This window comes from Aquarana catesbeiana, linkage group LG03 (assembly GCF_042186555.1).
Source record: "Aquarana catesbeiana isolate 2022-GZ linkage group LG03, ASM4218655v1, whole genome shotgun sequence".
NCBI lineage: Eukaryota > Metazoa > Chordata > Amphibia > Anura > Ranidae > Aquarana > Aquarana catesbeiana.
In genome coordinates this window covers 274,158,785-274,230,873 of record NC_133326.1, presented here as the reverse complement: position 1 = coordinate 274,230,873, position 72,089 = coordinate 274,158,785, and the positions used below count along the sequence as shown (strand labels likewise).

Here is a 72,089-nt window from a genome sequence, read left to right as displayed (position 1 = left end):
TTATAGAAGTCTGATTTTGGAAGGTCGCATGATCTTTAAAGTTCCGAGAATGGCATATTGTGGAAGAGTTCATTAGTAGGCTATTTGTGTATATGCCAGCAGATACCCATTTGGGTAAGGAAAGGTTGTGAATTAGAAGATCCAATGATGTTATCAGAACGGAATTCTGTTGAGTATGGTTTCCAATTAAAAATAGTTTTTAATCGGAGAAATAGTGCCCCTTGTTGGTATCAGTGGGAAGAAAAGTGCCCCATTGGTGCTGTCAGTGAGAGGAATGGTGTCCCATCATTGGTGTCAATTAGAGGAGTAGTGCCCCAAGGGCCGGATAGAGGCAAGCAAAGGGCCACATCCTGGCCCCTGGGCCGCAGTTTGGAGACAAATGCTTTAGATCACGAGGATGATGGAATCTTGTGCAGAGCAGGTACAACTCTATTTTGTCTCCAAGAGTCACATCTGTTAAGCAAGCCATACATTATATAATTATATCACAGGTGAAAGAAAGAAACTTGTTTGATTCCCCCATCAACACAGTCAATGTTGATGGGGGGAATCCCTCTCGCTGCGCTATTGTATTATGACAGGAGAAGGTTTACCAGCCATCAGAATACAATAATCACTGCTGTCAGCTATAGCTGTCAGCAGTGATCGCATGAAAAAAAATGACTGGCTGGTTGTACTGAAGTTGATCCATGTATTGACTTCAGTACAACCAGCCTGCCTAAAGACTTCATAGTTGTCATCAATTTATGTCTACTCACTTTTCAGTATAAGGCTATTAGGTTCATTAAAACCACCTACACAGTAATAGAACTGAACAACAAGATAACAGACCTGACAATCAAGGTTTAAAAGACATTGTGTAACAGTCAGAGTCTTTCAAAGAAAAATGGGGATATTATGACAGCACGGGCAATATATACACCCACATCATATGAATAGTTAATGTAAGCTAATGTGACAAATGCAGACACTCATTCTCTATCTCAGAGTACATTGCTGTTTTTCCATTAGAATCAGCAATTAGAAAAGATAGTTGTATCTTTAGTATAGGGATAAGTATATTGCTGTGATATTAGTGGTAATCTCACCTTGTACCCAAGCCAGTATTTTTAATTTATTAACCCTCATCAAAACACAACTATTACATCTAGGCATGTGACGCATACAAACATCAAAGACATAAAGCATAACATGTTTACATATAAAATAAAATGCTACTTCTATTATTAAAAAATATATACTTGGTTGGCTATTAATTTTACTTATCGTATGTCACATGTGCTCTCTAGTTTTTAAAACAAGTTGTAAAATAAACTTGGGAAATTTAAATTTGAGAAAGTGTATATAATTCCACTCAATTCTTGATTGACATGAGCCTGCTAAATCCCAAAGAGACCACTAATCCTCTTTACTTAAAAAGATAATAAAAGTTGTTCTAAATTTACCAATAGTGTCCCAATTTGCAAACAGAATGGGTGCATGAAATGACCACCACATCAATCACACAATGGAGTCTCCTGTATATGTCTTCAATTTTTAAGTAAAAAAACACGCTATGTTCGCAAGCAAACTTTAAAATTCGCACTCCGACTGGCACTGTGCAACAGCTCTCAGGTCTCAAAAGCATGTCTCCAATGTAAAGGGTCTCTTTGAATATATGACATCATTGTTTTACCACTTTTCCTGATTTGCTTGTTTAGCAATAGAAACCTAAACTGATGTGCAAAAAGATTAGTACACTAATGTGACCCCTACTGAATACCTAAAGGTACAGTATGTTCCCTGACAAGTATGTTTTGAGTGTTTCACATTCCCTTATGGCTTGTCCTCATACCATCCACATTCCTCACTGTCATATCCTTACCTACACATATTGCTTACCATCGTATTCTCCTGCACTGCTTGCGGTCAATACCCTCTGCATACCTCTACTACACATACTGCCCCATGTCATACTCTCAGCACTCTCCTCTTGCACATACTGCACACCATTATACCCTCCGCACTTCACTCCTGAACACACTGCAACATGCCTTATGTTCCGCACTTCTCTCTACCACATACAGCCCACTGTCATGCCCTTTGTGTTCCTGTCCTGCACAAACTTTGCAATGTCTTACCCCCTGCACTTTCTCCTTCACATACTGCACCATGTCATTCCCTCTGTGCTTCTCTCCTGCACATACTTTACCATGTCATACCTTCTGCACTCCTCTCCTGCACACACTGCCCAATGTCAAATCCTCTGCATGCATATTTCCTCATGTCATACCTTCTGCACATACTTCCTTGTGTCATACCTTCTGCACTCCTCTCCTGCACATAATGTCCAATGTCATATCCTCTGCACTCCTCTTCTGTGCATACTTACTCATGTCATACCTTCTGCATGCCTCTTTTGCACATACTGCCCTATGTCATATCATCTGCCTTTCTCTCCTGCACATACTGTCCCATGCCATACCCTCTGCACTCCTCTCCTGCACACACTGCCGCTTGCCATACCCTCTGCACTCCTCTCCTGCACATACTGCCCCATGCCATACCCTTTGCACTTCTTTCCTGCACATACTGCCCCTTGTCATACCCTCTGGGCTCCTCTGCTGCACATACTGCCCCATGTCTTACCCCCTGCACTCCTCTCCTGCACATACTGCCCCATGGCATGCCCTCTGCGATCTTCTCCTGCACATACTGCCCCATTTCATACCCTCTGTGCTCCTCTGCTGCACATACTGCTCTATGTCATATCCTCTGCACTTCTCTCCTGCACATGCTGCCCTATGTCATACCCTCTGCACTTTTCTCCTTCACATACTGCACCATGTTATATTCTCTGCACACCTCTTCTGCACATACTGCCCCATGTCATATACGCTGCATTTCTCTCCTGCACATACTGTCCCATGCCATACCCTCTGCACTCCTCTCCTGCACATATTGTCCCATGTTATACCTTCTGCACTCCTTTCCTGCACATACTGCCCCATGTCATACCTTCTGCACTCCTTTCTTGCACATATTGCCCCTTGTCATACACTCTGTGCTCCCCTGCAGCACATACTGCCCCATGTCTTACCCCCTGCATTCCTCTTCTGCACATACTGCCCCATGGCATGTCCTCTGCGATCTCCTCCTACACATACTGCCCCATTTCATACCCGTTGCACACCTCTCCTGCACATACTCCCCCATGTCATACCCTCTGCGCCCTCACCTGCACACACTGTCCCATGTTATACTCTCTGCACCCTCACCTGCACATACTGTGTTCTGACTCAACTACAAAGCCATAAACTTTTTCTCCAGCTTCATATAGGGCTTACATGACCTGGTGTTCTATCTATCCCTTGCATCAATTCAGACAGTTTAACTCAATGAATAACTCACTGTTAGAGAGACAGACGATGAACCCTTTCAAATGTTCTGTTTAATGATGTATATTCATGGGTAGAAAAACGTTGGTGTTGTAAGCCACATGGAAAGATGTTACAGCAATGATGATATACTGAGCAATGAACCAGAGAGAGGAAGGGGAGGGAATATACAGAGCTATGGTGGGAGAGAGAGTTCAGCTAGACAGAAGGGAACAGAGCTTAAAGACACAGAACAATAATAAATCACACAGTGTAACACAACACTCCTCATCTGAAATCTTTAGATTTCATAACCATAAACTAATATATATATTCAATGAGTCCAATACTGATAAATGTCCTGGAACCTTTAATGAAAAGCATGCAACAAGCAAGCATAAACATAAGTCCAACAGGCCTGAAGAACATGTAGTCCGACGTATGACGTCTTCAAAGAATTCCAAAGTTCTGAGTAGAACAAGAAGATAGCAGCAATGTACTCCCCGCCGTGCCAACAGCATGGCTAGTCCTTGCATAAGTCACTCACCTGGCAAAAGGAGTACTAAGTCTGTAATTGGTTGAGTAAAGGTTCGTGTCGATCCTCCCTTGGTTAACTTGACTTCTACCTTCCAGACCTTGTTACCGTCACTAGGCATAACTTTAGTAATAAGACCCATAGGCCACTCATTCCAACAAACTTCCTTGTCTTTTAGAAGGATGAGATCTCCAACCTTAAGATTAGGCTTAGATGTTTTCCATTTGTTACGGCCTTGAAGGTGATGAAGATACTCCTTCCTCCAGCGTTGCCAAAACACATTGGCTAGATGCTGTACCTGCTTCCATTGACGCCTGTAGATATCCTTGGGTTCGATCTCACTTGAAGATATTACAGCAGTCCCAATCCTTTGAGTAAAAAGCGAAGCTGGAGTAAGGATCACTGGAGTATCAGGATCTGAGGATACCGGCACTAAAGGTCTTGCGTTCACTATGGCAGACACTTCAGCAAGAAAGGTAGACAAAGTATCATGGGTGAGTGGTAAAGGCTTGTGAGTCTGCAACATGGAGTCAAGAATTCTTCGTGCTACTCCAATCATTCGTTCCCAAGATCCTCCCATGTGTGAAGAATGTGGAGGATTAAACAACCAAGTACATACATTGTTGGCCAGGAAATTGTCCAATTGTAACTCTTTACATGCTCCAACAAAGTTGGTACCACAGTCAGATCTCAGCTGCTTATCTGGTCCTCTGACAGAAAAGAATCTTCTTAGGGCACAGATGAAGGAAGAAGAATCCATAGACTCGATCACTTCAATGTGTATTGCTTGGATGCTAAGACGGGTAAACAATACAGCCCACTTTTTACTATTGGCAGCTCCACCACGAGTTCTCTGAGTGATGACGGACCATGGGCCGAAAAACATCTACTCCAACATAGGTGAAGGGTGGATCTGTACTTAAGCGATCAGCTGGAAGACTTCCCATTTGTTGCTGTTGATGTTTTCCTCTTAACTTGTGGCACTTGACGCACCTGAAGAGCAAGGAGGAGACACACCTTTTCATACCAATGATCCACAAGCCAGCTGACCTGATGACACCTTCTGTAAACTGATGTCCTTGATGATATACCAGTTCATGGTGATGACGAACCAGAAGAGTAGTAACATGATGTTGACCTGGTATGATTATAGGATTCTGTTATTTGCTGCATAAGTTAGATTTCGTTATAAGGCCACCAACTCTCAGCAGCTAATTGGTGTCAACTACAGGGTTTAGATTGAAGAGAGAACTGTTCGGTTCCATTTCTAATTTTCCCGAATTCCTGCTGATACACCTTTTGTTGCACACAATGGATAATTACCTCTTCTGCGTGTGAAATATCTGCTGCTGTAAAGTGTCCAAAACAGTTGTGCCAACCATGACACTCTGCCGCAGAGTTCTTCCCAAAGCAGCGAGCAATATTAATTAGGCAGGCAATAGCTCTTACAGCAGATGACCAGGTGGAAAAACGCTCAAAACGGTGTGACCGCAGCTTCTGTTTTGTATTTACAGAAGTGTGGAGTGAGATGTTCACAGTTCTTATTTCCTTATCATCTTCAGGACTTATTATCCCATCGGTGGTGTCAATAGGGGGTGAAGGGGTGAGGAGTCCTCACACAAAAACATTGGAGGTGACAGCCATAAGCTGTCCTGAAAAACAGCAGATTACACGGCTCTGGTCCCACAGCCAGCTGGGTTAAGTTCAGTGGGAACATGATGCCATTGACTTGGTAGAGAGAATCTCTTAATATGTTCAATCCTGTTGCTGACGTACACATAAAACTGTTTTGTTTGGTTGTATATGTAACCAAGTACTACCTTACTGTCCGTATAGAAGGTGAAAGAATTAATTCTAGTGTCCATTTCACTTCGTATGACTTTGGCAATTTCTAATGCTTGCACAGCTGAACAAAGTTCAAGTCTTGGTATGGTATTGCCTAGGACAAAACTACAGTGTGATTCTCCATTCATTTCAGAGGTCTTCAAATAGGCTACTGTAGCCATAGCCTCAACTGATGCATTGGAGAAAATATGAATTTCTCTCTGGTTAACAGTTGAAATGGAACCTGGAATATAGCAACGGGAGATCTGAAGTTTTTCTAGTAACTTCAAAGAATATCTCCACCTTTCCCACTTGTGTGGATTCTCACTAGGCAAAGGAGAATCCCAGTCTATGTTCTCAGTAGATAACTGTCTTAGCAGAGTCCTCGAATGGTAACTGGAGCAAGGAAACCCAGTGGGTGATAGATGCTATTCACCACCGACAGGACTCCTCTCTTAGCGAAGGGTTTGTCACAAGTTGACACTTGAAAGGTGAATGTGTCTTGTTTGATGTTCCACAACAAACCCAGACTCTGCTGTACAGGAGGCACATCTGTACCTGAATCAAGTTTTTTTAGACTAGTGGCATAGTCCTCAGAGTGAAAGGCATTCATAAGTTCCTGGCTGTTGGATATAATCTTGTGCAGTCTAATGTTTGCTATAGACAGCATCTCCTTTGTTCTGGTGAGGAGATCAATCGCTTCTTTAGCAGTTGGAAAAGACTTGAGTGCATCATCAACGTAGAAGTTTCTTTCAACAAATTGACGAGCATCAGATCCATATTCTTCTCCAGTCTGAGCTGTTCTCTTTAGCCCATAAGTTGCCACTGCAGGGGAAGGACTGTTACCGAAGACATGTACCTTCATTCGATAGTCTATAACTTCCTTGTTGATGTCATTGTCTTTGTGCCATAGAAACCTGAGGTAGTTTCTGTTGTCTTCTCAGACAATGAAGCAGTGAAACATCTGTTGAATGTCTGCCATTACTGCTACAGGCTTTTGTTTAAAGTGAATCAAGACTCCTATTAGACTGTTGTTCAAGTTGGGCCACGTAAGGAGCATGTTGTTAAGTGAAACACCTTCGTGCTGAGCACTGCAATCAAAGACAACTCTGATTTGGTCTGGTTTGCGTGGGTGATACACACCAAAGGATGGAAGGTACCAGCATTCTTCTCCCTCCTTTAGTGGGGGTGTGGGCTCTGCATGATCTCTGTCAAATATATTTTGCATAAAGTCCACAAAGTGCCTTTGCATCCCTGTTTTCTTGCTTAAGTTTCGCATTAAGGAGGAGAATCTACTGATGGCCTGCTGTAAGTTGTTGGGCAATCTCTCTCTTGGGAGACGAAAAGGTAGGGATGCTACCCAGTTATTGGAGTCATCTTGAAAGAACTCATTGTCCATTACCTTGATGAATTCTTTGTCTTCCATTGAAGGAGCCAGTATGTCATCTTCACTGGTTGCATTAAACACTGTAGAGTCGTCATCGTGGCAGAAGAAAGGGCTTGTGTTACCTGAGATAACATGTTGCCATCCATGGCTGGCTATCTTCTCTTTCACGCAGTAGTGATGTGGGCATGGCTCAAAGTAAGTGTTTCGGCCATTTGGCAGAACATTTGTCTTGAATGATGAAATGGTGGTAGGTCTCTTCATTTTGCCTATACAGACATTGCCTATGATGACCCAACCTGGGTCCGTGCGCTGGGCAAATGGGGTATCTGGGGGTCCACTGACTTGTCTGTTTACCTTGTGAACTCTAATGCCCTGTACACACGGTCGGACTTTGTTCGGACATTCCGACAACAAAATCATAGGATTTTTTCCAACGGATGTTGGCTCAAACTTGTCTTGCATACACACAGTCACACAAAGTTGTCGGAAAATCCGAACGTTTTAAATGCGGTGACGTAAAAAAACACGTACGTCGGGACTATAAACGGGGCAGTAGCCAATAGCTTTCATCTCTTTATTTATTCTGAGCATGCATGGCACTTTGTCCTTCGGATTTGTGTACACACGATCGGAATTTCCGACAACGGATTTTGTTGTCGGAAAATTTTATATCCTGCTCTCAAACTTTGTGTGTCGGAAAATCCAATGGAAAATGTGTGATGGAGCCTACACACGGTTGGAATTTCCGACAACAAGGTCCTATCACACATTTTCCGTCGACCGTGTGTACGGGGCATTAGAATGTCTCTTCCTAACAGAAGAAGGATCTGAGCGTCTTTGTCAAGTGGGGGTATCTCATTTGCTATTACCTTCAGGGGGTGGGTGGTGGAAAGCAGCAGCTGGAGTAGGGATTTCCTCCCTGTTAGCAGGTATCTGATTGCACTCAACAAGTGTAGGTAGGGGTAATTGCAAGTTACCTTTGAGAGAAGATACCATGAGTCCATGAGCCCTTCTTCCAGAAACCTCTGTAGTTCCACTACAGGTACCCAAGGTGCAAGGATGAGCCTTGCCTTTTATTTCAAATAGATTAAACAGTGCATTGCTCTGATCGTCTAAGATAGCATTCGCCTTTAGAGTCTTTTCTGGTTGGTCCTTGTGGTATATGTTCACCAAGCATATTTTAGCACAGGACTTATAACAGCGGTCTTCTCCACAAACTTCAGTGCAGGATGAAGAAATTATGGTAGAATCAGGCACTTGGTCTGTATTCTCCCCGCCATGCGTTAACCTGGGAGGAGAGTTAGCAGGTTGTGCAGAGCTGGGCTCAAGCGGATGGAGGGCTTGCACATGCTCTTCAAAGCCACACTCTATGCACTTGATGGACACATTACAGTCCCTTGCAAAATGTTCTGTAGAAGCACAGCACCTGAAACATACCCTAAATGTCTTTAAAAGCTCCTTATGCTCTTCAAGTGGCTTTTTCCTAAAGCTGATACATTTTTTGAGGGTGTGTGGCTTCTTGTGAATGGGACACTCTCTGTTAGGGTTTTCAATCTTCCTACTCTGTCTGTCCGTGGCCACAACTGTGGTAGAAGTGGGAAGGATATCAGTCTTTTTCACAGATACTGGGCCTCTATGGCTTCTATAGTTGCCCTGAAGACTGGTACTCTTAGGAAGGGGTGGGATGAGACTGTACTCACCATAGGAAAAACTTGGATCATTCTTGGTCTCTGCAATTTTCCTGATGAATTTGCAGAAGAAAGAGAATGGAGGGAAGGAAACCTTGTTCTCTTTTTTGTATGATGATCCTAATGCAGACCATTTCTTTTGTAAACCATACGGGAGCTTGGAGACGATTGGGTTTACCCCTCTTGCAGTGTCAAGGTAACTGAGTCCAGGTAATTTTGGGTCAGCCTTGGCTAGCTGAAGCTCAAAGAGAAGGTCACTCAGTCTCTGGAACTCCTTGTTGTCCTTACCAGATATTCTTGGGAAAGTTTCCAGACGTATGAACAAAGCATTTTCTATAGCTTCTGGACTGCCATAACTTTGCTCTAGTCGATCCCATGCAGCTGTGAGGCCTGCTGTAGGATTGTCCATGAAAACTGATCTTAATGGCTTAACACGTGCAGCAGATAGAGGACCAAGCCATCTGATCAGCAGATCCAACTCTTCAGCAGCTGTAATGCCAAGATCACTGATTGCAGTAATGAAAGCACATTTCCAACTTCTGTAGTTCTCAGGTTGGTCATCAAAACTTGTAAGACCAGTCTTTGTGAGCTCTCTGCGAAGTATGTAACTCACAAACTCTGCTGTCTCGGTTGTCTCTGCCTTTTTGCGAGATGTTGTTGGCTGAATGGTGCTGATTGCTCTATATTTGGCATTGTTGTTAAAGGACACAGGGAAATATGGTGCAGCAGATGCGTTCAGGTGAATTGCTTGCTTGAAGTCAGTTGTTTCTATGGTACATTGATTCAAGGCTGTACCGATGACGGGAAAATGATGACTTGCTTGCACCTTTAATTTTGTTTGCTGGATAAAACTGTCTCTTTCTAGATTAAGAGCCTTGAAATTCTTTAATTCCTGCAGTGAACCTTCTGTGTTCATATTTTGTAAGACATTAATGAACTTGCCACTGTTAAGCTGATAGAGCTCATATGAGGCAGAAAGTTGTTTAATGGCACCTGCTAGTGTCGGTAGTTCACGTTCAACAGACACTGTATTTGTTTCAGAAACAATCTTCTCCCAAATTAGTTTCAAGCTATTATACAATTCAGTTTAGTTCTTAAAGCTTCCTAATTCTCCATCACTTTCCAAGTTGGTTTGACTGAGCGTTTGAGTAACTCGATTGGCTCAGGATCTTGTGCTGGGGTTGCTGTGTGTTCACATTTAGAGTTGTGGTAACTCATGGCAGATAATAGGTGAGTGATAAGCAGGCAGGATCTGTGTACTGTAATATGACACCAAGCATCCTGGACTCAGGTTATCAGGCTTCCACATGCTGCTCACTTATTGTTTCTTGCAATGAGGGCAGTAAATCTTGTCTGTATCAGTACTATCATGCAGAAATCTTGTAATTAGGCTGTGGAACTCTGTTTTTCTACTGTTCTGACTCAACTACAAAGCCATAAACTTTATCTCCAGCTGCATATAGGGCTTACGTGACCTGGTGTTCTATTTATCCCTTGCATCAATTCAGACAGCTTAACTCAATGAATAACTCACTGTATGGAGAGACAGACGATGAATCGAATGTTCCGTTTAATGATGGTTATTCATATGTAGAAAAACATTGGTGTTGTAAACCACATGGAAAGATGTTACAGCAATGATGATATACTGAGCAATGAACCAGAGAGAGGAAGGGGAGGGGAATATACAGAACTACGGTGGGAGAGAGAGTTCAGCTAGACAGAAGGGAACAGAGCTTAAAGACACAGAACAATAATAAATCACATAGTGTAACACAACATACTGTCCTATGTTATGCCCTCCGCATTTTTCTCCTGCACATATTGCCCCATTTCATACCCTCCGTGCTCCTCTCCTGCACATACTGTCCATTGTTATGCCCTCTGCATTTTTCTCCTGCACATACTGTCCCATTTCATACTATCTGCATGCCTCACCTGCACATACTGCCCCATGTCATACCCTATGTGCTCCTCTCGTGCACATACTGCCCCATGTCATACCCTCTGCACTTCTCTCCTGTACATACTGTCCCATTTCACACTCTCTGCACTTTTCTCCTTCACAAACTGCACCATTATATACCCTCTGTACTCCTTTCCTGCACATATTGCCCTATGTGAAACCTTCTGCCTGTATCTCCCATGGTCAGTATAAGAACACCCCCCCCCCCCCCCAAATCCTTCCTGCCTTGGCAGCTTCCCTATCCAGCCTCTCCTTTCCCTTCCTGTATGTGAAGAGGCTGGTAATAAGGTGGAAGTAACATAATGCCGCCGGCCGGTATCATTGCCTTGGAAACGTGGATGCCCAATGGCAAATGTCATCTCCTCCAAAGATGTATGCCATATTGTGACACACCCACCAACAGTTCTATAAATTCATTATGAACATACAGTGTTCCAAAAGGCACGATACCTGCCTTTTGGAAAACAGAAAACGCCTTAGAGGCAAGTTAAAAAAAAAAAAAAAAAAAAAGAAATGTGGATTTATGATGATGTTTGATTTAGCGACTTTAAAATGTTTTTAACCTGCTTGAGTTTACAACCAGTTTAACCACTTCAGCCCCGGAAGGATTTCCCACTTCCTGTGCTGTACCCAAACAAAATTGATATTCTTTTTTTCCCCACAAATAGAGCTTTCTTTTGGTGGTATTTGATCACCTCTGCGGTTTAAATTTTTTGTGCCATAAACAAAAAAAGACCGACAATTTTGAAAAAGAAAAACAATATTTTTTACTTTTTGCTATAATAAATATCCCCCCAAAAAATAAAAAAATTAAAATGTTTTCATCAGTTTAGGCCAATATGTATTCTTCTACATATTTTTGATTAAAAAAAAATCGCAATAATTGATAATTGATTGGTTTGCGCAAAAGTTATAGCGCCTACAAAATGGGGGATATATTTATGGCATTTTTATTATTAATTTTTTTTTTTTTACTAGTAATGGCGGTGATCAGCGATTTTTAGCGGGACTGCAAAATTGCGGCCGACAGACCGGACACTTTTGACACTTTTTTGGGACCATTGACATACAGAGCTAAAAATAGCCACTGATTACAGTATCAATGTCACTGTCAGGGAAGGGGTTAACACTAGGGGGCAATCAAGGGGTTAAGTGTTCCCTGGGGGGGTGTTTCTAACTGTGGGGGGAGTGTACTGACAGGGAATAGAGAGAGATCGCTGTTCCTGATCACTAGGAACAGCAGATCTCTCTCTACTTTCCTGACAGAACGGGAATCTGTCTGTTTACATTGACAGATCCACGTTCTGGCTCTGTGAGGAGCGATCGCGGGTCGCCGGCGGACATCGAGGCCGCTGGCCACGCACCACCTATAGCTCTTACAGCGGCCGACATACACCTACGGCGGTTGGCCATGCTGTGCCAACCTGCCGCTGTATAATGACGGCGGCTGGTCGGCACATGGTTAATTACATATGAAGTGAAAACAATGAACATTCCTTATTATTCTTTTAGTTTTTCTGAGAAATAAAAGGAAATGGCATAGTGCATCTAGGCCCAGACACAAATTGTGATATGTTTGTTATAGAGAGTAAATGTTGGCTATGCATGATACTTGATTCCTGCCTGTGCTGAGAAGTATGGCAAAAATACACCATTCAACATAATGATGGACTCCCACTCCTTCTGTTCTCTCATCTCATCTTGGGAGACAGCTAGCGTGACATCTTCTGTCCTCTATTGAACACTCCATCTGCTCCCTCCTGCAGTAAATGTACAGGTACAAATAGTAATCTGCTCCCCTGCAGAAGCTACAGGAAACAGACTATTTGTTCCTTGTTTATTTCTCTTCTGCTAAACTTGTCATCGAGCAGCAGTGTTCCTGTTAATGATAATACAGAAACAGGAGAGCAGGAACAAGGCTTTAAATAGAACCATCAAGTCTCTGCTATGCCTTCAGTCCTCATAGACTGTAGCAGTTCATTTCCAGCAAGCATGAAATAGACATCCTTAATTATGGGTAAGTGCAACTTTCAAATCAATTCATATACAAGAAGAAATACTAACAAATCCTATTTACTGGGAATAGTTGAAATGACCCTGACATTTCAATATTTTTTTGTTAGAATTATTATTTATTATACTTGTATTTGATAAAACCCTGAGTATGTTCTAGCTAGCTGCCTTTTATTTTGTGTTGAAAAGATGTGAAAAACTCTTTGTTACCAAGGTTAGGATTAAAATGTGTATTTACAATCTTATTTAATGTGTATTTAAATTTTAATTAAGTTGCTTTATGAATGCAAAGATACTATGTGTTTTGGATGTTGTATACATGTAATATGCAGTGCTGCCCATGAGCAAAAATTGAATGTACTTACCTTTCCTTAGATGTGGTGGCTGAATTTGTTTTCTTTTTACACACTTTTGACTTCTTAAAGTGGTTGTAAAGTCTCTAGGTTTTTTTACTGTCAATCGCAGCCAGCGAGCCAATAAGGAGAGAGCGGGAACACACAGAGCAGCGGCTTGAGAGTGAGCCTGCTCGGGTGCCCCCATAGCAAGATGCTTGCTACAGGGGCACTCGGGAGGAGGGAGGGGCTGGGAAGGCTCTAGGTTTTTTACTTTTATGCATTCTATGCATGAAGGTTAAAAAAAAAACCTTTTATGTGCATCTCCCCCCTTCATAGTTAACTGAACCCCATCTTGATCCAGCGATGTGCACGAGAGCAGCGGCTTTCCTGGGTTTCTTCCTCTTGGCCATTGGCTCCCGCTACTGTCAATCGCAGCCAGCGAGCCAATGAGGAGAGAGCGAAAAACGCACAGAGCAGCAGCTTGAGAGTGAGCCTGCTCGGGTGCCCCCATAACAAGCTGCTTGCTACAGGGGCACTCGGCAGCAGAGAGGGGCCAGGAACGCCAGTGGGGGGACCCGAGAAGAGGAGGATCCGGACTGCTTTGTGAAAAACTGTTGCACAGAGCAGGTAAGACATGTTTGTTATTTTAAAAACAATTGCCTTTAATATCACTTTCATTTCATTTCATCTTGTGATCCTGCCAGGCATACACTTCCTATTCTAGGGTGACAATACAACCTTACTGTATCTAAGAGGGTCAATGTTGTCACCATAGGAAAGAAGATTGTTAGGACTATGTAACACCCCCCCCCCCCCCCTCGCCCTCCATAAGGTAGGGTGATTTGTTTAGTAAGGAATAGAGAAAGCCGGGAACAATGCTAACTGGTAGCTGTCCTTGGAGGAAGACAGCACAGGAAGTTATCATCTTTCAGGACTTTTGGCTGGATGAAAAATTCTATTCTTTTGCACTTTTTGAACAGATATGACAAAATGCTTTCAATAGTATATTTACCAGAACATAAAGAAGCTAATAAGGGAACTTTATTGTTAGAGTTTACACAAACTTTAAGGTCACATTCACACTAGCCTTATCTGGGAACTCCCATGTATGATTTTTACCTATAGGTAAGCCTATAATAAAAGGCTTACATATAGGTACAGTAAATATCTCCTAAACATGCACCATTTAGAAGATATTTACTTTAGATGCAGCCGCTGACATCACCGGCGTATGCACTCTCAAGGAACAGCATACCCGTGCCGTACCTTCAGTGCTGTGCCATAAACAGTGACTCCCGCGCGCATGCCATTCATATTGTCAAAGCCCACAAACCCAGAACAAAGACTGGGTGAAGATGGAAGCACCTTCAGCGGTGACAGCACGCCGCTTGAGGGCTTCGTTTTCGGGTAAGTGCATCATAATGTGCTAGTATGTGATGCATACTGGCACATTATGGGGCCTAATTTCTTTTTTTCTTGATGCGGTTTACTACCGATTTAAGCAAGCATTTTGACATGTTCAGAGCTCATTGGCTGAGACAGCAGCATGGCGCTATTGGTCCATCCAGCTTGGACCAATGTAATTGTGCATTGCTCATACCTGACCAATGCTCCTGGAAGCTGGAAATGACTGTAGCACGCACTGCTACCCTAGTGATTTCCACTAATATTGGTCCATGCTGAACCAATGTAACTATGTAAAAAAAAATCCATACTTTGAATTCTTCTTAGTAGTTCTAATGTCAAAACCTTTTTTTTTTTTTATTTTTTTTTTTACCTTAATTCCCTGCATTAAGGTAAATAATGGCCCACTACCTGTTCTCCCCATCCCCATCCCTAAACCTAAACACCTACCTGGTTCCTCTCACTGCTCCAGTAACTTTAAGGTCTCACAAGAGACACTGAGGGCAGTGGGAGCCATAGACTCTTGCTGCTGTCAGTCAAACTCATGTGAGGAAAAAGGGCGGGGCGTGGCTTACTAGCGCTGTGTCTATGGATGCATACAGCCCAGCTCAGCAGGGTGCCTTCATAGTTCCATGTTTTCTAAGGAGGCACCCGGAGGATGGACAGCCAACAACAGATGCCCTATAGTAGACCTATGGGTGACGTTGCCTCCCAGGCTCTGAAGCAGTTGTTGGTGATCTCTGCTCTTCACTGAAGCTGGCCACTGGAGAGGTCATATGACTGGACCAGAGCACCCTCAGAATAGGCAAGTATAAACATAATTCCTTTACAGGGTAATTAGAATAGGCTTGGAATCAAGGTGGGAGCGAGTTTATGTATAGTTAGGATTTGACTAGAATTCTTCTAACTTAATAAAGACAACAGGGACATGATGTACCCATCATGTCCCTATTGCTTTTTTTAAGCTGATTATGTGTGTATTTTAGGCTTCTCCTTAACCGCTTCAGTCCCGGAAGATTTTACCCCCTTCCTGACCAGAGCACTTTTTGCAATTCGGCACTGCGTCGCTTTAATTGACAATTGCGCGGTCATGCGACGTTGCACCCAAACAAAATTGATGTCCCTTTTTTCCCACAAATAGAGCTTTCTTTTGGTGGTATTTGATCACCTCTGCGGTTTTTCTTTTTTGCGCTATAAACAAAAAAAAGCGACAATTTTGAAAAATTTTTTTTACTTTTTGCTATAATAAATATCCCCCAAAAATATATAAAAAACTATTTTTTGCCTCAGTTTAGGCCGAAATGTATTCTTCTACATACTTTTGGTAAAAAAAAAATCGCAATAAGCATATATTGATTGGTTTGCACAAAAGTTATAGCCTCTACAAAATAGGGCATAGTTTTATGGCATTTTAATTAATGATTTTTTTTTTTTTATTAGTAATGGCGGCGATCTTCAATATTTATCGGGACTGCGACATTATGGCGGACACATTTTTGGGACCATTGGCATTTTTACAGCAATCAGCGCTATAAAAATGCATTGATTACTGTAAAAATGTCACTGGCAGTGAAGGGGTTAACCACTGGGGGGCAATCAAGGGGTTAATGTGTTCCCTAGTGTGTATTCTAACTGAAGGGGGGAGGGGACTGTGTAGGGAAAAAGATAGATTGCTGTTCATACTCTGTATGAACAGATGATCTGTCACTTCTCCCCTCAGAAAACCGGAAACTGTGTGTTTACACACACAGATCCTGGTTCTCAGTGTGCCCCGAGCGATCACAGGAGCCCGGCGGTAATTGCGACTGCTGGGCACTTGCATCGGCTCTGTGGGCGAGCAGGGGGTTCCAGCAGCGCGGACACGCCCCCTAGTGGCCACAGGGCGAAGAAAAGTTGCATAACGTTTCGCCCAGCCATGCCATTCTGCCGCAGTAGAACTGCGGCGGATGGTCAGCAAGTGGTTAAAGTGGAACTTTATTAGTCAGAAAATTAAGTCCTGCTAGATCACTTCAGGCTGGTATAGCTACGTAAAACGTTTAAAATAAGTGCCTATACTGTTTAAAATCCAGTAATACACTGTCTCACCCTGCTCTGCACATGCTCAGTTGTTTTCTAATTTTAGGCACTGTGCCGAATTTGTAGAGGCCGATCTGCTGGCAACCAATCTTCTGTTCAGGGGCTCTGGGATTCAGCAAAATGGCAGCTTCCAGCAAGAAAGAACAAGAGCACTGCTAGAGGCAATTTACAGCACACAATAATTTTGGTAGCATAATTATTAATGCGGAATGTATGTTCCTTGCTAAAGAACATTATTTTGTTAAGTTGTAAACATATGTACATCTACTAAGGGGTTTTTGCAGAGTATGAAATAGAATCGAGACTTACAGGAGAGACCTAATTACCATATGGCTCTTGTAAACCATAGTCTATGCCAGAGGAACTGCATTAGAATATAAAAAGTTCACTTGATTTTTACCTTTTCCTTACTGTATATGTTGTGGTATTCATGAGGATTCACTCATGTGTAGTGCTTTCCAGTGAGTTCAGTCCAGCTAGAAAATACAATTTTTAGGGCTTGTTGACCCCCCAAAAAAAGTAAAAGTTCCAACAAATCGGTTACCCTCACAGAGGTTTCCACCATCATTTCAAACAGAAAGAAAAATAACATCAAGCCTCCTGGCTTACTCTCGCAGTGCAGCTGCTCAGGCCTCAAAGCTAGGCCTTTGATCTGGTCCCTCAGGCCATCTACTCTGCTCATGTGTAACCTTTCACCTCTCTCTCAGCTCTCTCACTTGTAGATCCCTTCTGCTCTTGCCTCTGGACCTCCTGTCTCCTGGGTGGAGCCCTAAACTGAAGACAGGCCCTTGATTATAAAGGCTCTGCATACCTGCGACCCGGACCCAGGGGGTTTGAGGGTTCATCCCTCCAAAGACTCTTTGAAGTCTCCAAACTCCAGAACCCATTCTGGGAATTATCAATCCTGGAGAGAACTGAAAAATCACTTTTCTCAGTTCATAATAGATATTCTGGAGCCTCTCAATCCTTGAGAACCCTGTGTGCCATTTACATCTTTTTACATTGGTAAAATGTAAAATAAATAACAGGACCCAGAAAGGAGCTTTTTTTTTTGTTAAAAAATCTGCTATCCCCTCCTCTCCAAACTTCTGTATGATAGACTTCGTAGAGTTCACTTGGAACTTCATACATGAAAGTCAAATTTCTGTGTTCTAAAAAATGTGCGGCCTTATGGCTGCTGGAACTGTGCAGCCGTAACATATGTACAAGAATGCAAGCAAATAAACACAATGTTTTTGCATTGAAATACTGAAACCACCTCATATTTTGCTCTCCATACAAATCTCAATAATAATAATAATTTAGAGCTAAGCACTAAAGCATGCCAGTTTGTGTGTCCGGTCATGTCCTAAGGGACTTGGCTTTATGTACATAGTTAAACTCTGCAGTGTGTCACCTTGTGCAAGGATGGTCAGCATTTGAACATTGACCAGAATGGTGAATGAAGTCTGCTCTGCTAACAGCCAGTGTCGACGGGATTTAGGCTGCAAATGTGGCATGCTTCTGACATCAGTTTGATCTTCTAAATTCATATATGATTCAATGTAGGTGCATTTGATCTGCTGACTCCTAAACTGCTTCAAGCTAATTTTTTGCATTCCCATAGACTTGCATGGGGAGAGAAGCAGTTGTGACGTGAAGCAATAGTTCTTGACACAGGCCAAAATACAGCACGTTAGTGCTGCATGGTACTTTAAAAGACAAAAATGCATAGACGTGCATCTTTGTATGAGTAGAAGTTTAAGACTGTACTGACCTGTGCAAGGATTTTTATCTACTTAGGCGAAGGTGCATCCCCCCCCCTACTGCTGCGAACTGTTCCCACTTCTAAAAAAAGTCTGTGGTTGGGGTAACATGTCACTGTTGCAGCAGCCCTGCACCCCCTTGATCCTCCATTGTGACAGCAGGCCAGGGATTCTCTCCCCGCACCCGCTGTCTTTTGATTTAAGAAGATTTGTGAATGGGAGAACTACAGGTACCAACGGCCTTCGCAGATGTTGGCTTGTAGTTCCACTGTACACCCACCCCTGCACATATGTTCCTCATTATAGATCCACCCTGCATATCTGCTAGACACTGCACCCCCCCCAACATCTGTTCCCCACTGTACATCCCCCTGCACATATGTTCCCTACTGTACACCCCCCTGCACATATGTTCCCCACTGTACACCCCCCCTGCACATAGGTTCCCCACTGTACACTCCCCTGTATATATGGTCCCCTACTGTACACCCCCTGCACATATGCATACCTCCCAACTGTCCCTGATTTCGAGGGACTGTCCCTGATTTGCAGCAATGTCCCTCTGTCCCGCATTCCGCCTCATTTGTCCCTCTTTTTGGTCTGATCTATATAGTTATATATAAAATTATCTTTCAAAAAGTGTTCTCAGTGCTAAACCTTTCATCCAATTTCTAAATCGCTGCATTTGTACATTTTAAAAGCCAATATAAAGGAATAGTAGTGGTAAAAAAAAGCACTTGTGGATTTAATTAGCTTTTTTTTGGGTTAATTCTCCATTGAGGGGGTGTGGCAGGGGGCATGTCCTATGCCTACATACATTTGCTAGTAGGTGTCCCTCATTCCCATCTCAAAATGTTGGGAGGTATGCATATGGTCCCCCACTGTACATACCCCTGCACATATGTTCCTCACTGTACACCCCACCTGCACATATGTTTCCCACTGTACACCCCCCTGCACATATGTTCCCCACTGTACACCCCCCCTGCACATATGTTCCCCACTATAGATCCACCCTGCATATCTGCTAGACACTGCACCCCCCCCCCAACATCTGTTCCCCACTGTACATCCCCCTGCACATATGTTCCCCGCTGTACACACCCTGCACATATGTTCCCCACTGTACACTTCCCTGCCTATCTGCTCCCCACTGTACACCCCCCCACACATATGTTCCCCACTGTACACCCCCCCACACATATGTTCCCCACTGTACACCCCCCTGCCTATCTGCTCCCCACTGTACACCCCCCCGCACATATGTTCCCCACTGTATACCCCCCGCACATATGTTCCCCACTGTACACCCCCCTGCCTATCTGCTCCCCACTGCACATATGTTCCCCACTGTACACCCCCCGCACATATGTTCCCCACTGCACACCCCCCCTGCACATATGTTGCCCACTGTACACCCCCCTGCACATATGTTCCCCACTGTACACCCCCCCTGCACATATGTTCCCCACTGCACATATGTTCCCCACTGCACACCCCCCCTGCCTATCTGCTCCCTACTGCACAACCTTCCACACATATGTTACCTACTGTACACACCCCACCACACATATGTTCCTTGCTGTATAAACGTGACAATGGTGGTGGCCTCACCTGCAGGAGAGCAGCGCTGCATAACAGATCCCTGACAGTCGGAGAAGAGGAGGGAGGGGAAATAGTGGCAAGCCAGGACATGCAGGGCTTCCATCACACCCGACCTGCCCCAGCTCCTGTATCGTGCCATACTTCCAGCACTTCCAGCCGGCTGTTTTTTGCACTGGCTCTCTCCCCTCTGCTAGGGCTGTAATGCAGGCAGTGGATGGAGCAGAGTCCCAGCAGGGGAGCGTGCTTACCCTGCAGGAAGCCCTCGCTAAGTTGGCACTGGCAAAACAGGCTGAAAGCCAGCGCTGGAAAAAAGGAGCCAGAGATGTGGGGGAGGAGAGAGGGCAAGACACCGGGAATGTGTGAGATGGGGGGGGCAAATTGTGCGCAGAATCCGGTACATGCAGCGGGGTCTGTCTTCGCAGGTGAATTTTACCACCCCCCCCCCCAGCCTGGTGCCCTAGGGCGGTTGCCTATGCTGCCTTATGGTGGCGCCGGCCCTGATTGCAGTAAATGACTGATGCACACCAGAGAATAACGGTATACAGGTTGAGAAGCTGCATCTCTCACAAGATACTCAGACACCTATGTGCATGAATCCAACATCTGTAACAAAAAGTAAAAAAATAAAATAACAAATCAGCACAAGGGACTTTACTTACCTTCAGTGAAATGTGTCCCGTTTGCTGCTGTGTCCATTTCACAAAAATCTTCCTTCTCCGATGCCCCACCCCACCCCTGCCACTATAATCTTCCAGTGCAGTGGGGGTCCATAGAACTAAGGGTCTGTGAAAGGCACTTATCAAGAGTACCCAACTATGCCCGCCCTTTCTGCCCAGCTGCTCCATTCATAGAAGCCATTAAAAGAAGAACTATGGCCAAAGCTCTACTTCTTTTGTGGATCACAGGAGTGTACTTAGTTCTGCATTCCTGTTACCTGCTAAAGCCCGCTGTCGGCTGATGTCACTCAGCCAATCCAGACTATGGAGGGATCACGAATTTACCGCTTGCCGACCAGCTGCCACAGTTGTACTGCGGCAACATGGCTCGGCTGCACGAATCGCCGTTATGTTATGTCGCTCCCTCTGGTGGCCACTAGGGGCGCACATGCGCCCGCAGCTCGCCTCCGGAGCTGATGCGAGTGCCCGGCAGTCTTGATGTCCCGCGATCGTAACACTGCAAGATCCCGGTTCTCTGAGGGGAGAAGTGACAGATCGTCTGTTTATACAAATTATGAACAGCGCTCTGTCATCTCCCCTAGTCAGTCCCCTCCCCTCCTTCAGTTGGAACACATATTAGGGAACACAATTAACCCCTTGATCGCCCCCTAGTGTTAACCCCTACACTGCCAGTGACATTTTTACAGTAATCAATGCATTTTTATAGCATTGATCATATTAATGCCAATGGTCCCAAAAATGTGTCAAAGTTGTCCGATGTGTCTGCCATAATGTTGCAGTCATGATAAAAATCGCGAAAAAAATATTTTGTAGACGCTATAACTTTTGCACAAACCAATCAATGTACGCTTATTGCGATTTTTTTACCAAAAATATGTAGAAGAATACATATTAGCCTAAACTGAGGAAAAAAATAGTTTTTTTATATATTTTTGGGGGATATTTATTATAGTAAAAAATAATGCGTTTTTTTTCAAAATTGACGCTTTTTTTGTTTATAGCGCAAAAAATAAAAACCGCAGAGGTGATCAAATATCACCAAAAGAAAGCTCTATTTGTGGGAAATAAAAGACATAAATTTTGTTTGGGTGCAACATCACACGACCGTGCAATTGTCAGTTAAAGCGAAGCAGTGCCAAATCGCAAAAAGTGCTCTGGTCAGGAAGGGGGTAAAATCTTCTGGGGCTGAAACGGTTAATGTCAGGATCCACCCAGATGCCTGAACACCAGCTGGCTCATCCTATCAGCACGCCGCTGCCACCTCCACAGCCCAGGGCTGGAGGGGCAGAGCAGGGAGCTAGTGACAGTCACCGGCTCTCTGCTCACTGAAGACCAAGAGCCATAAGCTGTCTTTTTATTTGCTCAGTTCTCAATCTTAAAGGCAGCAAGAGACAGATGCATTGGACCGATGCTGCATCCACCTAGGTGAGTATGTATGTTTTTTTTTTTTTTAACTTCTCTTTTAATACAGATTCTATGAATGAAACAGGATCTATGAATGGAAGGGAAGGGCCTATCATCTGCCCATTCTCCATTCATAGATCATGCTTCATTTATCGGAGGAGCATGATTTCAATGAAAGTTGAACACAGAAGCACAATGGACACATCTCATCGAAGGTCAATGTTAATGTCAATTAGTTAAATATAGAATGGTCAAAAGAAAATTTAGCAGAAAAATGATTAGGTACTTCAAAAGATATTATAAAAAGGGTTTAATAAAAAACTGAAGTTTTTCAAAAATGACCATGGAACAGTAAAAAAAACATATACATTTATTCAGTAATAATAAACTACGATACACTTATTAAATTCTAGGGGCCACCTTTCAGTTCAATGTGGATCAACAGAATTTATGAACAGAAGAAAGTCCCAAGAATATGGAAATGGACAGAAGTTATTCATTTTTAACAGCATGTTATTTTAACAGCAGTCATAAAGTTTATTACATATTCAAAAAGCTTCCTGCATAAAACAAACCACTCAAGCATACCATCATATTTCCTTCATTTAAAGTATGCTGTTGAATAACTGTATCATCAGACAGGTGCAATGAGGAACTGCACGGAAAGTAATAGCAGCAGGAAAAGTGGGAACCTAATCTCAGCGTAATACATGTGTCAGAGGTATTCTGACTCCGAGGCTGAGGTCACACTCACGCTTTTTGCACCATGACTGACAGAAGAATAAAACTGGCTTCATAGACCTGTCGCATGGAAATGTCAGAGCACATAACACTTGGAAAACTCAGTTCATTAAAATATAATGCATGTAATATGTCACATAACAATTTTTATTTTCAGCAAAGTGACTATTATTTTAAGCTTATTGCTATAAATAAAGAACATTATGGCAAATTGTGATTGCTATAGCTTAGTAAATTGCAATGTTTCTATCAAATAGTGGTCATACTGAAGATGACCACAAGCAGTATGATTTACCACAAGGTTTAATAAAAAATAAATAATTAAAGTGTATGTTAGCCTAAATATTTTTTTTCTATGTGTGTGTGTTCACATATGCGTATTTTATAAATCCCAGTCTCTATCATTTTCATGTACTTATTCCATTTGAAGTACCGGGTTGATCCTGCCAGTCACCTTTCTTCCCTGTTCTAAACTGACCACACTGAGAACAGAAGCTGATCTGTGTTAGCATGATCAGTTTGCATCATTTGGCTGGCCATCCGGATGTACAGGACACTATGCAGACACATGCCATGCCCAGTGGCGGAGCTACCAGGGTCGCAGCAGTCGCACTTGCGATTGGGCCCTGGAGTCCTGCTTGGCCGTTCTCCACTGTCAGGGGGGCCCGCTCGTTCTCCGCCGTTCTGGCTGCGCTTAGCTACTGTTGTCCACCCCATGCCGCGGGGAGGTGGGGAGTGTTCGCCCGCTGGCCACTGAGGAAAATCTGCTATCTCTGGAGAGGAAAGCCATGTAGGGAGGCAGAGGCGGACGCTGGAAGAGAAAGTTGGCTGACCAGCTGACACCAATGGAGTGAAGGGGGAGGAGCTCTCCCCTCTGCAGTAGACCCCATGACACAGGAGCATCCCTGGAGGCACGGCAATAATGAAGGGGAAGGAATCGACTGACTAACTGACAAAGTAAGTGACAAATTGTCAGTGCAACTGATCCCAACCTCTGCCTCTTACTGACCCCCCCACCACAGATCTCATCCTTATCCCCCCATCATGGGAGGGATAAGGATGAGATCTGTGGTGGTGTTGGGGATCAGTAAGAGGCAGAGGTGGTGGTGGGGGAGGATGGCACCACCACTTCCACTGGTCCCACCCCCCTCACCACCACCGCCGCCGCCACTGATCCCACCCCCCTCACCACCACCGCCACTGATGCCACCCTCCCCACCACCACCACTGCCACTGATCCCACCCCCCTCACCACCATCACCGCTGTCACCACTGATCCCACCCCCCCACCACCACCACTGCCGTCGCCACTGATCCCACCCCCCCACCACCACTGATCCCACCCCCCACCACCACCACTGATACCACCCCCTTCACCACCACTGCCGCTGCCACTGATCCCACCACCACCACTACCACTGATCCCACCCCCTCACCACTACCACCGTGCCGCCACTGAACTCACCCCCCCACCACCAATCCCACCTCCCCCTCACCACCACTGCCAGCACCACTGATCCCACCCCCCTCACCAACACCGCCACTACCACTGATCCTACCCCCCCACCACCTCCACTGCCATTGATCCCACCCTTCTTATCACCACCGCCACCACTGATCCCATCCCCCACCACTGATTCCACCCCCCCTCACCACCACCACTGATCCCACCCCCCTCACTGCCACCACTGATCCCATCCCCCACTACTGCTGCCACTCATCCCATCCCATCCCCCCACCACCACCGCTGCCACTTATTCAATCCACCCCACCACCGCTGCCACTCATCCCATCCCATTCCCCCATCACTACCACCACCGCCCGTTGCAGCACCATGCTCCAGGGAGCCAATGCCTCACTCCTGTACACCTGGATAGGAGGGGCGGCGGGGCGGCATATAGAGGAACCAATACTCTCCATGTTCCTCCTGTCACTGAAAGCCTACTTCTACTCTCCCTCCCTTTGGCATTCGGCGGCTGCAGGAAAAAAATGGAGGAGATCGGTTCCTCCATATGCTTCTCCTATCTAGGTGTACAGGGGTGACACATGTGCCCCCTGAAGCATGCATGTGCATGCAGCACAGAAGGTTTTTCACCTTAAAGAGGAGTTCCCATTTAAAAAAAAAAATTAAAAGTCAGCAGCTACAAATACTGCAGCTGCTGACTTTTAATTGGACACTTACCTGTCCCAGGATCCAGCGATGCGGGGGATCAAAGCCCCGCTCGTCTCCCCCTACGCCGTGATTGGCCGCTCAGTCATCTGGGACCTGTAATGGGTCCCAGATAACTGACAAGAGGGAGAGAGCAGAGCTGAGCCCTTCCTGTGCCAAGGGGAAGTGATGTCACCAGCCCAGGCACTGAAAGAGGTAGACTACGAGGGACCCCCTAGCAACAGGCATTTGATGAGGTGAGTAAAAAAAAAAAAATTTCCAAATTTTTTTTAAATTTTTTTTTAGGCACATTCATGTATTTTTTCTTTTTTTTTGGGTGGAAAAATTGTACTCTGCCTTCGCTTTGGTCAACATCACAGAGACTCCTGCGTTCCTGTTTAAAGACTTGCTTTGCTGACATCCCTTCTGGCTCCAGATCCTGCTTGCTGTTCCACTACATTGATCCTTGACTTCTGGCTTGGCTGAATATCCGTTCTGGTTCCTGAACTTTGGCTATGTTTTGACTACGTTTGTTCTTTTTACTTTTATTATTGAACAAGTGTGATTTAACTGTACTTCTGTCTCGGTCTGATTTCATGGTTTCTGACAATAAAGTAATTTGCTGGTTTGCAGAATGAGCCAAAGAGTAGCATATAAATGCAGTCAGTTCACTTTACTTTACTTTGAAGGGCTTCAGAGGAGGTGAACTTTATCACATAATCCAATTCATGCTTCTTGTAGCATTCATGAGGATTCAAACTTGTACCTAAAAGTTACCGTAAAATAACGAAAGCTGGAATGTAACTATGAGACAGTGGGGTTCTGTTATTAAAGGAATAGAGCTTGATCAGGTTTAAAGTCAGCACATCTTTACCTCACTGGCTAAGCTAAGGTGAAAACCTATACTCCTTGAGCAAATCAATACCCCCTTCCTATAAGTTCTACTTTACATCAGTATAGTACTTAACCTGTTAGCAGCTTAAGGCTCTCTCTGGCCTGGTTCCAGCTAACCATAGGTATGTGATGAACCATTTTCCAGCCACCACCTCATGGCATCATCTGACAGTCCTGGACAATCTTTCTCAAATGGGGAGATCTTGAAAGGACATGTTTGAAAAATGTGTTCCATCACCATTCCACAGAGAAGAGCAAATTCCAGATCTGTCTGCTCACAACTCTTGTCTACTTTATAGACATTGTGACAGGGCTGTATCATTTTGATGGTGACCAACACTTGCTTATGGTAAAGGGAACTAAGTAGAGTTCTGGGCTCCACCTTACCATTACACATAGCAGGTAAGTGTAACATGCATTTTTTTTTTAATAAAATCTAAACCTTTATTATCACTTTAACTTAAAAAAGCACATTTTTTGTTCCAAGTTCTTTAACCTCATGAAAGGTTAAGTCTGCTTGTGATTGCTATCATTATAATTCTACCGCAGTGGGAGAGGTGCTGAATGTAAGACATGCATCCTAAAATCTGTGTTGAAGTTTATTTTAGGACATACAGTTGTGCTCATAAGTTTACATACCCTAGCAGAATTTATGATTTCTTGGACATTTTTCAGAGAATATGAATGATAACACAAACATTTTTCTTTCACTCATGGTTAGTGTTTGGCTGAAGACATTTATTATCAATCAACTGTTTACTCTTTTTAAATCATAATGGCATCAGAAACTACCCAAATGACCCTGATCAAAAGTTTACATACCCTGGTGATATTAGCCTGATAACAAGCACACAAGTTGACACAAAGGGGTTTGAATGGCTATTAAAGGTAACCATCCTCACCTATGATCTGTTTGTTTGTAATTAGTGTGTGTGTATAAAAGGTCAATGAGTCTCTGGACTCCTGACAGACCCTTGCACAATTGTATCTTTTACATTGCAAATCCTCAAGTGGTTAAAGTGGGATTCTGACCAGCTAAAAGAAAATTTTAAAGTCAGCAGCTACAAACACTGAAGCTGCTGACTTTAAATAAGTAGACTTACCTGTCCTGGATGCCTGCGATGTCGGTCGCCTGAGGCCGACCCGTCCCTCGGCACCGCCATCCTAGGTAAGGGAAACAGGCAGTGGAGCCTTGCGGCTTCACTGCCAGTTTCCTACTGCGCACGCGCGAGCGGCGTGGCGATCTGTGAATGGCCCCGTAGTTTTCTGGGAAAACATACAGTTCCCAGAAGGCAACGGGGCCGCTCAGCTAGGAGAAGAACACACCGCGGAATAGGAACAGGCAGGTTAGGAAGACTGCCTAGCAACAAGGGTTTAGGTAAGTTTAAAAATTTTTTTTTTTTCAAATGTTTTTTTTTTTTATTTTTTTTAGGATTTTTGGTGAATTTTTTTTTCAGGGTGGCCCTCCACTTTAAGCACCATGTAGTTTTTGAAATTATTTGTGAGCTACAGTTAAATTTTTGCAATTTTTTTCCACCATATGCGTGATATTTACATTTACTATCCACACACTTAATATAGTTTTGATTTGTCATTTTAATAAAATGTGTCAACAGCTGTGTAGTGTACAGTATTTACAGTACTGCAAATCCAATTAGGCGGAACCTTACAGCAAACATTAATGTAGCTATAGACATACAATGTTATAAACAATTTCTAATACAGATATAACTATGCAGGTACCATAATTGCTTTTGCTTAGTTCCAAAATGATTTACAAAGTTAAAACATTCTGTTGTGCGACCATGCATCTCTTCTTTCTGATAGTGGGACTACGGGACACTCTGCAAACACACAGGGAGACATTTACTAAAACTGGTGCACTCAGAATCTAGTGCAACTGTGCATGGTAGCCAATCAGCTTCTAACTTCAACTTGTTCAATTAAAGAAGTTGTAAAGTCTCAGGGTTTTTCACCTTAATGAATTTCCAGAAAAACAGAGACATATACTGCTCTTATTAACGCTGTAGAAACCAGGCCGTAGCAGGAACTGACACTGGAATATGTCAAAGGCAAGTTAATCGATAAATATGACAGAAGGAAAGAAAATATGCACCATGATGTCAAAGCTCTTAAGATGTACAAAAGCACAAAGCACAACAAAGAAAGCAGAGCCTGGTTTTGCTGTAAAAGGACCGGTCACTTAAAAAAAGGACTGTTCTATCTGGAAAGTCGAGCAGCGAAAATAAAAGTACGCCATTCAAAATGTGGCATGGATCAAGGCCTAGCACAGGGCACATCAGAGTGTTTGGATGTAAAGCATATGCCTATATTCCAAGTGAAAAGTGATCAAGCTGGAGAACAGAACCATAGAGGCTACAGTGAGCAAACTAAGGGTTACAGAATCCCACACCCAAAGACTGACAAAGTGACAATAAGCTGTAGTGTTTATTTTGATGAGAGCCCATCACCAGAAACACTGATCACTGAAAGCTGTGAAGTGAATATGCCAAGCAAACCAGAAAAAAGGTTGACCAAAGCGAACCTGTGCAGGAGACAAAACAAGAGGTGGAACTCACAATGCCTAAATCAAGTTCCCCACCAGATACTGCTGAACTGCTTGAAGTCAAAACATCCACTCGGACTAAAAAGGGGATACCACCCCGCAAGCTGTCATACACTTGCAAAACACACAGCATACTTGAACCAACATCCTGGGAGGACATAGAAAAACTGCCAAAACTTGAAGCCAATAAATAGAGAAGGGCAGCAGAAGAAGAATTAAAGTCACTTCAAGAAAATAAAACCTGGACACTCACAGAGCTCCCTTCTAACTGCAAAACTATAGAAAGTAAGTGGACTTTCAAATTAAAGTCAGACGCAGAAGGGAATATCCACAAATACAAAGCCAGACTAGTTGCTAAGGGTTACTCCCAGAAATCTGGTGAAGATTGCGCTGAAACATTCGCTCCTAGGGTTGCTACTTTTTCGTCAAGCCAAACTCGAACACTTCAGCAGCTCACGCCAATTTTTTTTTTTTGTAGTACATTAAATGTATTACCTCTGTACAAAGCAATGCACAGCAATTTTGAGATTAAATAACATATCTCTAATCATATGGAGTTAATTACAGGAGTTCCCCTTTACATCAGAGTCAACATAGTTCCCCTTCTACATCTGAATGCACAGGGTTGGTTCCCCTTTACATCTGATTCTGCGGTTTTCCCGTACATCTGAATCCACAGAGTTTCTCTTTATATCTGAATCTACAGGAGAGGAGTGCGGAGGGTATGATGGGGGGCAGTATGTACAGGAGAGGAGTGCGGAGGGTATGATGGGGCAGTATGTACAGAAGAGGAGTGTGGTGGGTATGATGGGGGCAGTATTTATAGGAGAGGACTGTGCTGGGTATGATGGGGGCAGTATGTATAGGAGAGGAGTGTGGTGGTTATGATGGGGGCAGTATGTACAGGAGAGGACGGTGGTGGGTATGATGGGGGCAGTATGTACAGGAGAGGAGTGTAGTGGGTATGATGGGGCAGTACTTACAGGAGAGGAGTACAGAGGGGATGATGGGGGCAGTATGTACAGGAGAGGACTGTGGTGGGTATGATGGGGGAAGTACGTACAGGAGAGGACTGTGGTGGGTATGATGGGGGCAGTACGTACAGGAGAGGAGTGTGGTGGGTATGATGGGGGCAGTACGTACAGGAGAGGACTATGGTGGGTATGATGCAGTACATACAGGAGAGGAGTGTGGTGGGTATGATGTGGGTGGTATGTACAGGAGAGGAGTGTGGAGGGTATGATGGGGGCAGTATGGGGAAGGATTTCTTGCAGTGTCTGTGGGGTGACCAGGGAGTGATGTTGGGAAGAGAAGGGAAGATAAGTGACCAGGGAATAATATGCCTCAGCTGGGGGGTAGGAAGCAGCTCTGAGTGGTGTCTGTATGAAGTGGTCTGGGGGTGATATAAGCTGGGGGGAGTGGGGGGTTTAGAAGTGGTCAGATAGCGATGTCTATAATAAAAAAAAAAATCGCATCCATTACTATATGCAACAATACTGCTCAATAAAAACAATCTGGTATAAGAAGTACATATCTATATACTGTAAGGAAGATGTGAAGGTAATTGATGACCATTCATGTAACCCTGTGTTATCCAGGCTCTGAGTCTGTACAATCAGAAGTTACACTGAAACCACATACACACAGCACACAGGGTTACATGAATGGTCATAAATGACTTCAAATATCTGGACTGAGGATTTGGGGATGTTTGTACAGACAGACAAGTGTTCAGCCTTATAAATTATCTGTCAACTGTGATTGGACTGCAGACTCCCCACCCCCACACACAGTATCTCTTCCAATTCTCCTGTCAATTTAATCCTTCACTGCATCAGCAAAACAAAAGCTCCTGAAAGTTTACAGCTTTCCACCCCAGGAGACTTTTGTCAAAAAAAAACTCAGCTCACCTCTCCCTGCATGTAGTGTGAACAGCCATCCCGACAGTAGTTACAGTGAGCTCCGCCTCCCGATTCTCTCCCGCACCGCACTAGTGATTGGGGGGGGGGGGTTGAGTCAGAGAGACCCTGCAAGAGACTGGAGGGGGGAGGGGAGAGAGAGAGACAGAAAGGAGCTTCGGATCCTCAACACACACCACAGGCACAGTGTATTTAGAAGAAATGCCTCTTTTGCTGTCTCCACAGTGGCAGGTGTATTAATGTTACCCCCTGCCCGAATGGTTTGTCCCTGGTCTGCGCTGAGTAATGTGCCCGGGTGTCAAGCAGTACAAAACCCTGGCAAATGATTCAAGACCCGGACTGTCCGGGTGAATCCCGGACAGGTGGCAACCCTATTCGCTCCCGTCATAAAACACTCCACCATCAGAGCACGTCTTAGCGATGCAGCCGGGAAATGCATGCAAGTGAAACACCTAGATGTTAAAACTGTTTTCCTATATGGAGACATTAAGGAAGATCGCTACATGGAGCAACCACAAGGATTTGAGCAAGGAGACAACTTTGTATGTAAACTTTAAAAGAGCATCTACTGTCTTAAACAATCTTCAAGCACGTGGAATGAGAAAGTGAAAGAAGTGCTTATGAGAGAGGGAATCTCCAGAAGTAAAGCAGACCCCTGTCTCTACTCCAAGAATCAAGAAGACAGATGGATAAACAACCTTATCTATGTTGATGACATTAAAACCTGTTTTGAGCAAGAAGGGGATTACAATCAGATCACAAGCTGAAAGAGAATTTTGAAATCAAAGAGCTAGGGAACATTAGCTACTATCTGGGAATCTAAATAAAGAGAGAAGAAGATTGAAGTTATCTCAGAAAATCTCTGAAATCTTGGAACAATTTCATATGCAAGATGCAAAGGAAGTGAAAACTCCTATGGAACCAGGAATCAAAAGAGCAATGAAGCAGAAAATTTGCTACCCAACAATGACATGTATAGCAGAGCAATCGGTAAGCTGCTATATGTTGCCACTGTGACAAGACCAGACATAGCTGCAGCAGAGGGCATACTATGCAGGAAAGTTTCAGCTCCCTGCTAGCATGACTGGAACGCAGTAAAAAGAGTGATGCAATACCTCAAAGGAACAATTCAGATGAAGTTACGACTACCAGCAACATTGAATCCAAAACTGGTTGGATATGTGGATGCTGATTGGGCCGAAGACTGCACAGACCACAAATCCACAAGTGGATTCATCTTCCAGTATGGGGAAGGAATCATAAGTTGGTCTAGTCGAAAGCAAGCAACTGTTGCTCTATGTTCAACTGAAGCAGAGTACAGTGCAGCAGCACACGCATGTCAAGAAGCAATATGGATTTGTCAACTTTTTGTGGACATTGGGATAGACATGTCGAAATCAATTCCCGTTTTTGAAGACAACCACGGTTGTATAAAGCTTACGCAATCAGAAAGGGCCAATCCTAGGACCAAACACATCGACGTCAAGTATCACCTATTGAGGGACAATCAGGAGCAAGGTATTATTGACATTCAATACTGCCCGTCAGAGAAGATGACTGCTAATGCACTCACCAAGCCTTTATTGAAAGAATGTCATAGTTATTTCCAGAAGAAGCTGAATATAATTTGATAAAGCTCATGCTGTTGAGAAGGGGGGTTGGAAAAGAACAACAGCATGCAATGTAAAGTTGTTAATAAACTGACAATACTGTATGCATTATACCTATCTATGCAGGAGGTGGCGCTGTAGTATTATAGTGTAAAGTTCATGTTTTCTATGATAGAACAGGATGTATGGTCTATCTCAGTGTACTTGTATATTCCTTGTTACCGTTCTCTTTCTGTTCATGTTTCTCCATACTCTGTGCAGCTCTCCATGAAAGTAAAGCAGTATTACTGCATCCAAGAAGCTTCCAGCACTTATTGCAATACTCTGCACAATAAAATGAACATTTTTAGTTCTGTCAGTGCTGATTGGTGCTCCACCCCAGGCTGAAGCCCAATTTTTGGGCATTACTATGGGGTAGGTACAGCCAGCACTGAAGCTAACCCACTCATTTAATGCTGCAGCTCCGCCATAGTGTAGTAGCTGATGTCTGTGGTTGTGAGATTTTGTTAATGACAGTGTTGCTCTCCAGCTTGGTCATTCACAATACGAGCCGATAGTTACAACTGTATTCTCTCCTCAGGTCTGAAATAGCAGTCTGTACTCAGTAGCTTTCTTTTTTGCAACAAATTAAGATTGCAGAGAAAGCACAGGGCTTCACAATTTGACAGTACAGCAGTGGATGTTCCAACTGGCAACTTTCAGAGGAGGAGGGTCCAAGGGCTACCTGAGCTCTGTGTGCATTGTGTGTTCCTCCCCTCTCCTCTATGTGCTGTCTATGAGAGCTAATTAAGTATTCATCTCCTTTTGCCAGTGTGGGTGGATAGCGGTGAGGGTGTGAGCTGTCCGAGCATGCTGCAATGCAAACACACTACATATTTAAATGAGACTAAGTACTATGTGCAATGGGTCCCCTGGGGGATTTAACTAGGGTTTTTATAATTCTGCCGATACTTCCTATTGAAGCAGGTGGCTTGAAATGGGTTCGTTAGCAGAAGTAGTTAGTAAAGACGGTAACTGTGAAATCTACCTGCTCTTTAAACAGTCCTTAAGGGTCAGTTTTTGCTGCATTAAAGTGCATCTATTTCATATCGAAACATATATCCATGTAAAAGGAAATATGTCACACAAGTAGCATAGAGGTATATTCCTTTTGAAAATGCTAGCTAACTACCTATCCTGCTGACCTTCTTGATTCAATAGTAAGAAACACAGATCTTGAACAAGTATGCAGACAAGGACTTGTGACTTTTCTTTAACCACTTCAATACAGGGCATTTATACACCCTTCCCGCCCAGACCAATTTTTAGCTTTCAGCGCTCTCACACTTTGAATGCCAATTACTCAGTCATGCAACACTGTACCCGAACAAAATTTTTATCATTTTTTTTCATACAAATAGAGCTTTCTTTTGGTGGTATTAAATGACCACTGGGTTTTTTATTTTTTGCGACATAAGTGAAAAAAAGCGAACATTTTGAAAAAAAAAACACTTTTTTTAGTTTCTATGATAAAATTTTGCAAATAAGTCATTTTTGTTCATAAATTTGGGCCAAAATTTATACTGCTACATCTCTTTGGTAAAAATAACCCAAATTAGTGGTTATTATTTAGTCTCTTTGAAAGTTTACAAGCTATGGTGTAAATCATTGAAAATTGATCACACCTGATCACACCTGATGCACTGACGGCCTATCTCATTTCTTGAGGCTCTGAAATGTCAGGAGAGTACAAATACCCCCCAAATGACCCCTTTTCGAAATGTAGACAGTCAAAGGTATCTAGTAAGAGGCATGGTGAGTTTTTTAAAGTTGTAATTTTTCCCACATTTCTTGGGAAAATTAAGAATTTTTTTTTCCACAAAATTGTCATAATAACAAGTTATTTCTCACACACAGCATATGCATACTTCCAATTACACCCCAAAATACATTCTGCTACTCCTCCCGAGTATGGCGATCCCACATGTGTGTGACTTTTACATAGTCTGGCCACACAAAGAGGTCCAACATGCAGGGAGCACCATCAGGGGCATAAATTACACCTCTAATTTCCTAAGGACCTATTACATTTATGAAGGCCCTGGAGCACCAGGACAGTGGAATTACCCACAAAATGATCCCCATTTTGGAAAGCAAACACACCAACGTCTATTCTATGAGGCATAATGAGTCTTTTGAACAGTTCATTTTTTTTCACAAGTCTTCAGAACACGTGGAAAGAAAATTAAAACTTTTCTTTTTTTTACACAAAGTGGTCAGTTTATAAGATATTTCTAACTCAAAGCATGTATATAGCAAAAATGACACACCAAAACACATTCTGCTACTCCTCGTGAGTATGGCGACACCACATGTGTGTGACTTTTACACAGCCTGGCCACATACAGAGGCCCAAAATGCAGGGAGCACCATCAGGCGTTCTAGGAGCATAAATTACACCTTTAATTTCCTAACAACCTATTACACTTTTGAAGGCTCTGGAGCAACAGGACAATGGAATTACCCACAAAATGACCCCATTTTGGAAAACAAACAGCCCAACATATATTCTGTTAAGCATTATGAGTCTTTTGAATGGTTAATTTTTTTACATAAGTCTTCAGAAAACGTGGAAAGAAAATGAAAATCTTTTTTTTTATTTTTTTATTTTTTTTACACAAAGTTGTCAATTTATAAGATATTTCTAATACATAGCATGTATATAGCAAAAATTATACCCCAAAACACATTCTGCTACTCCTCCTGAGATACCACATGTGTGAGACTTTTACACAGCCTGGCCACATACAGGGGCCCAACATTGAAGTAGTACCTAGAGGCGTTCTAGGAGCATAAATTACACATCTCATTTCATTCCTATCACACTTTTGAAGATCTTTGAGCACCAGGACAGTGGAATTACCCACAAAATGACCCCGTTTTGGAAAGCAAACACCCCATGGGCTGCAGATAGGTACTCGGGTACTCTGATGGGCTGGAGACAGGTACTTGGTTACTCTGATGAGCTGGTGACAGGTACTCTGATGGCCTGGTGACAGAGACTCAGCTACTCTGATGGGCTACAGATAGGTACTCGGGTACTCTGATGGGCTGGTGACTGGTACTCGGGTACTCTGATGGGCGATGACAGATACTCCAATGGGCTGTGACAGGTACTCAGATGGGCTGTGACAGATACTCAGATGGACTGTGACAGGTAGTGAGGTACTCAGATGAACTGTGACAGATACTGAGATGGGCTGTGACAGGTGCTCAGGTACTCGTGTACTTAGATAAACTGTGACAGGTACTCGGGTACTCAGATGGACTGTGACAGGTACTTGGGTACTCAGATGGACTGTGACAGGTACTTGGGTACTCAGGTGGGCTGTAACAGGTACTCAGGTTCTCGGGTACCCAGATGGGCTGTGACAGGTACTCAGGTACTTGGGTACTCAGATGGACTGTGACAGGTACTCGGGTACTCAGATGAACTGTAACAGGTACGTAGGTACTCGGGTACTCAGATGGACTGTGACAGGTACTCAGGTACTCAGATGGGCTGTGACAGGTACTCAGGTACTTAGATGGGCTGTGACAGGTACTCAGATGGGCTGTGACAGGTACTCAGGTACTCGGGTACTCAGATGGGCTGTGACAGGTACTTTGATGGGTGGTGACTGGTACTTTGATGGCTGGTGACAGGTCCTCTTTATGGGGGGGGGATCAGTGTGGTTGGTGTACACTATAAGCGGTAACGAGATGTTACCGCAATCTCCTTCTCACACAGGATCGGTGTGTGAGGAGGAGAAGCCGGTAACATCTCGTTACCGCGGTTTGTTGGCATTCTGTGACCGTCTGTGATTGGACACAGCCGGTCACGTAGTAAAGAGCCAATTTCATTGGCTCTTTACATCGATTGGGGTTGGGCTGTGTCCAGGCATGTACTGGCCATCGGGACTACTGGGAGATTCCCTGTGGGCTGATGGCTCAGTGGGCCAGTCAGGTGCGGTCCTGGAGCCGCTCCTCTCTGACAGTGAGTGATCGCAATTTCACTCCTGTCAGGAGGAGCAGCTTCCGTCATATGCTGGAGAGAGCATTAGGCTTTCTGCTCCCTCCAGCCTGCAGGGGGAGATAGACCAACGGCAGACTTTCCTTCCTCTCTCCCCTATCACTTGTTATCACATGACTGGAGAGAGGAATGAGAAGCTACCTTCAAAACTGTGAGTACATGTGGGAGGGGAGAGGAGAGGGAGGACACACTGATGTGAAGGGGGCTGCTGATGGGGGCTCTCTGATGTAAGGGGGATTCTGTTGGGGACACTCTGATGTAAGGGGGACGCTGTTGGGGACACTCTGATTAAAGGAGGGCGCTGTTAGGGACACTCTGATGTAAGGGGGGCGCTGTTGGGGACACTCTGATGTAAGGGGGATGCTGTTGGGGACACTCTGATGTAAGGGGGATGCTGTTGGGGACACGCTGATGTAAGGGGGGTGCTGTTGGGGACACTCTGATGTAAGGGGGACGCTGTTGGGCACACTCTGATGTAAGGGGGGCGCTGTTGGGGACACTCTGATGTAAGGGGGACGCTGTTGGGGACCCTATGATGTAAGGGGGGCGCTGTTGGGGACACTCTGATGTAAGGGGGGCGCCATTGGGGACACTCTGATGTAAGGGGGATGCTGTTGGGCACACGCTGATGTAAGGGGGACGCTGTTGGGGACACTCTGATGTAAGGGGGCGCTGTTGGGGACACTCTGTTGTAAGGGGGGTGCTGTTGGGGACACTCTGATGTAAGGAGGGGCGCTGTTGGGGACACTCTGATGTAAGGGGGCACTGTTGGGGACACTCTGATGTAAGGGGGATTCTGTTGGGGACACTCTGATGTAAGGGGGACGCTGTTGGGGACACTCTGATGTAAGGGGAACGCTGTTGGGGACAATCAAAATTAAAGTGGGCCGGTCATGAGGAAGTCCAGGGCCAAATTTTTGTCCCAGTCCAGCCCTGGCTGTGTCAGGGTGACAAGCCTTGTCTCCGATCGCCGCTCTGCGCCCGCCCTAGGGGCATGCACGAGCGCCGTTCACGCGGACAGTACATGTGACCGGCTGTTATTGGACACAGCTGGTCACATGGTAAAGAGACATTTTTTATTGGCTCTTTACACGGATCTGGAATGGGGTGTGTCCAAGGGACACACCTCATCCCCGATCGCTGCGCTGCTGGCCCCCGGGGGCCTGCAGGAGCTGCGAGAAACCAAGGACATCACATGACGCCCGCTCAGGATAGGAGATCCCATCTGCGGACATCATATGACTATGGCCCGGTATTGAAGTGGTTAACTTTCTTGACCTGCATACTAAGTTAGAGTCTCAAAATGTACTAAAACAGTGATGGCTAACCTTGGCACCCCAGATGTTTTGGAACCATTTCCCATGCTGCTCATGCACTCTGCAGTGTAGTTGAGCTTAATGGGAAATGTAGTTCCAAAACATCTGGGGTGCCAAGGTTCGCCATCACTGTACTAAAATATTGATGCTAATGGGTGTGCATAACAGCCAGGAAACAAATGTTTTAAAAAAGGGGGACAGCAATTGCAGCCTACATATTTCCTCTTCACAACAGGGTAACTTTAAAAGTCTTGCTAAGATGGATAAAGAGTAATAGAACGTCTTAAATGCTAACATTTCTAAAAGCGTTTGCCGATGCAAACTTTCTTCAGTGTTGGCTTCATGTCTGAACTGCTAAGATGGATAAAGAGTAATAGAACGTCTTAAATGCTAACATTTCTAAAAGCGTTTGCCGATGCAAACTTTCTTCAGTGTTGGCTTCATGTCTGAACTTTGGTCTTCCCCTTCAGAGACCCATGACCAAGTCTCCAGACCTTTAGACATGTGGACAGCACTGAAGGAAACTTGCAGCAGAATTTTCTCCAGGGACGGTAAATATATTTAAATGTTTCTACTAACTCGTATATATAAATTTCATCAAGACTATAAACAATACATTTTTATTATATATCACTTTAAAGTGATTGCACATTTAGAAAAAAATAACAGACACTCTGTGCAATGGTTTTTCACAGAGTGGACCCGAACTTCCACTTCACAAGTGCCCCGCTGATGCTCCTGGCTCCTTCTCTTCTTGGTGGTACTCCATAGGAAGTGGCTTCCCATGGGGTATCACCTACAGGCGCTCTTCCAAGCCGCACTGCCTGCATCCAGAGATTACAAACCTGCAATAAAAATATTGTAAATACGTTTCGGAAATGTTTCAAAATTTTTTTTTATCTCTATACTTGTTCAAGGTCAGAGACAAGATTTAAACCAGAGCATCAGTATGAGAGCCAGGGAGCTAACATTCTCAAAGATAAGGTCACCAGTGGCAGACTCCATCATCTTCTCATGACAGAGTCACTCTAAAGGAATTTTAAAATTACATTAATTATATTAGGTATGGAGAAAAAGCATTATAATTGCTGACATAGAAAACCGTATTAGTATTGTTTGAAAACATTTTTCTTACTTTTATCTTCAGTCTATCACTGTAGCTACAGCAGGTGTTTTTCCAGCTCTTCAAAACAGCCAGCAGGAAAGATCTTACATGGTTCCTTTTAGAGCTCCAAGTCACTGTCTGTCTCAGCCAGAGTGTAGGGACAAATCCCTGGACACCCTTTAAATTTGCATGTTCCAGGGAGAGAGCTGGCCACTGGATGGTGTAGACCAGAGTTCCCCAAACATCATTTTTAAATTAATGAATCAAAGTTAAATGAATGAATATGTTTTACTTGAGTTTAATCTGCATGATCTGATTTAGAACAACAGCAAAAAAAAAAAAAAACATTCAAAGCAAAGAAATTGCAAATAAATTTGAGCCCATCAGAGTTCCCTCTTATATGAAAGTCCCCATCTGAATCCCTTACATCATAGTCTACACTGGAGTCTCTTTTATATAAAAGTCCCCTTTACATCAGAGTCTCTCCTTACATGAGGGTCCACATCAGTGTCCCCTCCATACATCGAGGTGCCAAATAAAATCTTGCAGAGGGATGGATTTGGCCCACAGTCCGTAGTTTGGAGATTACTGGTGTAGACTTTAGCTATGCATTCTGTCAAACGGTTGCTTGATTACATTCTATCAGACGTGCTTCTAAGAACAGTAATCAAATAACAGATCAACACATCAACAGCACAGCTAAAGTCTGCACCATCCAGTGGTTAGTAGAGGGGGGGGATATGCTGGTCAAAAGTAATACCAGAAATGTGTTATTTCACTTAGTCTCATCACTCATTATCACTTAGGCCCCCAGTTCACACCTGAGTGTAGCAGAAGCAAGTGTTTCTGCCTGCGTTTCTGCAAACATGCTAAAACGTGTGACTCGCTTGTTGTGCCATAAAAATTCTATAAAACACACAAAAAAAGCAGTGAAATGCAGTACGGTATTGTCACTCAAGTGTGGACAGGGCCTTACACTTGTAGTCTCGCTGTCAGTGCATCAAAATAAGCACAAAGGGAAAAATTGAGAAAGTCATTTTGCGTCATTTAAAAGGTTGTCCCCACAAAAAAAAAATATTGCCACTATTATGACTTTTTAGTAGGTACATTGGTAACCTTGGTCCCAATTTCACAGGACAGGGCAGTAAAGTACCAGCCTAGTGGCAGCCTTTATTATGCAAAAAGCTAGCAGGATGATTCCCTCAGCAGCATCCACCCACAACTGGAATTTCAATCAACTGGATTGACTGACCCTTTAATCTAATGGCTGATCCCTTTGTTAGCTTAGTTTTCCATTTTCAAATCAGTTAAACATGCATGTTTGCTCCAAAAGTGTTCAATGCTTGTTCTAAATTGTTCTTGGCTGGACATTATGACCAGAGTTTGTATACTGAATTTTTTCATGAGGCACAGTATCAACTCATGACCACTAGCCAGTGAATGAATTCTTTTAGTTAATCGATTTCACACAATAGTAATGACTGCCAGCAACTTCTACAATCCAGAGTCTGATGGGGATGAGTGAAACAAACTCCAAAAACACTTTACTAATGCGATCCCACAGGTCACAGTACTGCCGTGTAAACAAACTGTGCAACCCTAACAACGTGTTATTATCAGAAGATCTCCGATGAACAGTCACTCTACCCATTCTAACTTGGTTCTGGGCTATTGTCCCGAACAAGATGCTCTGTTCTTTTATATTACAGTATGTTTATACAGGGCTGCATAACTATGGTGTTGTACCCATAGTAATATACTCCCCAGGAGCTTTGAAAATATTGACAATATTTTACCCTTCTAGATTGTAAGCTCTAACGAGCAGGGCCCTCTGATCCCTCCTGTATTGATTTGTATGGTAAGTGTACTGTCTGCCCTCATGTTGTAAAGCGCTGCGTAAACTGTTGGTGCTATATAAATCCTGTATAATAATAATAATACAGCCTTAAAAATCTATGTCTGCTGTATTTCTGGAGTTGCCTATCTCTGATCTGGTAAAGAGCGTTCATCAATAGACTAATCTCTCCTCCCCAATTTCGACAGCTTGATATGACAACTAAGCCTGGATTGGGCTGTTTAAGGTCATTTATTTTTCCAACTTGTTCAGGTATACTGCTTTAGACCTATGGACTCCCAAAGTAGGACCATCTAGCAGCAGGCAGCTTCTCAAGTATACTCAATGGCACTACCCGCCAAGGGCACCATGGAGAGCCTTCTGTGGGAGAGGATGAGGGAGGGGAATCCCATACTCCAGCCTATCTCAAACCTTTTAATATGGAGGAACCATTAAAATACCAGATCTCAAGGAGCTTTTGTTGATAGTTATTATATCCACAGCTCATGGTACATTAGTGTGATAGTCATTGTGAAAAGTGTTCCTTACACTTGTGGTCATTGGGAAGACCCCCCACCCACGCCTACAGATAGCTAGAAAAATCATTTTGACAGCAGTTAGTTCCTTATCTGAGAAGCAGAAGCTGCTCATTGCTCAAGGAACCCCTTGCAAGCTCTTCAGGAACCCTTGTTGAGAAAGGCTGCCATACTAGAACCTCGCCCCTATAGCAGCCACATAAGGCTCAGTTAACTAAAATGGATCTGCTATTTTATCTCAATTACTTATTTTATCTCATATTAATTTTTACTTATTCAATTCCAAAATACAATTGCATAGGTGTAGAATTGCTACTGTTATGAAATAAGCAGTTAGGTGTCGGAAGTCTTCATATTCATTTATTGCATCTCATAAGGGTCCACGTTTACCCTCCTTGCAATTATTGCTAGTCTGGCGCTAAAGGTATTTTAAAGTGTTTTTTACCCCAGCATTTCATATTCAGGATATGTGCCTGCTGTACCATGTACGAAAAAATATCCTGTTCTCTTTGTATTGCGTGAAATCCCTATTGATTCTGCCAATCCTTCTGCTTTCCTATTAAAAACTGACCACACAAAGCAGGAGAACACAACATGGTCAGTTCTCTAGTTATGCTGGAAATTCAGCCTGCTCTCATCTAATGATCAGACTTGTCCTGACACCCCCCCCCCCCACACACACACACACACACACACACACACACACACACACACACACACACACACACAAACACACACAGCCACTCACTGGCAAGCTCAGCATTCTTCCTCCCCCAGCTCTTATGCAGCTGAGAACAAAGGGAATGTGATCATTTTTTTTTTAAAAAAGGGAAAAAAGGTATTTACATTTTTTTTATATCTATACACAAATGTTTTACCTTGCATGTTAATTTTAAACTAAATGGGTTGTTTTACATTGTGATTGTTTACAATCACTTTAAAGAGTGATAACCTGTACAATAATTCTAATGAATAGACAAATATGCAAAAGTCCACATACATTCAAAAATCAATAAAATAACATGCAGTAAATATTGGGGTTGATTTACAAGAAGCAAATAAGTTGTTCATTTTGCACGGGAAGGTTTCCTTAGCTTAGTGAATGAGGTGAAACTCTGCTGGCTTCCATTATCCATAAATTCACTTGATTGTGGAATTCACGCTTATGTTTTGAGACACAGACATTGTCCTTTCAAATCAATAAAAGACACGAAAACGGGTGTGGACACATGTTGCAAAGCACATTGTATTGCACTTTGGCATGCATATAAACAGGTGTTAATTATTCGAATTAACATACATTTTGATGCAGAAACACAGGGCTAAATCCTGCATGCAAATAATGTATGGTAAGAAAACTTTTCATATGCGCTATTCTTTTGCATATCGAGCTTTGATTGTCTTTGTACATGCTACAATAAAGCAAAACTGTACCCTAAGTAATGTCTTAGCATTTGTGGTAATGTGAATCTCACATCTAGCATATCGAACCTTTCATAGAAAAAAATGGTGCATTGTCCAGCATATGTTTATTTATTACAGGTACTTATATAGCGCTTTCAATTACGCTGCGCTTTACACATACACAGGTGCATCTCAAAAAAATTAGAATATCATCAAAAAGTTCATTTATTTCAGTAACTCAATTCAAAGAGTGAAACTCATATATTTTATATAGATGTGTTACACACAGAGTGATGTATTTCAAACATTTCTTTCTTATAATTGTGATGATTATGGCTTACAGCCAGTGAAAACTCAAAATTAGGTATCTCAGAAAATTAGAATATTACATAAGACCAATAAAAAAAAGGGTTTTAAATACAAAAAATGTTGGCTTACTGAAAAGTATGTCCATGTGCAGTATAGTGTGCACTCAATACTTGGTCTGGGCTCCTTTTGGATGAATTACTGCATCAATGTGGCGTGGTATGGAGGCGATCAGCCTGTGACACTGCTGAGGTGTCATGGAAGCCCAGGTTGCTTTGATTGCGACCTTCAGCGCGTCTGCTTTGTTGGGTCTGATGTCTCTCATCTTCCTCTTGACAATACCCCACAGATTCTCTATGGGGTTTAGATCAGGCAAGTTTCCTGGCCAGTCAAGCACAGTGATACCATGATCATTAAACCAGGTATTGGTACTTTTGGCAGTGTGGGCAGGTGCCAAGTCCTGCTGGAAAATGAAATCAGCATCTCCATAAAGCTATTCAGCAGAGGGAAGCATGAAGTGCTCTAGAATTTCCTGGTAGAGGGCCGCGCTGAATTTGGACTTGATAAAACACAGTGGACCAACACCAGCAGATGGAATGGCTCCCCAAATCATCTGACTGTGGAAAATTTAGCATTTCATTTGGATATCAAGGTCCCAGAGTCTGGAGGAAGAATGGAGAGGCACAGAATCATATATATACACACTAGGGCCAAGTTGCGCATGAGCCAATTATCCTTTCAGCATGTCTTTGCAGTGGGGGAGGAAATCCAGGCAGGTAGTGCAGTGGTTGGGATCCAAAACAAAGACCTTAGAGCTGCTATGCAGAAGTGCTAACCACTTAGCCACATTGTGCTGCCTATATGTTCTTTTTAGTATCCTTCTGTACATGCTGCTTGCTGGAATACTCCTCAGCATCTCTCAGATGACAGGTTTAGATATGATTAATGGGGTGAAATACCATGAGAAGTCAGGTTGAATACACACAAGCTTGGGTGTCCACTGTTTGGAACGCAAAGTGTCGGATTATTCTTTGCACATAATTACTTTGTATTGAATGGGAAAAGGAAGTCTACTCAAGTAACATGTTGCAGACTTCAGAACTGAGGATGGTCATTTGGGAGAGTTATCTGTGGGGGAAGACAGGTTCTCACTACTATGTGACTAATATGTTCATCTTCCCTGAGCTCCCCCACAACATGACAGATTCTCTTTAAACTACTACTCTTAATCACTAGCATGAAAGCCTCACATTGCAAGAACAAAAGCAAAAAAATTATGGAATTTATTTACCCCCATGAAACACTACTCTACAGGCATGTACTGGCCATCGGGACTACCGGGAGTTTCCCGGTGGGCCGATGGCTCAGTGGGCCTGTTTCAGTGACAGCCTGTCAAAATAATGGATGCGCGGCCTGTGCAGCCATTATTTTGAGCACTGCTGTACTGCCGTCCCTACCATGGGACCAAGGCGGCAATTTAGGGGTGGACTTTGCCGGGATGGTGGGAACTGGCTCGGTGCTTTAGTGTTTCACTGCCGGCTCGCCCACCACCTGTAGCACAGAGCACTTCCTTTGCCGCTGCGATAGGTTACTGTAAGGTCACGCTGGTGGGCGAGGAAGTCCTCCGACGGCCGCTGCCGATCCATCCTCTGGATGATCCCTGATGTCAGCGTGTGGGCAGTGGGTGACAGCCGGCTCGGTGCAGCTGCCCTAGAGGAGAGGATTCGCACACTGCTCCTCAGCCAGCTTGTGACAAACACTGCTTCTCCCGCCCCTCTCTCCCTGCCCATGCGTTGCATCTATGAAGAGCAAGAGGGAGCAGGAAGATTAAACAAGCAGCCGACAGCCACACTAAAGCCCCCCCCCCACCATTCAAGTGAGTTAGCTGAGCACTGACCAGACCCCTCTCTCCCTCCTCTCTCTCTGCCCCTCTCTGCCCCCTTCTCTCTCTCTCTCTATCTGCCCCCTTCTCTCTGCCTCCCTTTCTCTCTCTGCCCCCTTCTCTCTCTGCCTCCCTCTCTCTCTCTGCCCCCTCTCTGCCCCTCTCTTTCTCTGTCCCTCTCTGCCCCCTCTCTCTCTGCCCCCTCTCTGCCCCTCTCTCTCTCTGCCTCCCTCTCTCTCTCTGCCCCTCTCTCTCTCTGCCCCCTCTCTGCCCCTCTCTCTCTCCTCTCCCTTCTCCCCTCCTCTCTTTCTCCCTTCCACTCTCTCCCCCCTCTCTATCTCTCTCTCACCTCCCTCAACCCTGAGACTACATCTCCCCTGGTCCTTGGCAAAATTGTCCCTGAATGGCAGTCTGAAAATGTGGTCACCCTACCAGGGGGCAAGTTGGCAATTTCCCCCCCAGACGCTCTGATGCCCCATACAAAGGCCGCACCGCTTCCCTCAGATCCATCCCAAACTCAATAAGTATCCATATTGCGCATTTGCGTATAGTTTTATATACTGTTTTGGTGCATGTTTGCAAAAATAAAGTGGGCTGGTCTGGGTGAAGTCCGGGGCCAAATTTTTGTCCCAGTCCAGCCCTGCTACTCTATCAAAGGCCCCATGCACACGGGGCATATGATTTTACCAGAGATCCTATTGGCAGCAAGATTCCCCTAATGTCTTATCCAGACACTGTACACAAGTAACATTTGTGACAACATTTACATGCAAACAACGTATAGTGCAAATGTACCCTATTGGTTGCTAGGATGCAGGCGACTCTTGCTGCTTAGTATCCAGCATTGCTAGGATGCAGTGGGCTTCTGCCACCTACCATCCTTCATTGCTAGGATGCAGATGGCTCAAATGGAGTACATTTGAGTTCTACACATGTTAACACTAGCCCACATTTTACATGCATATAGTGTAGAATACACTCCTTATGCCCATCCTCCCATTGGCTGCCAGGTGGCTCCTGCTGCCTAGTGTCCTGTGTGCTAGATTGCAGGCAGCTCCTGACACCTACCAGCCTTTGTTGTAAGGATGCAGATGGCTCAAATAAAGTACATTTGTGTTGTAAACATGTAAACATTAGCATAAATGTTAACATGCTTACAGCTTAAAGAATGCTCCATATGCCTATCAATTGCTAGGACACAGGTGGCTGCTGCTGCTTAGTGTCCAGCGCTGCTAGGATGCAGGTGGCTACTGCCACCTACCATGCTTCATTGCTAGGCTGCAAGCAGCTCAGAGTACATTTGCTTTCCCCGCATGTAAACATTGGCATAAATATTTATGTGTTTACAGTGTAAAATATGCTGTATATCCTCGTCCTCCTATTGGTTGCTAGGACACAGGCGGGCCCTGCCAGCTACCATTATTCATTACTAGGATGCAGGAGGCTTAAATAGAGAATGTTTGTGTTCCATGCATGTGAACATTAGCACAAATGTTTATGTGCTTACAGTGTAGAATATGCTCTATATTCGCATCCTCCTATTGGTTGCCAGGACACAGGCGGCTCCTGCCAGCTACCATTATTCATTACTAGGATGCAGGCAGCTTAAATAGAGTACATTTGTGTTCCATGCATGTAAATATTAGCACAAATGATGTGCTTACAGTGTAGAATATGCTCTATATTCTTGTCCTCCTATTGGTTGCCAGGACACAGGCGGCTCCTGCCAGCTACCACTATTCATTACTAGGATGCAGGCGGCATAAATAGAGTACATTTGTGTTCCACACGTGTAAATGTTAGCACAAATGTTTATGTGCTTACAGTGTAGAATATGCTCTATATTCTCGTCCTCCTATTGGTTGCCAGGACACAGGTGGCTCCTGCTGCCTACTGTCCAGCATTGCTAGAATGCAGATCGCTCTTGCCACCTACCATCCTTCATTGCAAAGATGCAGGTAACTCAGATAGAGTACGTTTGCACTCTGCATATTAAACATTAGCACAAACATTTACATGCATATAGCGTAAGGTACAGTCCTTGAACACAGATTGTTCCATTTTAGTTTTGCACTGCAGACCAGTAAGGACTAGTGTGCTTGGGGCCATGGAATACTATACCGTTGCAATCAGATATGTATAAATTATGGATTTGAACGCAGAGTACTGTATGCCTGTGTGCATGAACCCTTACTCATGGCATGAAATATAGGTCCTATATTAGCTTGAGGGAAAGGAGTATACTGTATGGGTCCAAAAAATCTGCATGATGCAAAAGTATGTATGCTATAAACAGAAAAGAATCCATGTTGCACTACTGGAAGAGTTCCAGATTTACCAGGGACATTATTTTGTAGTGAGGACTGCCTGAGCACATGCACATTCTAGTGAAGGGTGTGCCAGTTCCTGTGTTGTCCCCCTGACATGATCACAGTCCTGCCTGACAGTAAGAAGACCAGAGGGGGAGGGGCTCCAGGAGGGGGGGGGGGCAGCTGCTCCTCCTCCCCAGGGAAGCCCTTCTCTTCCACGCTTCATGCACCGTGCCATACAAAAGAACAGCCTGAGCTCACAAGCAACCACACAAACACAGCTCTGTCACCAAGCTGGCCGCAGCAGGACAGCAGCATGCTAATTTGTGTTTCTGGTTGCTGCCCTAGTCATTAATCCAAACCTGTACACTGGCCCCGCTCCTTCATGTGGCTGTACTCATCTGGAATCATTGCTCTGATGTCTGAAGGATCTCTAAATTAAAAACAGCATGGAGATGAGCATCAAAGCCACACACAGCTACATTTTTTAATTTTTTTTGGGTAGCACCAGGAAGAGTTCTAACCTATTACTGTGATGTCATTGGGGTAATTCCTTCTCACTTCCTGTGTCATCACTTCCCTCGCCCCTAGAGTTAACGAGCATGTAACCTTTGCACTGCAGGAGGGCCTCATTCAAGGGTAGTTTTTCTTTTCATTTCAGTAATTTAAGTATATAAAAGTATATGTATAAAGTATATGAAAGTGTGTGTACTGTATATAAAGAAAACATTATTTTTCATTTCATTTTAAATAGAAGTATGGGGTGGATTAAAACCATACCTCCCAACATTTTGAGATGGGAATGAGGGACACCTACCAGCAAACGTATGTAGACATGGGACACGCCCCCTGCCACACCCCCTTAAAGGAGAATTAACCCAAGAAAAAGGTTAATTAAATCCACAAGTGCTTTTTTACCATTAGTATTCCTTTATATTGGCTTTTAAAATGTACAAATGCAGCAATTTAGAAATTGGATGAAAGGTTTAGAACTGGGAAACACTTTTTGAAAGATAAAAAGTGCATTTTATATACAACTATATGGATCAGACAAAAATGAGGATCAGACAAAAATGGCTGGTTCCTGCTGAACCAGCCAAGATTCAAACCTTTGTATGGCCTGCCTTAGGCAGTTGTCATGGGAACAAGTGTCCTTATTGGGAGATTTACCCTCTATTGCTGGTCCAGCAGGCAATCAGAATTTTGGATTTTACTTCACTTTTATTCCTGGTGACATAGTTGATCAGGACCATTGGAAAGGGTGAATCTCTGAATGGGGACAAAGACAGCAATAAAGGTTTGCCTTTAGTTATACTTTAAATTCTGTTTTTTTTTTAAGTCTTTAAAAAGTTTTTAAAACTTTAAAAGTCAGCTTTTTTTTCTATAAAAATAACAAATGTTATACTTACCTCTGTGCAGTGGATTAGCATAGAGCATCCCCAATCCTCCTCTTCTCGAGTCCCTCTTCAGTGCTCCTGGCCCCTCCCTCCTGTTGAGTGTCCCCACAGCAAGCAGCTCTCTATGGGGGCACCTGAGCCAAGCTGCAGCTCTATGTGTCCATTCAGACACGGAGCTGCGGTTTGGCCCCACCCCTCTCTCTCCTTATTGGCTAACTGAGCCAATGGCACCGTTGCTGTATCTCAGCCAATCAGGAGGGAGAGTCCCGGGCGCCTGAGAAACTCGGGGACATCGCTGGAGAGAGAGATGGGTAAGTATTAGGGGCTGCTTCACACAGAGGGATTTTTAATGTTAATGCATAGAATGCATTAAGATAAAAACCTTCTGCCTTTACAACCATTTAAAGCTGTAAAGCTGGTCTTTAGCTGGGCTAGATTAAAGCTGAAAGTGCTGGGACCCATTTAAGGGGTCTTAGGCAGCCAATGGATGGTGCAAATTTCTTTCCTGCAGAAATTCACACAATTCCTCTTTGTTTTATACAATTGTATTGTATAGTGTACGCCACCCTTTGTACAATCGTATTGTATAGTGTATGCTGTCATTTGTACAATCATATTGTATAGTGTAGGCTGCCCTTTGTACAATCATATTGTATAGTGTATGTCATTGTTTATACAATCATATTGTATAGTGTAGGCCGCCCTTTGTACAATCATATTGTATAGTGTATGTCATTGTTTATACAATCATATTGTATAGTGTAGGCTGCCCTTTGTACAATCATATTGTATAGTGTATGTCATTGTTTATACAATCGTATTGTATAGTGTACGCTGTCCTTTGTACAATCATATTGTATAGTGTATGTAATTGTTTATACAATCGTATTGTACAGTGTAGGCCGCCCTTTGTACAATCATATTGTATAGTGTATGTCATTGTTTATACAATCGTATTGTATAGTATACGCTGTCCTTTGTACAATCATATTGTATAGTGTAGGCCGCCCTTTGTACAATCGTATTGTATACTGTAGGCCTAAACAATGTGTACAGGAAGCCATGATTATATGGTGTGGGCACTGCCAGGCTGACCTGTGTGGGCTCTGACACTGTCACCCTTTAGTGAGTGAGTGACCCAGAACAAGCCTGGACATATCATGTGTCTGCACAGCCCGTGTCCATGGTGAATGGCTGACAGCAGGCCTCCATACAGCTCTGTGACTCCTCCCATATACAGTACAGCTTTACGACCCTTTGAACACACTTAAAGAAAAAAAAACAGCCGACCGCATCACTTTCATGCTTCCTAAACACGTGAACTGAAAATCTATTCGCTGCCTAGCAACGTCCTAGCCGCTTGCGATGTGTTGGTCACCTGGAGACGAGTCTCCTCCCTCCCCGAACTAGTGGCCGCCGCCCGCACTCTCCTCACAGCTCGAGCAAAGCTCAGCCTCGCTTTCACTTCCCCCGGCTCGGCTGTGCCCGGTTCAGGGGCCTGGCGGAGGAATCATTAGGAGGGGGCGGGGGAATAGCAGTGACTGTGGGCGGGGCCTGCGCTCCCTTCCCACACTGACTCCCTCGGGTGCTCGGCTGGGAGCGGAGGAAGCAGCGGGGCCGCCCGTGTGGTGCCGGGAGAGAGACAAGGACGAAGTGAGGGGATGCCGGGGCGCTGCCGCTCTGATTGGAGAAGCCGGGGAGCGGAGGTAGTGGGGGACCGACAGCCCGGATCTGGAGTTCAAATCCCAGCTCCCCTCTGGCCTCTCCCTCCTCATCCGCCATGTTAACCAGAAAACCCGGGGCGGCCGTGGCCATCCATCCGGCCGGTAAGTGTGAGGAGCATGCTAAGGGGGGAGGCCGGGCCCTCAGGGGTTAAATCAGCTGGCTTGTGACAGACGGTGTACCTGGGGGCCCCTGTGTGGCCCCTACAAGGCTGATAACAAAGCCGTGTGTGAGTCATGTTGGATCATGGCTTTACCCTGACAATGGCACCCAGTCTGCTCTATTCAGGGCCCCCCAGACATTGTCACCAGCTAATCCCAGACATGCTTTGTTTTCCAGGCAGAGGAAGTGAAGGGACCAGCCAGCTCCAACCATCGCCAGCGTTACCCAGATCTGCTGCCGCTGCCACCGGATCGCCTGTCTCATTGCCACCCCTCAGAGCCAACACGGTAAGACCAGGGCACCCCACTTCTGTGTCCTTCCATCCTCCACACACTGTCCTATACATAGACATCAATGTACAGGATGGGGGGCTCCATCACCCCCACACACTGTCCTATACATAGACATCAATGTACAGGATGGGGGGCTCCGTCACCCCCACACACTGTCCTATACATAGACATCAATGTACAGGATGGGGGGCTCCGTCACCCCCACACACAGTCCTATACATAAATGTACAGGATGGGGAACTCCGTCACCCCCACACACTGTCCTATACATAGACATTAATGTACAGGATGGGGAGCTCCGTCACCCCCACACACTGCCCTATACATAGACATCAATGTACAGGATGGGGGGCTCCGTCACCCCCACACACTGCCCTATACATAGACATCAATGTACAGGATGGGGGGCTCCGTCACCCCCACACACTGCCCTATACATAGACATCAATGCACAGGATGGGGGGCTCCGTCACCCCCACACACTGCCCTATACAACAATGTACAGGACAGGGGGCTCCATCACCCCCACACACTGCCCTATACATCAATGTACAGGACAGGGGGCTCCATCACCCCCACACACTGCCCTATACATCAATGTACAGGACAGGGGGCTCCATCACCCCCACACACTGCCCTATACATAAACATCAATGTACAGGATGGGGGACTCCGTCACCCCCACACACTGCCCTATACATAGACATCAATGTACAAATGGGGGGCTCCGTTACACCTACACACTGCCCTATACATAGACATCAATGTACAAATGGGGGCTCCGTTACACCTACACACTGCCCTATACATAGACATCAATGTACAAATGGGGGGGGGGCTCTGTCACCCTTGCACACTGCCCTATTCATAGACATCAATGTACAAATGGGGGGCTCCGTCACCCCCACACACTGCCCTATACATAAACATCAATGTACAAATGGGGGGCTCCGTCACCCCCACACACTGCCCTATACATAAACATCAATGTACAAATGGGGGGCTCCGTTACTCCTACACACTTCCCTATAAATAGACATCAATGTACAAATGGGGGGCTCTGTTACCCTTGCACACTGCCCTATACATAGACATCAATGTACAAATGGGGGGCTCTGTTACACCTACACACTGCCCTATACATAAATATCAATGTACAAATGGGGGGCTCTGTCGCCCCCACACACTGCCCTATACATAGACATCAATGTACAGGATGGGGGGCTCCTTCACCCCCTCACACCAAAATATCACTGCTGGAAAATGGCTTTCCTTTTAAATAGCCCATACTTTAATTGCTACGCCTTATTTGTAATAGTCTCTAAAGCTATTTACAGCAGCCGCTTAATTACATATGTTATTTATAGCATACATCTGTGGCCTCTTCCATATGTATGTAGAGCTTGTGTGGTTACATATAATTGTAGAGGCTGTCATATGTATGTAGAGGTTGTCTGGTTACATGGAACTATAGGGTTGTCATAGGTATGTAGAAGTTGTCATATGTACGTAGAGCTTGTCTTGTTACATAGTATTATTGAGGCTGTCAGATGTATGTAGTCATTGTCTGGTTATATAGACTTATAGAGGTTGTCATATGTATGTAGTCCTTGTCTGGTTACGTGGAGGTTGTCATATGTATGTAGTCCTTGTCTGGTTATATAGACTTGTAGGGGTTGTCATATGTACTTAGAGCTAGTCTGGTTACATAGAATTATTGAGGTTGTCATATGTATGTAGCCCTTGTCTGGTTATATAGACTTGTAGAGGTTGTCATATGTATGTGGTCCTTGTCTGGTTACATGGAGCTATAGGGTTGTCATAGGTATGTAGAAGTTGTCTTATGTACGTAGAGCTAGTCTGGGTACATAGAATTATTGAGGCTGTCATATGTATGTAGAGATTGTCTGTTTACATAGACTTGTAGGGGTTGTCATATGTATGTAGCTCTTGCCTGGTTTTATAGACCAGTGGTTTTCAACCCTGTCCTCAAGTACCCCAACAGGCCATGTTTTGGAAATTTCTCTTAGATAAAATAGTTGTCCAAAATACCAAGCCATTGACTCTGATTTAAAGCACCTGTGCAAGATAAAGGAAAACCTGCAAACATGGCCTGTTGGGGGTACTTGAAGACAGGGTTGAGTTTGAGAACCACTGGTATAGACTTGTAGAGGCTGTCATGTATATGTAGCCTTGTAGAGGTTGTCATATGTATGTAGTCCTTGTCTGGTTACATGGAGCTATAGGGTTGTCATAGGTATGTAGAAGTTGTCTTGTGTACATAGAGCTAGTCTGGTTACATAGGACTTTTGAGGCTGCCATATGTATGTAGCTTTTGTCTGGTTATATAGACTTGTAGGGGTTGTCGTATGTACAGTGCATTCATAAAGAATTCAGACCTCCTCCTTCACTTTTTCTATTTTATGTTGCAGCCTGATACTACAGTTTTTTTAAATTTATTTTTTGTTCTCATTATTGTACACTCAGTACCCCATAATGACAAAGCAAAAATAGATTTTTAGAAATGTCTGTGAATTTGTTAAAAAGGAAAAACTGAAATATCACATTGGCATAAGTATTCAGAGTCTTTGCAACCGCACTTTAGCTCGGGTGCCTTCCATTTCTCTTGATCGTTGCTGAGATTTTTCTACACATTGATTGGAGTCCACCTATGGTAAATGATATACATTCATTGGACATGGTTTGGAAAGGCCCATACCCCTTTATAAAAGACAGCTGACAATACATACTGTATCGGAGCAAAAGCCATGAGGTCAAAGGAACTGCCTGCAGAGCTCAGAGACAGAATTATTGTAAGGCACAGATCTGGGGAACGCTACAAAACAAATTCTGCTGTACCGAAGGTCCCCAAGAGCACGCTGACCTCAAATTCTCTTAACAGTAGAAGTTTGGCACAACCAGAACTCTCTCAAGAGCTGATTTCCTGGCCAAACTGAGAAGTTGGGGGAGAAAGGCCTTAGTAAGGGAGGTGACCAAGAACCCGATGCTCACTCTGACTGACTGATCTCTGGAGTTCCTGTGTAAAGATGGGACAAAGTTCCAGAAGGACAACCATCGCTGCAGCCCTCCACAGATCTGGGCTTTATGGCAGAGTGGCTAGATGGAAGCCTCTCCTCAGTTCAAAACACATGAAAGCCTTATTGTAGTTTGCAAAAAAGCACCTGAAGGACTCTGACTGCGAGGAACAAGATTCTCTGGTCTGGTGAAACCAAGATGGAACCTCAGTTTGGCCTCAGTTCAAAACATTATGTCTGGAGGAAACCAGGCACTGCTCATCACCTGCTCAATACCATCCCAACAATGAAGCATCATACTGTGGGGGTGTTTTTTCAGCAGCAGGGACTGGAAGACTGGTTGGGGTTTAGGGAAAGCTAAATGGAGCAAAGTACAGAGATCTCCTCAATGAAAACATGTTCCACAGCGCTCAGGACCTGAGACTGGGCTGAAGGTTCATCTTCCAATGTGACAATGGTCCTAAGCACAGAGCCGGGACAACTCTGTGAATATCCTGGAATGACCCAGCAGGTCCTGACTTGAACCCTATTGAACATTTCTGGAGAGACCTGAAAATGGCTGTACACTGACGATCACCAACCAGCCTGACAGAGCTTGAGAGGATTTGCAAAGAAGAATGGCAGAAATAACCCCAATCCAGGTGTGCAAAGCTTGCTGTGTCATACCCAAAAAGACTCGAGGCTGTAATTGCTGCCAAAGGTGCTTCAACAGAGTTAAAGGGTCTGAATACTTATGTACATGTGTGTTTGTTTTTTTTTTTCTCTGTAATAAATTCAGACATTTCTAAAAAAAAAAAAAAAAAATTCTATCTCTATCATCCATTTTTTTTTTTTTTTTTTTTCTTGTCTGGTTATATAGACTTGTAGGGGTTAGCGTATGTATGTAGAGCTTCTCTGGTTACATACATTTTGGGGGTTGTCATTTGTAAGCAGACAAGGGCTACATACATAGGGGGTTGTCAGTATTCTGATAATGCACAAGAAGCCTGTTTCTTTTATTTATAATTGTAAGTATTTATGGTGTCGGTGTATTCTTTCCAATGGGATTATGCATACTGAGCTTTCACCTTGCATGAACCCTGTGGAAGAAGAGAGAGATGTCGCTGAATGTCATTGTTTTCTTCCTTCATGAGAGAAAAATTGTAATTCTGACAAAGTACATGGTGCATACCCTCTTTGTTCATTTGACAACACCCCACCAACCAATCGATTCTATGTCCTGGATTAGAAGACATAGTATGTTGGGAAGACACTGACCAATGCTTGTCTTTTTTTAAATGTTATCTTTTTGTTGAATATATATATATATATATATTCGATAGATAGATATATATATTATCTCTATCTAGATATAGATAGTTCAAAATGTCCTATCATGAAAGAAATAGTTGCTTGGCTCTATTCTGATCCTCTTTTATATATTTGCAGCAAGTTAAATTAGTCCTGATCTGCATTCTTGAATTGAGTGTTTCAAAGTTTGCAAACCAGAGGATCAGCAGCATAACCAGGCAAATCATTTTTCTGGAGGTCAACAGCAATGGCACCCCAACTACATGTTTCTTTCACTTCTAAAGGGATCTTGGGTGTAGCCCATGTGTCCCGGCTTTGAAAGGGTCAAAACAAGCTCACGTATCTATCTATTCTTATCAGTAGGCTGAGGCTGATTTAGTAAAAGTGATCTGGGCAGCTGTGCAGCTGCCAGATCACTCTTACAGGACTCTGTGTGCCATCTGCTGAACAACCCCCCCCCCCCCAACCTCCTCCATAGTGCAATATTGGGTTTCACTGTGCATTGCAGAGTGAAATTAAAAATAATTCTAGGTCCCTCATTTACTGTTGGGCTCCATTCACACCTTGGTGTTTTAGCACATGTTGAAAAGCAAAACAATGGAGGTGTCATAGGATCACATGTTACAAAATGAGATCATTCACATGAGCAGTGTTGTGCTGCATTTTGAAAAATGAGGCATGTGCATTTTCATGCATGGCGCATAAAGCATAATGCAACCCGTAATGAAAACGCGGTGAGACTTCAGAGTGGTGCCAGAGCACAGTGTTTGATGGTCAATTAAATGTTGAACAGCAGAACACCATTTCCAGCACACGTTTTGACCTCTGCGTATCGTATGGAAATTGTATTTTTTTATTCATTTCAGGTACTTATATAGCACCATCAATTTAAGCAGCACTTTACATACACATTGTACATTCACATCAGTCCCTACCCTCGAGGAGTTTACAATCCCTCATAATCCCTCAGACTTGTGTAGCCATCAATGAGTGTGTTGATTGTATTGCACAGAGAAAAAAGGGTGCTAGGATCAACACTTTGCAGACTTAAGTTGGTGAATTGGGGGCACACAGCTAAAATTTGGTTAAAGGCTAACTCTATCATTTGCAACATGTTACATTACGATGGTATTTAAGGTGTAACATACATGTAGCTAAGCAAATTCCCCCATCCCAACAGCAACGGGGGTTGTTCTCCCATGCAGCTGCTGTAACTTTTGAACCTAGTGTAGCACCACCTGCACAGACATGTCATTTATTCACATCAGATCTTTGAATGAATGGACTACAATTCCCATCTGCCACTGCGGCCAATAGATTTCTCAATAGACTAGTGTGGTGATCATTGCACTAGTATTCAATTGACACTTCTTCTAGTTCTCCAACTGAAAACCCATATCTCGGGACAGACAGAGCTGGAGGAAGAGTCGGCAGGAGCCTTGCATTCCCCCTGTGATCACTGATTGTGAAAAACATAATAAATGCACATATTTTTCCTACAAAATGTGTGTATTTATTTTTTTTTCTTCTACAGTGAACTTGTTAATGAGTAATTTTTTTTAATAAAAATTTAGAAGAAAAAAAAATAATCTCCCTTGAAACTGATTTTGTGTAGTGGGTGTTAATGGAGTTCTTAACAGCAAAAAGCGTCACACTGGGATGGTTCTTGACCGAGTTTCCACTTTGTTCAAGTCTTGTTTCCCTAAATAAAAGCAGTAGTTTCAGATGTGAGTGAGAGACTGATTTCCAGACATTTTTACTTCCTTGTTTTGTTCACGCACCACATATTGTTCATAAGGGGATGTCCTTGTTTGTTGCTGGTGAATAGCCTTTTTTTCCCTGTTTCATTTTGTTTTGCTTCCTTCATTCATACTTTTTCTCTAATGGTCCATTCACACCAGCCACTGCATTGTAATGCAGTGGCTGGTGCACGGTGCAGTCTTGCAGGATCACCGCACTGTATTTCTGTTCTGTTCTATTTTTTTTTTTTTTAACAAGCTTTAATTGTCACAAGAACATTTCATGAAGTTCAATTGGCTGCTGCATGATGCGGTGTGGTACCAAGCGCTGCGCTGAAAAAAAAAGTAACACACGCAGTAATTTTTTACAGCGCAGGGTACCCATCCGTACACCACTGCATGGCGGTTGGTGTAACTGGGCAAACAGGAGACAAGGCATTTTGTCTTGTCGTGGTGGGACTGCGCTGGAATAGTTGCCCACCGCAGTCCCACCGCATCTGGTGTGAATTGCCCCTTGGTGTGCTTTTCTGCTAGCAAACAGTGCATCTGGAAAGTATTCACAGCGCTTCACTTTTTTCCACATTTTGTTTTGTTACAGCCTTATTCCAAAATGGAATTCATTATTTTCCTCAAAATTCTACAAACAATACCCCATAATGACGACATGAAAGAAGTTTGTTTGAAATCTTTGCCAATTTATTAAAAATAACAATGAAGAAAAAAAATCACATGTACATACGCATTTACAACCTTTGCCATGACACTCAAAATTTAGCTCAGGTGCATCCTGTTTTCACTGATCATCCTTGAGATTTTTCTACAACTTGATTGGAGTCCACCTGTGGTAAATTCAGTTGATTGGATGTGATTTGGAAAGGTATACACCTCTCTATATAAGGTCCCACAGTTAACAGTGCATGTCAGAGCACAAACGAAGCCATGAAGTCCAAGGAATTATCTATAGACCTCCGGCAGGATATCGAGGCACAGATCTGGGGAAGGGTACAGAAAAATTTCTGCAGCGTTGAAGGTCCCAATGAGCACGGTGGCCTCCATCATCTGTAAATGGAAGAAGTTTGAAACCACCAGGACTCTTCCTAGAGCTGGCCAAGCTGAGCAATCAGGCGAGAAGGGCCTTAGTCAGGAAGGTGACCAAGAACCCGATGGTCACTCTGACAGAGCTCCAGCATTTCTCTGTGGAGAGAGGAGAACCTTCCAGAAGAACAACCATCTCTGCAGCACTCCACCAATCAGGCCTGTATGATAGAGTGGCCAGATGGAAGCCACTCCTCAGTAGAAGGCACATGACAGCCTGCCTAGGGATTGCCAAAAAGCAAAAAATTCTCTAGTTTGATGGAACAAAGATTGAACTCCTTGGCCTGAATGGCAAGCGTCATGGCCAATACCATCCCTACAGTGAAGCTTGGTGGTGGGAGCATCATGCCGTGGGGATGTTTTTCAGCGGCAGGAGCTGGGAGACTAGTCAGGATTGATGGAAAGATGAATGCAGCAATGTACAGAGACATCCTTGATGAAAACCTGCTCCAGAGCGCTCTGGACCCACAGACTGGGGTGAAGGTTCATCTTCCAACAGGACAACGACCCTAAGCACACAGCAAAGATAACAAAGGAGTAGCTCTGACAACTCTGAATGTCCCTGAGTGGCCCAGCCAGAGCCCAGACTTGAACCCGATTGAACATCTCTGGAGAGATCTGAAAATGGCTGTGCACCAACGCTCCACATCCAACCTGATGGAATTTGAGAGATCCTGCAAAGAAGAATGGGAAAAACTGGCCAAAAATAGGTGTGCCAAGCTTGTAGCATCATACTCAAGGCTGTAATTGCTGCCAAAGGTGCTTCAACAAAGTATTGAGCAAAGGCTGTTAACGCTTATGTACATGGGATTTTTTTTTTTTATTTTTAATAAATTTGCAAAGATTTCAAACAAATTTTTGTCACATTGTCATTATGGGATATTGTTTGTAGAATTTTTAGGAAAATAATGAATTTAATGCATTTTGGAATAGGGTTGTAACATAACAAAATGTGGAAAAAGTGAAGCGCTGTGAATACTTTCCGGATGCAATGTATAGTAAGGAATATATCCAATACCCTGTAAAAAAGAAATATTTAGAATACAATATAAAACCTGTGATTTGGACTCGTGATATGGCTGTTCAGGAATAATGTACACTGCCGTACGCAGTTGTGGTACTTTTTTTGTTGCCACACAAAAGCCATGTAACCAAAACAGTATGTTGGCCTGAGGCCCTATGAAAGGATTGTCTTAATGAAAGACCGTTTGTGTTTTCTCCTAGCTACCAGTCAATGCTGGTACTACTCTAGACATGGGAAGTTGAAAAGTTGACTGGTTGCTAGGAAGGAAATACAGAAACTTCAAAAGGCCAACACCATATACTGGAGGCCCTTAGTGGCTTCATATAGCCACTATAGCACAATATATATTTAATCCTATTTATTTTGAAAAGTATTTTTAGATTTTATATCTCTGCTGCCCCAAGCCCTACATTTATAGGTAGGATGACAAATTTACTGTGTGAAATGTCGGGTTACATAAGGTGATGGCACCGAGTTATATGCACTGTTTCCAGGCCATTCCGTTGAGGACAAGTTTGGAGTCAGAGAAGACACTAGGCTTTAATAGAGCTTCACTCATCCACCAGCTGCCTATAATGAGTAAGAAGATACTTGAATTTTTTAGGAGACTGTTTAAAGAAATGGATTTAAACTTTTTGGACCTTTTTGGAACATGGGCATTCAGTATGGATCTGTCTGTCAGTTTTTTTTAGACCAATGCAGACTGAACCAAAATGTGTGTCTAAAGGCAGGTGGATGTAAACAGACGTCTGTCAGTTTTAAATTTAAGTCCATTTATGTCTGCAGAAAACAAGGGTTTGCGTCCATTTATGCGTATATAAACAGATATGGTCTGTACGTTTTTTACATTATTATTTTTTTTTTTTTTCCTGTCTATACATTTGTCCACCAATGAAAAAATGGACACGTTAAAAAGAGATGTATACTTGCTATGGAATTTGACACGTTGTTTGAATGCAAATGAGAATCCTCTGGCAAAGCACAGTGATTTCAATGTTGCATCTGAAAAACACAACCTCCATCTGATCATTGGTTGAGGCTAAGGTCGTCCATAGAAAAAGCGATTTTCTTTCCTGCAACCCATGGAAAATGGCTTGATTTCTCCCATCAACACTGTCAGTGTTGTTGGGGAAATCCCTCCCATGAAGACATTGTGTTCTCCCGGTGGGGAAGCTGTCCCGGTCAGGAGAACACAGGGATTATTGCTAGGGGCTATCCTACAGGCTGGTTGTACCCAAGTTAATCAACTTTGCTATGTTCAGCCTGCCCATATATTGTTTGAATCTTGGGTCTTTCTGCTGAACCGGCCGAGATTTGAACCGACTGTAGTCAGCTTAAGGGTCCATGCACACTGGGCTTAAAAAAAAAAAAAAAAATTTGGCAGAAAAAAACGCTTATATAGAGCGTTTTCATACAGGTGTTTAGGAGCCCTGGTTCACATTGATGCGATTTGGCATGTCAAATTGCATGCCAAATCGGCAATGTCAGCGCCCGAATCGGTGTGGCGCCGCACCAATTCCCAAAAGTAGTTTCTGTAATACTTTTGGCGATTTTCAGGGTGCGATTTCCATTGACATCTGTGCAGGATGTCTCTGAAATCACCCCTGAAGTTGGGACTGACATGCGGGAGAGAAATTGCGCAAATTCAGCTGAACTCGCAGGATTTCATTCCCGCAGTCAGTGTGAACTTAGGCAGAGTGTTTTTATATATATATATATATATATATATATATATATATATATATATATATATTTTTTTTTTTTTTTTTAGGTCAGAAAACTCCTCTCAAAAACCAGAATGGTCTTTTTTCTGCCTTTTTAAACACTGAGCTTAAAATATGCCTCTAAACGTCCTAATGTGCTTGGACACATAGGAGAACATTGAGCTGCTTCTACAGGCAAAATGCCCAAATGTGCATGGACCCTTAGCCCTGGTTCACACTGCCATGACTTGTCATGCGACTTGAATTTAAAGTCACATGACAAGTCTCGCCCCATGAATGGCAATGGAACAGTTCTAATTGGTGCGACTTAAGTTGGTCTGACTTAGAAGAAGGTTCCTGCACTACGACTTGCATTGACTTCTGTTAACCCTTTGCTGACCAGCCTCCGTCGTCATACCGTGGCAGGTCTGCACGACAGCGCAATCCGTCGTAGGTGTACATCGGCTGCTTTAAGAGGCATAGGGGGAAGTTACATTTAGATTTAAAAAGCTAAAACAGCAGCCTACTTAAGTGTTAACAGATTAGTGTACACAAAACAGATATGTCTGTTTTAGGAAGATGCAGTAGAGATAAACCACCTGGTAATTCTTTTTTAATTATTATTTATTTATTTTGGATTTTCACACTTGAGATTCTGAGTCTGCTTTATCTGCTGTGGTCATTATGAGGAGTTCTCTGTATATTTTGTTTTAATTATTTATGTAGAGGTGGGTGGGAACACCTAAAACCCCCAGGTGGAAAAGAACAGAGTAGGTAATTTATGGTAGCGAGATCATGCTGTCCTGATATTTTTTGGATACTCGAAATCTGGCTGGCTAGGCTCACCATTCTCTATCACTTAATATTACTTTTTGATTTGAGCGCCCTTTTTAAGTGATTGCGGAAAACCTTTTTAAATATAATATATATTCTAATATGTAAAAAAGTATAGCTATCCTTTTAGGTATTGTGTTTTTAAACTTTACTCACAAAGTCCAAATTGGGCTATAGACAGACATATGCCAACCACTTGCTTACTGGGCACTTAAACCCTCTTCCTGCCCAGACCAATTTTCAGCTTTGAGCCCCCTCACACTTTGAATAACAATTGCGCGGTCATGCTACACTGTACCCAAATTAAATTTTTATCATTTTTTTTTCACATAGATAGAGCTTTCTTTTGGCGGTATTTAATTGCTGCTGGGTTTTTTTTATTTTTTTGCTAAATTAAAGCAAAAAAGGACATAAATTTTGAAAAAAAAACAAAACTGTTTCATAGTTTGTTATAAAATTTTGAAAACAGGTAATTTTTCTCCCTCACTGATGTGCGCTGATGAGGCTGCACTGAAGGGCAACACTGAGCATTGATTGGCAGCACTGGTGGCTGGCACTGGTGGGTACTGATGGCTGGCACAGTGGGCACTGGCAGCTGACGCTGGTGGGCACGGAAAATGCAGCCGTGGCTTTCTGTGTGAGGGACCGATGTCCCTCTGACAGAAGCCTGTGATCGGCTTTTTTTTCCCCTCAAGCTGATATCGTGAGGGGAAAAAAAAAAAAAAGATTAACAAGCTTCTGTTTACATCACGTGATCAGCCATCATTGGCGGACAGCTGATCACATGGTAAGGGGCCGGGATCGATCCCTTACTCGGATCTGTAATCAGCCAAGTCTCATAGACTCAGTGATCACAGAGCGCGACGCGCAGACATCGCTTGCTCGGCAGAACGTCCATAGACACCCTCCTGGCAATTAAGGCCCGCGCTGTAGCCGTCTTTTGGCTATAGCGTGGTCGGCAAGTAGTTAAGGATAGGAGTACTTTGTGGCTGAAAGAGTCATTGTAGCAACTTGCTTTGGACAGCTGTTATCTGATTAGCTTCTATTGACAATAGACACTGCCCTTTTCAGAGATGCTTTGTAGCAGATGAATAGAATCTGATCATATTTCATCTGTCAGACTGAATGATGGGATATTTTTCTCTTTTCTTTCCTAAACTTTTGGAATAGCCAGCATGTGTTGGATTTCTGTATCCCCCTGCTTTGGTTCCACCTCATTGCCTTTGAACCACTGTAGAGACACACTAGTAGCATTGGGGTTGATTTACTAAAACTGGAGAGTGCAAAATCTGGAGCAGCTCTGCATAGAAAACAATCAGCTTCCAGTCTTTTTTTTTTTTTTTTTTTTGACCATCTACCTGGTCAAACCACAGCATGGTGCAAGGGACGCAAGCATCTGACACCAGGCAGTGTCCAGTGATTAATATTCCAGCAGCCTGTGTGGGTTTGTAAGAGAGCAGTTAATGGATGGCAGCATGCCTTGTAATTATTACTCTTCTTTTGCAGGCTTCCTTTTTAAATGTTGCTTTAATGCCAAGCTGTTTTTACTATATATTGTGATGATGGTTGTTGCAATTGATATTTGTGAAAACCTCATTACTGTTGTCCTTCTTTTATGAATGTTGTACATTTTTGTTTTTCAGATTGGAGGCAATAAGCACACGATGAATGAACATCTGCACATTAGCAGTCATGGACAGATCCAGGTGCAGCAGTTGTTTGAGGACAACAGTAACAAAAGGACAGTACTGACAACACAACCAAATGGACTCACTAATGTTGGCAAGACTGGGCTTCCTGTTGTTTCAGAAAGACAGCTAGAAAGCACACACCGGAGACAAGGAAGTTCCAGCTCTTTGAAATCTGCTGATGGGACAACCAAAGTGAAGTCCTCTTCGTTAACCCCGGAACAAGCAATGAAGCAATACATGCAAAAACTAACAGCCTTCGAGCACCATGAAATTTTCAACTATTCAGAAATATACTTCCTGGGTCCAAATGCAAAGAAACGTCAAGGTGTAATTGGTGGCCCCAATAATGGTGGTTATGATGATGACCAAGGCTCTTATGTGCAAGTGCCACACGATCACGTTGCATACCGATATGAAGTATTGAAGGTTATTGGAAAAGGGAGCTTTGGTCAAGTTGTTAAGGCATACGATCACAAGCTCCATCAGCACGTGGCTTTAAAAATGGTGAGGAATGAGAAACGATTTCATCGTCAAGCGGCAGAAGAGATTAGAATCCTAGAACACCTAAAAAAGCAGGATAAAGATAACAACATGAATGTCATCCACATGCTGGAGAATTTCACATTCCGCAATCATATCTGCATGACGTTTGAGTTGCTAAGCATGAACCTTTATGAGCTGATAAAGAAAAATAAGTTTCAAGGCTTCAGTCTGCCTTTAGTTCGCAAATTTGCGCACTCAATCTTACAGTGCTTGGATGCTTTGCACAAAAACAGAATAATCCACTGTGACCTTAAACCGGAAAATATTTTATTGAAGCAACAGGGTAGAAGTGGTATAAAAGTCATAGACTTTGGATCTAGCTGTTATGAACATCAGCGTGTTTACACATATATCCAGTCTCGCTTTTATCGAGCTCCAGAGGTCATTCTTGGAGGTCGTTATGGTATGCCTATTGACATGTGGAGCTTAGGCTGCATTCTAGCAGAACTGTTGACTGGCTATCCACTCTTACCTGGAGAAGATGAAGGTGATCAATTGGCATGTATGATCGAATTACTGGGAATGCCACCCCAAAAACTACTTGATTCATCAAAACGCGGCAAAAATTTTGTCAGCTCCAAAGGTTATCCTCGATATTGCACTGTTACAACCCTGCCAGACGGATCTGTGGTACTGAATGGTGGTCGCTCTCGTAGAGGAAAATTACGAGGTCCTCCTGGGAGTAGGGACTGGGTAACTGCTTTAAAGGGCTGCGATGATCCCTTGTTTCTTGATTTTCTATCGCAATGTTTAGAGTGGGATCCCGCTCTGCGCATGACACCCAGCCAAGCTTTACGGCATCACTGGCTACGTCGGCGCTTGCCGAAGCCTCCAACGGGGGAAAAGACCTCATCCAAAAGAATAACCGAAAGCTCGGGTGCTATAACTTCAATCTCTAAGTTACCTCCTGCATCAGGCTCAGCTGCAAAACTAAGAAATAATTTGGCCCAAATGACTGATGCCAATGGAAATATTCAACAAAGGACCGTTTTGCCAAAGTTGGTTAGCTGATTCATAAAGATTTTTTTTTCTTTAAACACCTTGCTGAGCCTTATGCATACAGCTCAAGTTCATAATATTTTTAATTGCTCAGTTTATATCAATACTTTTATCTGTGCAGCCATTGTAATTTTTAGTAAGGATGCAATTTTGTATTTAAACAATGGGGACGATGCTTTAAGTTTTTTTTAATTTTATTTTTTTTAGGCATATCAGTTTTAATTGGCTTTGTTTAGGATGTGTCAAAATCAGTGGCTGGCCACTGTCTATTGCTTGACTGTTAAACCTAATTTATTGGTGTCCGAAGGATTAGCTACCAACCATTCGTTTTAAAGTAATTACTTAAGTGCTCTGAGAAACCACACGTTATTTTAATTTATTTTACAAAGTAGACTTGGCCAAAGTGGATGTATCTTGTATGTATGTTGGATATGAAGAAGTCGATTCCCAGTATGCATTTGACATACTTTGCATATCTTCATACAGTTGAGTAAAGTGTTTTAAGCATGTTAATTATGTTGGAGGTATGTGCAAAGAGTTATAAAAAAGTAAAGAGTATTTGTTTGGTGGTAAACTATGTCAAACGGCCAGACTCGCCTTACAGCAAGTGTAAAGAGTACAGACTAGTTAAAGCTTGTATCTGATTGGTTGCAACATGTGCCTCAGTTATTTGTGGATCTTTAAAATCTCATAGCTGATTGGTGGTTGAGGATGAGTGTATATCACTGCTTGTCACTGCTGTTAATTAAAAAATAATTTTTTATTAATAAAAAAAAAAAATACTGGTCTCATACTTTTAAACCAGGGGTCTTCAAACTGTCTAAACAAAGGGCCAGTTTACAGTCTTACACATACTGTAGCTGCTGACTTTTAACATTAGGACACTTGCTTGTTCTGGAGTCCAGCGATGTTGGGTGCTGCCATTGCAGGTAAGGGAACCCGGCAGTGTAGCCTTTCGGCTTCACAGTCGGGTCCCTACTGCACATGCGCAGCCTGCGCTGCACTCTTTTACTGGCCCGGCAGAAGGGGAGGAGGAGAGGGACCGAGCTGTGACGTACTTTGCCGCGACCCGGTCTCCCCGAAGTGGGGACAGGATACCTGTCAAAGACTGGTATCGGCTCCCCCCAAAAGGTGCCAAATGTGGCACCGGAGGGGGAGGGGGGGGGGATTAGATAAGTGGAAATTCCACTTTTGGGTGGAACTCTGCTTTAAGGGGGGCTGGACTGTAGATATTATGAGTAAAGAGGGTCCCGATGTCAATGGGAATAAACACGCACCATTTTTGGTGTCATTGGGCCCAAATGTTGGTGTCATTGGAAGGAATTGTGCCCCATCGTTGGTGTCATTAGGAAGAATTGTGCCCCATCGTTGGTGTCATTGGGAGGAACTTTGGCCCTGCATTGGTGTCATCATGCCCCATTTTTGGTATTGGATGATAATAGGTGCGCAAAGGGCTGGATAATGGCAAGCAAAGGGCCGCATCTGTCCCCCGGGCCATAGTTTGGAGATCATTGTTATACACGCAGGGAAGGAAACTCTGTCTGCGTAATATATTCTTTAGATACTTTTAGTCCTTTTTATGGTGGAGTCAAATTATTTCATCAGATTTTTATTTGTAAATGTAAGCCAATTTTTTTTCGTGTGGTGCAGTGGCAAGGAACCCAGGAAATGACTTTTTTTTTTTTTTCTTCTTCTACAACTGATGCTTTTAATATGTTCTTTTATTGAAAGCACCTGCATTGGTTCCGGTTATCGCAAATGTCTCCTATGAAGAAACGCTAGAGGTTTATGTGAGTGCTCCCCACAACAGTGTAAGACTGTTAACCCTTTTAATTTATGCAGTAAACCTATATGGTTGATAGTGTGGTTTTGAATGTGACGTCTACATTACATCCACATTACTAACATTTGCAGTTTCTATTCACACTTAAAGCATGGTCCCCAAATGTGTCTAAAACAACAAAACAGATGATGTCATTTTATCTAATTTTCTCACAAAAAAAAACCGATAGGATTTGTCAAATGTGGGACAACATTTATTTCAATCCACATTTGTTTTAAAGTGTTTGTAATAATCCTTTTCACAAATAGGAATGTGTTTATACATTGGTTCAGAGCCAAGAACAAAAATCTGAAGAGCGCCTCTCCCTTTCGTCTAAATATAGTAACCTGGTTATTACGGCAGACGATTCCTATGTATTTAACCAAACGTGCGATGATACCCACGCTGTCAGTTTGCACATTTTTGTCTGGTGCAAAATACAGTTGCAAGCTGGCATTGATTTGGCCTGCGCATTGAACGCACTTATTTGATGTGAACTATGTCTTTCACTGTAAATTGTCCCCAGCGATCTTTGCATTTAGGAAAGAGAGTCATAAAAGTGACCCTCGCCCTGATGATCTGCCCCCCTTTTTTATTCCACCAGTTTGAATTTGAGATTCTCAAATAAAGCGGCTGTCTTTTAGTCATTTTCTAACGTTAAGTGCAAACACAAAGCATGCCAAGTGCAACTTTGTCATTACTTTAAGGGCTCTGGTGACTGATCTGCTGTGTGTCGTCCTAGTAACAATATTGTGTCTCACATGTTCCCATTGTCTGGGGACGTCTTGCCTATTTACAGCAGTAGTGATAGCACAGTATGTTGCTGTTTCTTTGGTTGCAGTCTCATTTTTGCTGTTTCATGCACCAGTTGGAGCTTACTTGACACACAAGTGTATTTCTGTTGTACTGTAACAACTGTTCCAACAACAGAATGAGTTACTCTTACAATACAGGATAAATTGTGCCTTTTTATTAATGCCACACTGGGCGTGTTTGGCCTCATGTTTTACTCTGTAGATGGTAAGTAGTGAGAAAAGCATTTATATTACAGATAATTTCTACTTGTCTTAAACCAATTCTGTATAGAGGCCTTAAAAGTAACCTATAACAGTAGTATTGTTCTTATTGAGATCCATTCACACTGCTGGATTATACTTCCATACATCTGAAGGGTTAAGGAGGCTCAAAGTTAATTAACAGGTACTATATATATCTGCATTTGTACACCAACCCTTTATATTTTGTACATTGTTTTTGTTATGCTTCTACTAGTGAAGGAAACACAATCTTATTTAATTTTGTAAGAATTACCTCAAACTTTTCATTTTTCTAGTGTGTTCAATCCCAGGGCATTTGGTAAGAACCAAAGTGCATTCCTTTTGTAATGGCTTTGCAGCCAGGCGACTTTTCTTAGGTGCGCAGTATTTGAGCCACTTTTCATGTATGATCTTGGAGTGCATAGCCTCTTCTTATTGGGTTATACTGTAAACAGGAAGGAGGAGTGAAGTGTAACCCATAGAGCATACACTTCTCTAAGGGTTCATTCTTTGTTTCTCTGCAGATTACAGCATAGCCCAATTTCTAACTTTGATCAGAAACACACCAATGTGAGTTCTCTTCTTGAAACTTTTTTTTTGTTTTTTACATCTGGACAGACATTTACTTCTGAAACGTTAAATGTTTATGCTTACAAACTTGCTACACTTGTCTTGCCCAGTGGTTCTTAATGGTGTTGTCAGTCATTCTATACAGCACATTATCAAGATCTCTGGGCAGAATCAGATTGAAAGAAATGGGCAGCATTTGTCATTTCTTTAGGGTGACACTTTTTTACAGGTGTTATTTTCTCCGGTCACTGGTTGATTTACTAAAACTGGAGAGTGCAAAATCTCATGCAACTCTGCATAGAAACCAATCCACTTCCAGATTTTTATTGTCAAAGCTTGAAGCCAGGTTCACATATATGCGAATTGGATGCGGGTTTCCGCGCATCCAGTTCACATGACAGGAGAGTGTGACCGGCTCTCAATGAAGTTGGTTCACACATCTCAGGGGTGGCCACAGTCCACATTTTAAAAAGGGTCCTGTGCTTCTTTGGTTCCAATTCAGGCAACAATTTGGACCTGATTCTCACCTGAATGGGTGAACAAGGATGTACCGGGCCCCATGCTGTGAGCCGCAGCTGCAGCATATGTGAACCCAGCCTAAAGGATAAGTTCACCTTTTAACGAAAAATAATAAATGCACATTTTTTTACCTGCAAAAAAAAAGGTGCATATATGATTTTATTATTATACAGGATTTATATAGCGCCGACAGTTTACACAGCGCTTTACAACTTGAGGGAAGATGGGACAAATGCAATACACTTTTTAATACAGTAGGAATTGGAGGACCCTGCTTGTTAGAGCTTACACTCTAATGCCCCGTATACACGGTCGGATTTTCCGACGGAAAATGTGTGATAGGACCTTGTTGTCGGAAATTCCGACCGTGTGTAGGCTCCATCACACATTTTCCATCTGATTTTCCGACACACAAAGTTTGAGAGCTTGCTATAAAATTTTCCGACAATAAAATCCGTTGTCGGAATTTCCAATCGTGTGTACACAAATCCGAAGCACAAAGTGCCACGCATGCTCAGAATAAATAAAGAGATGAAAGCTATTGGCCACTGCCCTGTCTATAGTCCCGACGTACGTGTTTTACGTCACCGCGTTCAGAAAGATCGGATTTTCCGACAACTTTGTGTGAACCGTGTGTATGCAAGACAAGTTTGAGCCAACATCCGTCTGAAAAAATCCTAGGATTTTGTTGTCGGAATGTCCGATCAATGTCCGACCGTGTGTACAGGGCATAAGAGGGAGGATGTTTTAGGAGCCTGGAAAGCATTGCACCAGCGATCAGCAGATTGCTGATGCCATGCAGGTCTCCTGTGGGTGTAAGCTCAATGGTAGCTCATTGAGAACTACAAACCGACAGCTGCAAAGGCTGTCGGGACTTGTAGTTTTACTATTCACAGATCACTTTGGATGACGTGGACGGAGCCCCACACGGCCATGTTTTGTTTTTAGATTGTGGCAGCGAGCGAAGATATTACACCCCGACTATGGTTTTCACATGTTACAAAACTTACTCATCCTTAAACTGAACAAACTGAAGGTAGAAGCTGATTGGCTACCATGCACAGCTGCATTCGATTTTGCACTTCAGTTTTAGTAAATCAACCGCTCAGTCTAGTATGCTTGCCAGAGGCAGACACCAGTGCTGGGACATCCTCTATGGCAGAGTATTGGGTCACCATCAGTTGAAATCTGCTCTGAAGTGGAACACACTGGCAAACACTTAGAACAGGTATCTCCAAACTATGGCCCTCCAGCTGTTGCGGAGCTACACATCCCATGAGGCATTGTAAAACTGACATTCACAGACATGACTAGGCATGATGGTAATTGTAGTTCCTGAACAACTGGAGGGCCATAATTTGGAAACCCCTGGCTTAGAACATGCAAATTCTTTCTGCTTTTAATGTGGTCGTTGTACCACCCATGTCTGCTTTCCTCCTTGCAATTGGAAGTTCATGATCTTCCACAATTGTTGATTGTAGGTTTCCAGTTAAATCTTATAAAGTTCAAGACTCTAAGCTTGGCTCGTTAAATGTATAGCTAGCTTATGAGTACCCATGCACAAGGTTGCTTCTCCAGCAGTCTGATCTTCTGACAATGTGTAAAATGATGGGGATATAAATATGCATGCTTGTACTGACTGGGGTGTGTGTTTATGCACTGAACATACATCTCTGGCAGCGTTTTTTTTCTCAGGAGAAAAGTAGCAGTTGGCTGTGAAAATCTAGCTTGAGTGATTAGTTCTTTTGCTATTACCAGGAGGTGTCTGCAGAGGTTGCAAACTGCCCATAGATTTTGTTTTTCGATTTGACCATAATCGGCCATATCTGGCAATGATCATCTAGTTTACAAACAACATCTAATCTGTTTTTGGAGTGGATTGTATGTTTAGTACTTATTAATGTAGTCAGGAATGCAACGCACCAAAGGCATGCAAAATGTTTTTGGTTCTGTTTGTGTTCCCAATGAAATTTAATGTGCGCAGATTGTGTGGCTTTCGTTGCAAATAAATTAGATGCAGTTTGCAAATTAAGAATGTGTGATGGTCATCACCCAGCCTCACAGGTGTGCACCTGTGGGGGCGAATCCTTTAATTCCTATAAAAGATTGTAAAAAATAAAAGCAGTATAACCTGGCAAACAAACTTAAGAACCTCTGATGCTGTTGCTTTGCTTCTTCAGCAACATCTTAGACATGTGACTGTAATATGCTGCGGTTGTGTGTACTGATATGTGAACCATTTTGATTGAATGTGGACTTATGTATAATTTTGTGTACATTTTCTGTGAGATGCTGCTGGCTCCACTTTACATTGGATATGTTGGAGTGGACAAGAATCAGTGGCCAGTTTTATACTGTATGTATTGTACAGCAGATGACAGAAGTATGAATTTTTAGTGAATATTTGTAAAATTTTATTGTTGTGGCCAGAGATCATTTCAGAATAAAAATGTATGTCCCTTTTGCCTTTTATTTCTCTGTCCTGTTTTGAATAAGGGATGGTGGTAATACATATGTATTTAAGTTAATGTAATTTCAACTTTATTATGCTTTTATACAGAATTTATATAGTACCAACAGTTTGTGCAATGCTTTACAGTATAAAGGGAGACAGTACAGTTGCAATAAAATACAAGAGGGTTACCAGAGAACCCTGCTCGTAAGGGCTTACAATCTAATAATACTTGACACTTGTTTTTAAAACTGCCCCATTATATTCTAACCATAAAGCCATGAAACATGTTACATTGCTATTCAGCACTGTAAGTCCAGGACTGGCATTCTTAAAGCAGAGGTCAGCGATGGCAATTCTGTCAGGTGTACTTTCCATCCCACATGCTATTTTAAAATAGTGCTGGGATTGCATTTCTCATTCTTAGTGATGATGAGGGTACAGGGCTAAGCCCAGCAGCTGAACTGATCAGCTTCCGGGCTTCTGATCCTGCTAAAGAGAGCATTCTATAGTACAAACACAATGCTTCTGACCTTATCTGTATTTCCAGTGTGCAATGGTAACTATTTTGGAGCAGGTCAGAACTGGTCCAGCTCTGCTTTGCTTCCACTTGCAGCAAAACATCATTACAGTGTTGGTATAATGCTTGCTGATAACGGCAAGATCACGATTTATATGTGATCTGTTGCTGCAAAATTAGTGGGATCAGGTCCTCCAATGAAATCAAGTATAAAAAGATAACATTTTGTTTTTAAACCTGAACTGCAGCCGAACAGCTACATGATGATTGATATACAGTGGGGAAAATTAATTATTTGATCACCAGATTTTGTAAGTTTGCCCACTTACAAAGAAATGAAGGGTCTATAATTTTTATCATAGGTGTATTTTAAATGATAGAGACATAATATCAACCAAAACCCCAGAAAAAGTGCATAGAACAAATTATATAAATTTAAGTTGCAGCTCAGTAAGTAAAATAAGTATTTGATACCCAAGCAAAACATGACTTAGTACTTGGTGGAAAAACCCTTGTTGGCAAGCACAGAGGTAAGATGTTTCTTGTAGTTGGTGACCAGGTTTGCACACATCTCAGTAGGAATTTTGGTCCACTCTTCTTTACAGATCTTCTCTAAATCCTTAAAGTGGATGTAAACCCTCACATATACCTAGTGAAGTGAACAACCTCAGATGATACACAGAGATGAAACAAATCCTCCTACATAAGTTTTACTTGTATATCGGCTGTCTTCAGCTTTATATACTGTTTAGAAAGTGCACGTCCTGTTAGAATTTTCTGATTCACCTGTGGATCCTTGCCATACACTGTGATCCAGCTGATTGAAGGAAAGGCACGCACCCCCTCTCTGCATAAACGGTGACTTGCAGAGCTGTGCTGCTGTGAATAGACTAGCTCCCTGCTAATCTATTATATACATATGTATGTGTGTGTGTGTGTGTGTGTATGTGTGTGTGTATATATATATATATATATATATATATATATATAAATTAGCACCCACCC

At 43.2% G+C, this 72,089-nt stretch overlaps 1 protein-coding gene across 2 annotated transcripts; it reads left to right on the top strand.

Moving 5' to 3' along the window:
• Positions 1 to 12,545: 12,545 nt before the first annotated feature.
• On the top strand, positions 12,546 to 70,584 carry DYRK2 (dual specificity tyrosine phosphorylation regulated kinase 2). 2 transcript variants are annotated; one of them, XM_073620092.1, is made up of 3 exons: positions 12,546 to 12,773; positions 50,096 to 50,205; positions 62,575 to 70,584. In XM_073620092.1, exons 1-3 carry the CDS (start codon positions 12,770 to 12,772, stop codon positions 64,174 to 64,176), a joined length of 1,716 nt encoding a protein of 571 aa, XP_073476193.1. In that variant the 5' UTR covers positions 12,546 to 12,769; the 3' UTR covers positions 64,177 to 70,584. The 2 variants fall into 2 exon arrangements, with proteins under 2 accessions (XP_073476193.1, XP_073476192.1); XM_073620091.1 differs by lacking the exon at positions 12,546 to 12,773 and adding an exon at positions 49,445 to 49,860.
• The last annotated feature ends 1,505 nt before the right edge of the window (positions 70,585 to 72,089 follow it).

What these genes read in the sequence shown, in the direction of transcription:
- DYRK2 (XM_073620091.1), top strand. Translation starts at nt 49,815, where the DNA reads ATGTTAACCAGAAAACCCGGGGCGGCCGTGGCCATCCATCCGGCCG. An exon ending in CGTGGCCATCCATCCGGCCG is followed by an intron (nt 49,861 to 50,095) that starts GTAAGTGTGAGG and finishes TTTGTTTTCCAG; the next exon opens with GCAGAGGAAGTGAAGGGACC. An exon ending in CACCCCTCAGAGCCAACACG is followed by an intron (nt 50,206 to 62,574) that starts GTAAGACCAGGG and finishes TTTGTTTTTCAG; the next exon opens with ATTGGAGGCAATAAGCACAC.